Consider the following 72,089-nt stretch of genomic DNA (forward strand, 5'->3'; position numbering starts at 1 on the left):
AGTGGACTGACCACCAGGGGACAACTCTTGCATTGAGTGTCTTCCCCCTAGTGGTCATTGCGCATCATAGCAACTGGTTGTTCTGCCATTTGGTCAATTTGCATATTAGCTTTTAATATATAGGATTATTTCCATATGAACAACTTGACGTGACCCTGTGTTCTTCTTTAGCACCACTGCTTGTTCCCTTTACATCCTCAGCTCAGCGACACCATAGCTCATGGCTGGGGCTCGCCCTTTGTCAGCCCCAGTCTGGACCCTGTTCCCAGGCAGGTGGCCAGTGAAGGATATGCCAGTGTGAATGGCTCTGTGCAATGTTAAAGGACTTCCTGAATTTTGTGTGCTTTCATTTCAAGATTGCAGAAAAGAAAACCTGAAATTATTTTGGATGTTGTATTTTCATTTTTCTTTTACCTCTATGACCAGGGAAAAAAAAGCCAATAGTTTTATCATTGCATTGTAATATTATTAGAAACTCCAAATGCATGATCCTGTTGTGAATAAGCTAGAAAGCAAATCCCTTGTTCTATGATAAAAATAGAATTAAGGGTACCTTTTATCTTTCAGTAAGTACCTCTTAATATTATTTCCATACTTTGAGATATTAGTAAGATTATAAGTATATTATGTATTCATACACAAAATCTATCTTATTTAGATAAAGATGGAAATATATTAAAAAGCTTACAATAAGTTATAAAGTTCCCTTAGCTTTCATCTTTAACTGTTCATACAATATTTCTAGCCAAGAATCAGCAGCCTGCAGACCCCAGTGAGAATGCCTGCAGACCTCTAAGGAGGCCTCATCAGTTGGTGGGGGTGATTCCATTTCCATAGTTGCCCTCCATCCTCTGAGGTCACAGTCGCTCTCTCTCTCAGCTACCCCTACACATTGCAGTCATCACTGCTTTGCCCATGGGGGAGGAGCTAAGGCTGCTCTCCTTGGTACAAATTTACATAACAACCCAAGTTCTACCCGGAATCACCTGACCTTAGATAACTAGAATAGTCTCCATTGGTTAAGCAAACAGTTCTAGGTCCCTTTCCAATAGGATGGGTTCTCACTCAAGGAAAGCATCCATATCTCTCTTCTCAACCCAAACACAACGAGACCTCTCTCTCAGTTCTTTCGTCATGCTTCCTGGGCATGTCAGTGGAGAACCATGTGAAAGCTTCATTTTTATGTCCAGATTGGGTTTATTCCCAGTACGAACAGGCTCTACAGACACAGGTGTAAGGCCCATGAAGCCATTCTGATGAACCTCACCCAGGTATTGCTTTGATTTGTAGAGAGAATGGAAGAGATGGGGAGAGACAGAGAGTGAGAAACCGGTTGTGAGAGAGACACCTCAATTAGTTGCCTTCTTCATGTGCCCCAAGCAGGGCTAGTGGTTGAGCCTGCAGCTGAGATATGTGCCCTGGATGGAATCCAAACCCAGTCCCGGTCAGTCCACAAGTCGATGCTCTCGCCACTGACCCAAACTGGCTAGGGCTAGCAAAAGTACAATTTAATCAGAGTTACCAGAACTTTTCCTGTTATACTGCTGGCTTACTTTATATTTCTAAGAAATAAGAGGAAAAGGTTGGAAATGCCAAATTTTGAAATGGTCTGCACATTTCTGGATGACCTGAAATTCATTATAAGCAGATGTATTAGCTATCCATCATTCTCCTAAGATCTGCACACATTTAGATCATGGCACCTCTAATTTTACTACTGTGAATTCAAAAATATCCTTCTGAATGCTTCTCATGTCTGCAGGATGCATTTTTAGCAGGAAAAGAGGGTGATTTTAAATTAAACGACATTCATGGCCAGCATAATGATCTCTTCCAATATAATAGAGTCTCTTTGGAATGTCTGTGCAAATAGACTGAAATTATTTTACTGTGGCTATAACTCAGGTTCATATGGTCCTCCTTAAAGAAAAACTTTTCATCATCTATACAAAACATATAGATTATATTTTTGGCATGAGAATTACAGTTTTTAAATCAGAACCTTTGTGTATCAATTAATTGAAAGATATTGTGTGTTTTTTCTACTTTTGAATATTATTGGCCATGATTGAATTAGTTAATAATATATGAAGTGGAAATTTTACATAATTAAGATTCTACTTTTTTAATGTTCAGATTTTTCCCCAGGTTTATATAATTTACCAGTTTTAAAAAGTCATGTTTGTTTGTTTTTAAATCATTTTCTAGCATCTAATAGGCAAGTGAGATATATATATATATATATATATATATATATATATATATATATATATATTGATTTTTTAGAAGGGCACAATTTTTCATTTTTAAACTTTAAGAAATAAAGAGATAAAACACAATTTAAAATATCTGAAATATAAAATTTTCTATTCAAGGAACCCTGACAAATTTAAGCCTGGAGTAATCGATATTTTTAAAAACGATATAGAACTAGCTTAAAAATCTTAAACAAGCCGAAACCAGTTTGGCTCAGTGGATAGAGCATCAGCCTGCGGACTGAAAGGTCCCGGGTTCGATTCTGGTCAAGGGCATGTACCTTGGTTGCAGGCACATCCCCAGTAGGGGGTGTGCAAGAAGCAGCTGATCGATGATTCTTTTTCATCGATGTTTCTAACTCTCTATCCCTCTCTCTTCCTCTCTGTAAAAAGTCAATTAAAAAAATAAAAAATAAAAAAATCTTAAACAAATACTTATGATTGTTGTGTTTTTAATACATATCTTAAAAGAACTATTTAGATGAATCAATTTATATGCAAACAAAATCGTATTTTTTCAGAGTACAAATATCATTTTACTATGAATCGACCACAGTGAGATTATGAGAGCCTCTATGAGTGGGCAGATAACAAATCCTCAATATAGAAGAATCATCTTGAGAAAATAAATACACATAATTTGGCATGCCATGACATATAGGCCAGCAGAGACTAGGCATCAGTTTACAGATATTTTTACGATCATTATGCACTGAGCTCATTTATTGCTGTTGTCATAAATACAAGAATAGATAATGGCGATAACATTTTTAAAGATCACACTTAAAAAAAAAAGGCCAATTTTTTTTAATTCCATTAGTCATCTATGTGATGCAGAAGGCTAAAGAAGTATATAACTTCATGAAAGGCATTCGTGTTTTCACAACAAATAATACCCATCCTGACCTACTAAATTACCCTGATAAAAAACCCAAATAAGCTATAAATGGCTCACATGCAGACACACACACACACACACCAAATATGTCAGGCTTTTAACTTATTTTACCCAGGTAAAGTCCATTTGTAATTTGATTTTTAAAAAAATAGGTGAATCTGATTTATTCTAATTACGTAAAAATTTTTTTAAATGGTTGCCAACACTTAACTACAGATGCATGTGTGTGCTAATACACATGTATATAAAGTGATTATTTCATTGAAAAAATGTTTTGAAAATAGGCAAAGTTGAAATCTTTAAGTCAAAGTTTTCAGGGTAAGATATACACTGTTTCATTGTTTGCTTATATACCCATTTATTTTTTATTTCACAAATACTGATATAGCACTATACTAAAAATGTTTCCGTATTTTACCAGTGTTAGTTCACGTGATCTTCATAACAACCCTGTGGGACACCATAATTATTCCCATTACACAGATGAAGAAATTGAGGTGCAGAGGACTTTAGTAACTTGTCAAGGTCTCACGGCTACTGTGCGAGCCAGTATTTAACCTAGCATTCTGTTTCCAGGGCCCCTATTTCATAAGAACAACCCTATGCCAGTTTCATAGGACAAATATTATGACTTTTTTATGTTGAACATGACTATAATATATATTTGAATTTTATTTAATATCACAATTCTTCTGGATACTGAGCAACTGTCCTTAAAAATATGTTGTGTTTTTGTTGTTGTGATTATTTGACTATTGCCAATTGACTGCAAACACCAGAGGTGAGGGCTACATGTATCTGTACTTATGATTGTACTTGTGGCCCAGTGCATGAAATTTGTGCACGGGATACTGTTGTCCCTCAGCCCTTGCATGTACCCTCTCCAATCTGGGACCCCTCGGTGATGTCTGACTGTCCTGGCAGTTGGACATCCTTCTCACAATCCAGGACTGCTGGTCCCCAACTGCTCACCTGCCTGCCTGCTTGATCACCCTTAACTACTCTGCCTGCTCACCTGATCACCCCGAAATGCTCTCTCTGCTGGCTTAATTGCCCCCAACTGCCCCCTCCCGCTGGCCTGATCACTCCCAACTGCTCTCCCCTCCTTGCCTGATTGCCCCTAACCTCCTCTTCCTATGCCCCGCCACCATGGCTTTATCCAGAAGAATGTCCTGAAGGTCTCCTAGTATAATTAGCACATTGCTCTTTTATTAGTATAGATGCTTAGTATAGTGTGAAGTAGGGATGCTGTGGTTCAGTGGTTGAGCACCCACCTATGAACCAAGAGATCACAGTCCATTAAATTCCCAGTAAGGGCATATGCCTGGGTTGTGCCCTCAATCCCCAATAGGGGGCGTGTAGGAGACTGCTAATCAATGATTCTCTCTCATCATTGATGTTTCTATTTGTCTCTTCCCCTCCCTTCCTCTCTGAAGATAAACAATATAACATTCGATAATTAAGGTAATATTATCAGTACTGTACACCATATATAATACCTTTGAGATCATGTATCAATTTTTAGGGCACTATTTTTTTCATATTTTTATTGATTTCAGAGAGGAAGGGAGAGTGAGAGAAATAGGAACATAAAATGATGAGAGAGAATCATTGATCGGCTGCCTCCCCCTACTGGGGATCGAGCCTGGAACCCGGGCATGTGTCCTGACTGGAAATCGATCTGTGACCTCCTGATTTATAGGTCAATGCTCAACAACTGAGCTACTGTGGGTGGGCAAGGGCACTACAATTTTTTAAATGTTCTAACAAAAACATTACTTCAAAGGCCAAAATAATGTGTAGAGGTTGTGATGAGTTTGGAAAGAGTGACTTAGTCATCATTAGTAGGAGCTATATGCTCCCATATGCAACATTCTTCTAGAAGACAAGGGGGTGGAAGTAGGTGCATTTGCCTATGGAGGTGGAGGGGGCAGTATCTAAGGAAGGAACATTCTGAGCAAAACCTGTTCAGTGTAGATATAATTAACCTCCTGGTGCCAGCTGCGTGATTACTGTGATGGGATTATCAGGGTGTCTCTATATCTGAATATGTAGCCAAGTATTCTGTGCTGGATAAATGAAAAGCATTGAGTAAGAGATGACATTTACTTTAACTGTTCATTATGGAATATTTTTCTGAAGTCTGTTAAGTACAAACTGTTAAATGGTTGATATTTAATGAGAGGTTTTGAACCTAATTATACCAAATGTCACCGCATTATTTATTAAAAAGATTTCTAAAATTGCTCAGCACAAAACGAATGAATGCATGGATTTTTATAATATTTAAATTATTCCATTAATTTAAAATAGTCTTTCTAAGGTAAGTTGGATTGACAATAAACTTAGTTTATCTTTATAATCAATTTCTCTTATTAAGGATAATGGAACCCATGGGATATACTTTTATGTACTATTTTGTAGGCTATCTTGTTGGAAGAGATGGTTATGACAGGTAGTGTCTGTCTGTTACAGTAGAAGGGAGACATCATATGCATTTTCCCTCTCATACACAGAAAAACAATGACCTATGTAGACTAAGATTTAAAACTAACTATGAAGACCTGAATACCTTGTTTAAATCTGATGGTGGTAGTAATTGGTGGGACAACCTCCAATAATAAAAACAAAATTACTTATTTTCCAATCTTTATTTTTATTTGATTATAAAATTAATAAAAATTTTATATATTTTGATCGATTATATGGGCCTATTGTGCATGATTACAAAGTTTTATGTTCACTTTTATATTCAACACTGTCAATTCTGATATGTCTTGACTTATTGATGTCTGATAAACTGTTTTCTGTGAACTGTGGAGAATAGAAAAGAAATAAAACCATGATTCCTTGTGCAAATCACTTTTATTGGGGGAAAGTCTTATTTTTGCATTTGTATATCTATTTATGCCAAAAATAGATTATGGTAAAAATGTTCTGTAGACTACTTAGAACACATTCTGAAAAAATAAAATTATATATTAGACTTTTAAAATTGGATAATATGATGGGACCTATTAAAATATATATCTTATAATGCCTATGCCTTAATTTCCCTAAACAAAACAAGGCATAATTAAATATTTTATTAAAAGTTAACAAAAAAGTAGAAGGGGATGTGCTATTGCACAAAACATTGATTATTACCCTGAATGAACTCTCATGTTCCAAGGGTGTTAATGAACTTCTCATGGTACCTACTATGTACCTTAATAGGACTCAGTGGGTTCATTACTTGATGATGATCGTGATCATGCTCAGGCTTCCTGAGGTTATTACTCTAAAATTCCTTAACGGCCTGAGGAAACACGAGTCAGACTAACACTGTTAACATGCTGACACTTGGCCAAGTGCCTCACTCTCACCCAGGGAGAGGCGGGCAGATGCTGAGCATCTGGGCAGCTGCCCCGTTAAGCTCCCTCAGGTGGCCGCCTCCCTGCTTGGCGTTTCTCGGGGATATTTAAAGGCTTAGCACCTGCTCTAGAGCCATTTGTACAGCCAGAGACAAGCACGCGACTGATTGGCATCATCCGCGTCCTAATGCAACACAAATAAATATTTTGAAACAGAAGCAGAAGCAGAGGGCTGAACTTGCTGGTGGAAATAGACGAATTGAACAGGACAGCTCCGTCACTGCATATCAAGCCACTGCCCAACTCCCAGGCCAGTTTCACATGGATCAGAACCGTGTTATGTCCCCACAGTACTTCAAGGCACTGACTTCCCCTAGGGGTCTGGATAGGCAGCCGGAGGTTACAGCCATACCACACAGGCCCTGCCTCTCCCGGCTGGGGCCCACATTTCCTGCTTTCCGCTTTTGTGACCCGGGGGCCAGGCTTTCTCCAGTTTGATGCCATCAAGTCTACCTCTGACTTCCTAGACCTCCATGACAAGATTATCACCCGGTTTTATGGTGGAAAGAGACTGAAAGATTTCATAGATGGCATTTGACCATTCAGTAAGTGGGCACTCTGGAAGTTTCCTTTCAATCCAAATACTTACCCACTGTGTTTGACTGCCAATCAGGATAATACATAGGAAAGGACTCTTTTGTCCCACACAGGACAACCTCTCAATATCTCTTATTTCTCCCCCCTTTCTTTCCTGCCAGGAGGAAAGCCCCTTGAGTGGACATATCTCCCTTGTTTTTTTTGTCTTTTCATTTCTTTGCACAAGAACTGGCAAAGAGGAGTCAGTCGATGCAATTAATTTGGATTCAAATTAATTTGTTCGATGGCTTGTCAGGGAAGAGCCCTGGGATGCTAACTAAATGGGAGAGAGATGCTTTTTCTTCTCTTGATTATGCAGAGATTTCCTGACCTCTTACAATGCACTTTAAAACTAGCCACTTATAGTGAAAGGGGTTGGGTCATGCGTTTTTCATTCCAAATAATTTTAATATATTTCAAAGCATAATGAATTCACTTGGTAGTTTCATAGTTAGTGTATAAAATTTTAACTGGGGGCAACATGAAATGTCTAGAGTTTGCTACTGAGGATTCAAAGAGCATTGCAAGTAGGAAAACACTTTTAGCTGAAAATTAGCACACATACACACACACACACACACACACACACACACACACACATCCCACACACATCACAATGCTTGAATGACTCAGGATCTAGGCTTAACCTATACAGGCTCAATTCTGTCCAAAATTAATGTTTCAGGAATTGCCAACCAATTCAGCAGCTACATTACAAACAACAAATGTCTGGGAACTATGTTTAATTCTATTAACTTTTGATGATATAAACCCTGCCCAGTTTGTGCAGCATTAGGATAAAACAATATCTCCAATTAGATTTTTTTTGTTATTGTTACTTTTGTCCACGATGGTTTCTCAGACTGAGGGAGAATGTGGACCTTAAAAATGAAAACTTTGGGCTTCAAAGCTATGTCTTGGCCTCTAGATATTTTTCTCATCTAGAAACATGAGGAAACTAATACATTCATGATATGATCGCAATGCGGGTTAATGAAACACCTTCTCAAAAATCACTGCTCAAGAAATGTTTAAAATTTGTTTTTTTATGCGATAATAAATTATTCTTAGTTGTTGCTGTTGTTTGGGGAAATTTAAATACTTTTATTTAACCCTTTCCTTATGAACACAATCTACTTTATCTTTGCTTTTAAAGGGCACGGTGAAACAAAAATGATGTTTCCTGAAGAATCCCTAATCCTGTTTTCCTAGAGCACCAGCTATCACCATTTTCCTTGTTTCTTTTGACTTGACACTTAACTGGAATGTTAGCTGGAACAGGAAAGTGGGGGAGGAGGCATGGGGTTCATATAAGAGAAAGGACCAAGGAAGCTTACTATACTTCATTGTTACATCTGCACTTAACTCTGCTTGACTTTTTCATGGTGTGGAAGATAAGTGTTTATTATGAGATATTATGATGTTTTGGTGTGAGGTAGTACACCCTAAAATATATAAAAATATAGTATTAGAGATTTTAATAATTTGGATATAGTTATATATTCAACAAGCATGGATACTGTTTCATGAATACTACTTTTAAATATATGAGGCTTGTATTCAACTCCTCCGCTTAGGTCATTAGTTATAGCATATTCAGTTGCAAAAATGAAATATTCCTAATTCTCAGAAGTGTCCTGAATATTTAATATCAGGGAATTTACTATAAATGATATGTATTATGATTTTTATTAACATGTGTTTTAGCTCAGGCTGCCATAACAAAATACCATAGATTAGATGGCTTAAACCACGGACATTTGTTTCCCCCTATTCTGGAAGGTGGACATCTGAGAGCAGGTGTTAGCTCAGAAGGGTTCTGGTAAGAGCTTTCCTCATATTCTGCAAGTGGTCAGAGGAGAGGGAGAGGGGGATGGAGAGGGAGAGAGAGAGAGGAACAGGAGGAGGGGAGAGAGAGCTTTCTGTATCTCTTTTTATGGGCACAGACTCCATCACTGGGGCCCCACAGTTGAAGGCTCTGTTTCCAAATAGCATCATGTTGGGAGTAGTAGGGCTTTGATATGTGAATTTAGGGAAAACACAAACACTCAATCATAGCACTAGCATTGCACCCTTTGAGCAAATGGATAATGAAAAATGAGCCATCCACCTAATCTGTTCTACCCACGTGCTAATAAGAGGCACTCATATAACCCTACACTGTATAGTGAGGAGTTCACATGTGTTATTCTGCAATGAAAGAGAGGCCAGGGCACTGCAGGTGCACACATTGTGGTATTTCCTCAGAGGAAATAATGCCATTTGGTGGGCTTCATTATAAAAATATATATTTTAGTAGAAATCGATTTCATTAACATACTAGACATATTTTCCATCTATTATAACAATAATTACCTACAAAACCATATTTTCCCTAGTGGAGAAGACAAGCATACTTTTATTGATATTGATAACATTTTATTAGGTTAAAAAAAATTTTTATCAGCAAGTCCTATGAGCACATACCTAATGACAGGATTAAACCATAATTGTGAAAGGGACAATACCAGGTCTGTCTTGACCAGAACAAAATTATAACTCTATTGAATAACTAGTATTTTATTAGTAGTGATTCAGATTTGTGCTCTGATCATTAGAAAGGCATTCACTTTAAAGAGTTACATAACACATGTGTGAGCTTTAGACCAGCACTGTCCAATAGAAAAGCAATGGAATACATATGTAATTTAAAATATTACAAACACCATATATTTTAAAAGGTGATAAAGAGATGGAATTTTAATAAAATATTTTATTTAACCAAAGATGGCTTTATTTTATAGTTTCAGTACATTTCAACCAGAATAGCCATGTTTCAAATGCTCAATTAGACTAGTGGCTGCCGTTTTAGATAACACTGCTCTCTATGCTTTCCATTTAATATATATATATGTATATATTCACATAGTTTACAGGCTGGAGTGAAAATATGCAATAACTTAAAGGAAATACAGGATTTTTTTTCAGATTTAATGATACACAAAAATGTCACAAAATTGAAACATGAGAAGATTGTGGAAAACACAAGTTCTGAAGAAAATGTAGAATTTAAAAGTATCCCTACACCATGCTAGGAAGCTAAGGTCAGACAGATATTACTGTGTGGGATGGCCCACCAGGCTACCCCACAAGACCCTAAGAACTGTACGGAATGCTGTATGGCCATTATAAGCAGGGAGATAATTGGGGGTCCCCTTGGCAGGCTCCAGGAGTGGAGCCTTTGAGGGGAATATCCTTGCATCACACTCCCCCCCACTGTCACGGATGTCTGTATAGACTGAACATACCCAAATGCTATTGGGCAGAACACAGCATTGGGAATTATGGTTACTCTGGGTAAAATCTAGCAGATCTGTCAGGAGATGGGATTAAGAGTAAGTAAATGGAGTGTGGACATCCCATCTGTTTCAGCCATGAAAGAAGCTCACATTATACTGAACTGCATAATTCTTTGTCTACTGTTGACGGCTGTCTAGTTAAAATGATTGGGATATTAAATGATGAAATGTAAAGGAATGGGGTGCATTAGTGGTTTCCACTCTGAGCTTATGCCTTCAGAAGCTCCGTGGTTCTAAATGTACTGGGTGGGGGTTTTTATTATGATTATTCGCCATATTTGACATGTTTCCTTCTTTCACACTTGGTAATTCTTTGCAATAAATAGAGATAGCTTTGGAAAACCGGCTTTTAGATTAGCCTCCAGTGCAGAGGCCCTATGCTGTGAAATCCTACAGAGCAGCTATTAGTGATTGCCTCAGACTTTTTTGGTATGGCTTGTCTCAGGCTCCAAAGCAAACACTGAATAAAGGTGCTCAGTGGTTGTCTGTAAGAGTTTATCTGTCTTGCTGCCTTCCAAAAGTCTCTTTCATGGAATATTATTTCAGTAATCAGAAGACACTGTAGTAAGAGGCCATACATAAGCAAGGGTAGTCTTGGTTTTGGACCCCACAGAAAAGTCCTCTGCCCCAAGTGATGACCCTGAACAGGAGAATTTAGAAAAGGAGAAAAACACAGTGACGGCGAATGTTGTAAAAATACCTAATTATTATATCACAACGCTTGTCAGATAACATTTCTATTATCTTTTTATAAAACAAGACTCAATTGTCCTTCCATTATAATAATGTTTTCTTATCTTACTTACATCTTCAAAGTGAACCCAACATTTCAAAAGTTCTAACCTGGGTGATAAGCCAAGTGTTAGGACTTGTCACTATCAATTATGATAGAATATTGCTTAAGTCGGTGCCAATTTTTATGATAAGAAAAGATAAAAATTTAGATGAAAGTTATAGAATTAATGGGCTCATGAGAATTATTTACAAAGGAAATAAATCCACTATGAGATGTTGAATACATTTTTTAAAGAACACCTGAGATATGGACGTTTTGGAGACAAGTATAAAAAAAAAATCAAGACTCAGAATGAAGTCCACCATAAGTTATGAACCTATAGGGATGGAAGTATAAGTAATAGATTACTCCATATGTAGCCACAATTTATTTTTTACACTAGATATATTTTAGTTCATGAAAAATGATTTTGACTATAATAAGTTACTTCAACTCTGTAGCAAAGATGTATGTCCCTTCAGTAATTTATTTTTTTATTTCTATGTGAATATAAATTGTATTTTTAGAATTTGCAGCATGTTTTCTCTTAAAATTATATAACTGGAGATACAACCATATAACATGTCACTTAGAAGAAAATATCATAAGTGAAGTATAGTTTTTTGTGGTGTTCAGTTGCAAAGCTGAGTCAAATAACAGCTTTCTGTACTACCATAAAACACTGCATCAAATTTCATTTTAGAAAAGATATTTGACCTTTTTAAGGAAAACTAACAAACACTTTACTTTTTAATATTATTTATATTACTAGAAGCCCAGGGCATGAAATTCGTCCATGGGTAGGGTTCCTAGGCTTCGTTGGTAAGTAGGCCAATTAGAATACTATATAGGATATTTTTTCATTCTCTTTAGTAGCCATTATACTATTTCTATTTCCTATCCTATATAATAAAAGCCTAATATGCTAAGTGTCCAGACATCCAGTCAGCCATTCAACCATTCAAAGTGTAACATGCTAATGAGATGCTAAGGCTGCTCAACTGCTCACTCTGATGTGGGCTGACCACCAAGAGACAGACAGTTGACTGGTCAACCAGTCACTATGACATGAACTGACCACCAGGGGGCAGATGCTCCTACTGGTAGGTTAGCCTGCTATTGGGGTCCGGCTAATTGGGACTGCAGGACATGGCAGGACATGGTCTGGAACTCTCATGTGGTCCCTCTCTGGCTGGCCAACTCCCATGTCCCTCCCCAGCCCCAATCATGCACTGGTGGGATCCCTTGACCTGTCCTGCACCCTCTCATAATTGGGGACCCCTCGGGGGAATGTTGGAGAGCCAGTTTCAGACTGATGGTGGAATGACCTGTCACAGTGATGCACACTGACCACGAGGGGGCAGACACTCAATACAGGAGCTGCCCCCTGGTGGTCAGTGCACTACCACATGGGGAGCACCGCTCAGCCAGAACCTAGGCTCACAACTGGCGAGTGCAGCAGTGACGGTAGGAGCCTTTCCCACCTCCGTAGCATTATTAAGGATGTTTATCAGCCAGACATCCCCTGAGGTCTCCCAGACTACACAGGCTGGGCTGAGGGACCCCACCTGAGTACAGGAATTTTATGCACTAGGCCTCTAATTATAAATAAAAATTTAGCAACTTCTACTTGTAGATATTATTTTCAAAATATAGATCTTCATTAATATCTTAGAAAGCAAGCCTTTGCACATGAAAACTGAAGAAACATATCAGCATCTATATATAAAAGCCCAGCAACCATTACAGTGGAACGACTGAAACAACCAGAATGACCGGTTGCTATAACTTGCACATACCACCAGGGGGCGGATGCTCAATCCAGGAGCTGCCCCCAGGTGGTGAGTGCACTCCCACATTGGAAGTGCAGCTCAGCCAGAAGCTGGGCTCATGGCTGGTGAGCATAACAGCAGTGGCGAGAGCCTCTCCTCCCTCCACTGCAGTGCTAAGGAGCGGTAAGCCAAGCAGTAAGGAGTGAGTAGGTGGGCGGTAAGGAGTGATGAGCCAAAAGGTAAGGAGTGAGCAGGTGGGCAGTAAGGAGCAAACAGGTGGGCGATTAGGAGTGAGCAGGCCAGTGGTAGGAGCGAGGGGTCCCAAATTGCGAAAGGGATGTCTGACTGCTGGGCCTAAACTAATCAGGCCTAAACAAGCAGTTGGACATCCCACGAGGGGTGCCAGATTGTAAGAGGGCACAAGCCATGCTGAGGGACGCCCCTGCTCCCGTGCATGAGTTTCGTGTATTGGGCCTCTAGTATAACTATAAACACACTATATTTTTATAATTATAGCTAGTTTTCATTTAAGCCTAGCAATTAGCTCAAATGAAATTTAAGCATACTTGACTTTTGTGGATTATATTCCGTAATAATTCTACATGCATGCTTTGAAAAGTCAAGTGTGTGCTGATTATATTTTGGAAATTCAGTTAAATGTTTATGATTGAGAGTTTAACAAACTAAGAAAATGATGAACTATCTGAAAATTTAACCTATGACTTACCAACATTTTGATTATTGGATTCATCTAAGCACTCATGATTTAGAAATACATTGAGATTATAGGATGTCATAAACCAAAGTAAGTTAGTATCAAAGATTTTTAGTATAAAAGTGAAACTAAGATTTATCTCAAAAAGGCATGAGGAAAATGACATGGAATGTAAAGAAGTATTCTTATAAAAGTATAAAATTAGATAAAGAATAATTTAAAAAGAACCTTTTACTATGATGAATTGAAAAAGTAATATTAGTTAGTGAAGAAACTATATTTCTCTACATCGTCTTTTGTTTTCTTATATTTCAGGAGCCAGTTTTGTGATTCAAATATGGACACTCAATTACTATGATTTTCACATTGCATTTATTACCTATTTAGCATCTAACATGGTACCCAACACATTCTAGAATCTCACTAAACTTGTGTTTTTATTTAGTTTTGTATTTTTTGAAAATTCATCCAAATAGGTTGTTATAATATCTACATGTTTAAAATATAGGAATATGCACATCTAGTTGACTAGTTGATCTAAATATTATTCAGTCTATTAACTACACTTGATGCACACTTAAATGTATTAACTTCTTAGAATAATTTCCTGAATGCAGACCCCTTACCCATCAACAACTCCTGCTTCCCAAAGCTCAGAATGTTTGATGTAAGTCAGGGTCCTCTTTCTGAGATGAAGATATAATGCTGATAACAGCTGGTCATATGGCTGTCTGGATACTACATTAACTTGAACTAGTACCGAGATCACCTAACTCAATGGTTGGCAAAACACGGCTCGCGAGCCACATGTAGCTCTTTGGCCCCTTGAGTGTGGCTCTTCCTCAAATAGCACATGCGGTCAAGCACATACAGTGCGATTGAAACTTCGTGGCCCATGAAACTTCAGTTTCGGCCTGGGCAAGTCTATTTTGAAGAAGTGGCGTTAGAAGAAGTTTAAGTTTAAAAAATTTGGCTCTCAAAAGAAATTTCAATCGTTGTACTGTTGATATTTGGCTCTGTTGACTAATGAGTTTGTCGACCACTGACCTAACTTTTAGCTCTTGCTCCTTTTGCTGCATTATTATCCTATGATGTTGTACAATATATTTTAGAAGGATAGCATTCACTTAGCCTAATTACTAGGATTGAGATTTTTACTTTGAAGTGTATAAACCAAAGATAAAATTTATCTGTAGACAAAGTTGAAAAGTCATCATAGGATATAAATAAAATGACATATGCTCAGTTGTCCATTAATTTATTAGACAAACATTTATTAAGCATCTAATATGTGTTAGGTTTTGTTCTAGGGACTATAAATATAGCTTGTCAATAAATCCCTGCCTTTGTTGAGTAAAACAGGGTAAAACAGACAATAAACACATAGCTTATTAGCTGGCAATAAGTGCTATAGAAAAAATTACAGCTTAAAAGTGCCACAGGCCATACCACATGGCATTCATATGATTTTAACTAAGAAAGCCAGTAGGAGCTCACTGAAAAGTTGATATTTAAGTAAAGGCTGAGTAAGGTTAAAAAGTGATTATCTGGGGAAGAATATTCTAGGAAGATTATCAAGACCACATGCCTGCAAGCAGAATGATTTCATAAAAAACAAGAAGAACAAACTGGCTGTCGTAGACTAAAGAGGGACAAAGGTGTCGAGAGATGGGGTTGGGAGGTCAGATGGAGCCAGGCCCAGCAGGGCTTCTGTACCTGCCCTGTCTTTAGCTGTGACGTTACTTCAAGGGGGCCAGGAAGGCATTGAGAATGTTGAGCAGAGTCCAATGCTGTGATGGACATTTTAATCAGAGGACCCTATGTGTGCTGTAGAGAATAGATTTAAGGATGTGGGGGTCTAAAGAGGAGAAGCAGTAAGAGGTCATGCTATAATCCTTCCTCCCCATGGCACAGTGAAGGATGGCAGTCCCGCAGGGAATCCAAGAAACTGGTACAAAGTGTTGGCTCCGTGTTTGTAACTATCCCAATCATACACTGCTTTCTGTAACAAAATAGCACTTGCATATGGACAATTACATTTATTAAATGTCAAATGGCTTACTGCTTACATTGGCTTCCCAAGTTATTAAGATTTTCCATGTTACAGTTGCATGTTACAGCTTAAAAGATTAGCATAGCCCTTTGCCAGGCTGTGTGTGGGGTATGTCTCCTGGATTGGGGGCAGGGGGGAGGTTGGTAAAAATGATCACTTAAAGAACCAGTCCTATCAGATGCTGATTTCATTGGTCATACAGCCAGCGTCATGGTCAGGCCAGTAGAAGACTCAGTCCTTTGGGTCCCAGCATCTCACCATTTGCTATACAGAAAAGGATGATGGATTTAAACATATTTATAGGAGTGTTGTGACAGCTAATTGAATTTTTAAAAAAATAGGAATGCAGTATGACTGACACCAAAACTTTACTTACACTAACAAATTATAGTTATTAGATAAGCAATTTATTTTCTCAAAAGGGACAATTTCATGATGAAAATTCTTTAGTATTGCCTCATGTGCCCTATATAATATAACCATGCCTAATAACATTATAGGCAATTTGTCGATAAGAATTTAGTTATTCCTTTTTTTTAATTCCTGAAATATTACCCAGCAGATTTCATTCATCTATTCATTTACTTCTCGTATCCATTAATAATCGCTTAAACTGTACTATTATATAAGTATCTTATATTCTTGCCTTAACCAAACCTCTATCCTGATCATCTAATCAGCATTTAATTGAAAGGAAAGAAACAGAAGTTCAAAAGGTAATATGTATCTACCTGTTTGTAAAAAGCTGATTCTAGTTAATTATTAGAATACAGTGATACGGAAGACTTCAGAGAATATGGACATGTATATTGACGTCAATTGCAGAATCATTTCAGATAAAATTAATAAGGAAGCAAGTATTCTGTCTCCGCTCGTTTTCATCCAAGATTGCTTCAAAAGGAAAGGATAGGTGCTGACACGCTGTCAGGTCCCTGAGTCCATCGAAAGCAGGTCAGGGGAGAGCAAACAGCAATTCATTTTTAGATCAAGATCCTGACACTAGGGAATGTTCCAGGAAGCATTTCATTTTCAAATGAATTCCTTCCACTGGGAGTCTAAGGTCAGCATTAGTTAAAGAGGGCTCAGGTGCATCCACGTTAAATAACAACCAAAAGTCAACCACCGCAGTGTCTCTCTCATCCATCTTTTGTTGCCGAGGGCACCCTGCTGAAGAAGAAACCAGGGATTGGTGGAAGGTGCTAACATCCACACTGTGACCAGCCAGCATCCTGGGCTGAGAGCAGAGTATAGAAAGCTCTTTTGTTCTCCTCAGAGAAGAAAATAACTTTGTGTAAGCACAGCTGCCTGTTGAAGTATTGATCAATCTGTATAACGTAACATAGGCAATTGTAGTAATGCTGAGAATCCAGACATTTCACAGTACGCGTAAGAAACTTTATATATATTTAAAATAGCTATTGTCATGATATAATAATCAACTTATGCATGCCTCGCCTTTTAGGTGATTTTCTTCTTTTTAAAAACATTTCTTTTATTGACTTCAGACAGGAAGGGAGAGGGAGAGAGAGAGACAGAAGCATTAATGATGAGAAAGAATCATGGATCAGCTGCCCCCTGCACACCCCACACTGGGGATGGAGACTGCAACCTGGGCATGTTCCCTGACAGGGAATCGAACCATAATCTCTTGGTTCATAGGTGGCTCAACCACTGGGCCACACTGGTTGAGGTTGGGCTAGGTGAGTTTTTATAAAAAGTGAAAAGTCTTTCGGTTAAAAGCTTTTGCATACTATTTAAAACATCAATACCACAGGCCTGGGTTGGTACTCTCAGAAAACTAAATATCGATTTCCCTCCTCCCTCCCTTCCCAATGGCAGGCAACTGCCTTTATTGCTCTGAACATCTTATTGTTCTACAATTGACAGGTTCTGATAGCATTGGATTTTTATTGTTTCATTGTTCTTTCTTCTCAAAAAGGCATTTGTGTTATTTTGTTGGTAATAGACCAGACAGAAGAGTAAGGCTGAAATTAATGTACCACTCCCTATATCATCACTCCCTTGTCACATCAGTATGATTTATCTCCTTTTGGTCTTACTGTCATTGACTTTGCAAGAATTTATTGAAAACGAGGCTGTTTTTCTATTGCATTCCTTTTTTAGCAAATCAGACTACAAAATTATGCACATTTATGCAATGATTAATGAAACCAGGAGCTGCTGAAAATATCTCAGGTGAATGAGTTTTCACATCTCATTATTTACTTGGTTAGTGACAATTGTTTTGAGTGGTTTTGTGTAGGCAAGTGGTGTGACTATAATTAAAGTTAAGTCTCTTTGACAAATTAGCCAGTGCGGTCCAATATGCACATGGGCAGTGGCTTGATCTGTTGTGTGTGGGTATGTGGGTTTTTTTTTTGTTTGTTTGTTTGTTTTTTATCATCCTTGCGTGCAACTTTGACAGAATAATTTAGAATAAATATTAAAATAATATTGATCTACTGCACCAGACTTTTATTCATTTGTATGTCAAACGGATGAGTTCAGAAATCCATTCAATTGCAAAATGACTCTAAAATTATAGAATCACAAGGAAAAAAATCAATATATTGCTATGTAAATATTTTAAAGTATCCAGTTTTAACAAATTTAAAACAGAAACATAAGCACAAATCATTTTTTTCAATCCTTCCAGTGTGGGAATAGGATAGGCATAGGATAAACATTTCTATTCAACCACTGCTAATCAGTTTCTTTTCCAGCTTAGAATTAAGATTTTTTTTTTCTGCTACCCACTGCATCTCAACTATTTTCCACAATGAAGTTTTTTCCCCCAAAAAAAGTTGCAATATAACTGACATATAGTGTTGTCTAAGCTTCAGGCGTACAACTTAACGATTTGATATTTGTACGTATTGTTAAATGATCACCACAATGTAGTTCACATCTAATTTTTATCACCACAAAGTTACATTTTATTGTGATGAGAGCTTTTTAATATTTATGTACAAAGATCTTTGCAACTTTCAAACATGAATTTTTTTTAAAAAAATTATATATAATATATATATATATATATATATATATATATATATATATATATATATATAATTTCAGAAAAAGGAAGGGAGAGGGAGAGACAGAAACATCAATGATGAAAGAGAATCATTGATTGGCTGCCTTCTGCACACTCCACTGGAGATTTATCCCACAACCCAGGCATGTGCCTTGACTGGGAATAGAACTGTGATCTCCTGGTTCATGGAGATTCAACCACTTAGCCACACTGGCCAGGCACAGTACAGTATTATTTCCTATAGTCAGTATGCTCTACATTATATCCCCAAGACTTATTTTTTTTACTGAGTATTAGTATATTTTGACCTATGTCACCCATTTGAACCATTCCCAGTCTCTCACCTGTGGCAACCACTAACCTGTTCTCTGTGTATAAGAATTTTGTTTTTGTTTGTCTTTAAATGCCACATATAAGTGAGATCATGCAGTATTTATCTTTGTCTGTTCACAATGAAGATTTGACATCAAAACATATTTGAATCTTCTTGACAGTAACAATTTTAGTCCCCGCAGTAAATGAGATACCAATAGTCATGTATATATATATATATTTTTTTATAAGAAAACTAATAGGCTAGTAAATTACTGTGAAAAGAAATCCTCTTTTTAAGAGTACTCCTGATGAGAACAGTAACCTTAGTATATAGTTAGGAGAGCATTCTGATGAAATCCTTAATCACTGAGTATAACATTTCATTTGAAAAACAGTCCTCCAGATGTCATTGAAAATGAATAACACTTGCAATTGTAATTTAATCACCCTATTTTCAATGTTGTTCTATCTCCATAAATTTTACTTTGGGAATCATCTTATAACTCATAAATAGAGATATACCTTGACCTTCCATTGTCAGCATAGCTCATGAATAAAGGTTATAAAATAATGTAATTTTCATTCCAATTTTCTAGAACCAATATTCTTCTGTCAATATTAGTCCTTCATAATTTCTGTAATCCATTTTAGTTTGGTATATACAATACCATTTACAAGTTTGCAATTGATTTTTTCCTAATTATTATTAAACTCAGCATGACAGAGAGAGAGAAGGGATTAAAAATAAAAACATTTTCTACACTATTTAGATTCATTGTTTCCAGTGATATCTCTAATAATTTGTAATGTAAGGCGTTCTTGACCCCTCCAAATAGTGTTTCTGAAACCATTACTTGTCCTGTCAATATAATTGCTATTATATTCACAGTACATCAGGAACTATGTGAATAGATATAATGACCTTATTATTATGGGTTGAATTGCGTCCTCCCAAAAAAGATATGTTGGAGTCTAGTATAAACTGCCTTGACTTACTGAATGTGACTTACTTGAAAATAGGATTTTTGCAAGAGTAATTAGGTAAGGTGAGGTCATATTGGAGTAGAATGGGCACTAATTCAGTATGATTGGTGTCAGAATAAGATTGTCATGTGAAGACCCTGGGGGAGTGCCATGTGCCTATGAAAACAAATTGAAATTGTGCAGGCACAAACCAAGGAACACCAGGGATTGCTGGCAAACCAGCAGGCGGTAGAAAGGGGTAACAAAGAATCCCTTTACCAGTTTCACAGGGCCCATGGCCTGGGTAAAACCTTAATTTCAGACATCTCATCTTCAGAGCTGTGAGACTATGCATTTCTGTTGTTATAATCTATCCAGTTTGTGGTACACTTTCACAACAGCCCTCAGAAACTTATATACTCTTGTAGAGAACCTCTGAGATATTCGACCTACACCTCAACCAGACTTGACTCTTTTTACGTGTATTCTTGAAAGGCTATGACTTTTTAGATTCCTAGCTATTCACACTAGGAACTGGAGAAGGCTTGTATTCAATCTTGGTGCAATGGCAGAGCTCATCAAAAATCAAAGGACATGTTGAAACAAACATGAAATTGTATCATAAGTTTCCACCTCTTTTGTTTGTTTGTTTTTGGCTCTATTTTCAGCTTATAAATATGACATAAAATTATTTAATTCTTGACTCTTTTAGCTCTGTGTCCTCACTTCTTATTATCTTCCAGGGCTCTCTCTCGGTGAATTTACCAAGTTTCCTTTCACTTCTAGCCTTTAAGCATTCTATTCTCTCTGAAATAGTCTTCCCTCCATCTTCTCATGGCTGATACTTACTAAAGAAAAAAACAACAACTCTTCAATGATGTCTGTTAACCCTAGTGAAGCACACTATAGCCAGAGCTGTCGTGGGCAGATAGAGAGACCACTCCAATGAAATTTATGGTGGCATTGGGCTCAAAATGGTGAATCAAAGAACATGCTACACAGAGAGACTATTCCTACACTAGGAATTAGGAAAACGTCATGTTCTAATAATTGCCTAAAGTTATTTATAAATGTCTTTAAATTATGCAATTCCATCAACATTTGAAAATCCCAACATATACTGAGCATTTAACAGAAGCTCTTCCCCAAATTAGGAAAGACAAAAGTCAAACCTAACATTTTCCAAATGTATCCAGAATGTCTCCCTTCATTTAAAACATCTCTTTTACCTAGGTATTTTATTGAAAACATCCGGAACATATATTCTAAGCAGTTAATTTCAGAAGAAAGCATCACAAACTTACAACATTAAAGTAAGCCAGCAGAACAAGTTAATATATAACGGCTAACATTGCCTCTCTGACATATCCCTCCCTTTCACCTACATAATTTTTTTTTTATATAGATTTCAGAGAGGAAGGGAGAGAGAGATAGAAACATCAATGCTGAGAATCATTGATGAATTGCCTCCTGCACGCCCCCTACAGGGGATCAAGCCCTAAACCCAGACTTCCTGGCTCATAGGTGGCGATGCTCAACCACTGAGCCACATTAGCCAGGTTCCTCTCTCCTTTATGAACAGAATGGATACAAAAAGCTTGGGACCTAAAACCTAATAGGGGCAGCCTCCACACACAGCCTGGAGGCCAGGGGGTCCTTCTTGTCCGCTTTGCATCTCCTGCTCTTTAGAGCATCATAACAGTAACTCATCTCTTCTACAGCGCTTAGCATAAATCTAGTAAGACAGAGTGCATCATCCCCTTCTTACTGGAAATGAAGCCATACTTCCTCTCCAACCTGCTGGAGTGTGCTGGTTTATGATTAGCGTGTTCTCTAAAAAAGAAAGTAAATCACCTCTATGGGACGCGCCTTCATGTTTTTTTCAGATGGCAAAGTTCTGAGAAGGCTGTGTGCGGGAATGCACTGTGGTTACATGGCTGAGTGGGAGAAAGCTTCCTTTTGAGTGACAGCAGAGCACCATTACAGGCATTCCTGTGTGGTTCTCTGTAGTGTGTTCTGCCCTCGGGAGATTTGTGTAGTCCGTGTGGTGGGTAAATGAACTAAAGTCTCACAGGAAGAGGTCGGAGGTCAGATGAGCTGTGCACTGTCTATTTTATGTATTAAGATGAGTAGATCATTGTTTCGGGATGTTAAACTACCTCCTCATCCTCGGTCACCTTTCAGGGATGCTAGCTCTTCAGATTGACACGCATATCCTCATTCAGGGTTAACTGAAGCATATCACTCTGAAAATTTCAGCCACGTTTAAGTATTTGGGAATTTATGCTGATGACTCTTAGAGAAAGGAGGCTTGGAAATAAAAAATAAATTAATAAAAAATATTATGTTTTAAAAGAGCTTCTTATGGCCATAAAACAGTTTAGAAAAATAACATTTAGAGAAGATATAAATGAGCACATGGGTGATATAAATGAGTAAATAGGTAGTGTTTCTTATAAAAGTTCTTTTTCATCTAAACTTAGTGACCAATGGTTAGGGAATATTTAAGAATTTGCTTAACATAAATGACTCAGAAATATTTTTCAACATTGTTGATGATAAAAATGTTTCACTCACTGATAGGTAAAATTGTGTATGCATAAATATCCTTGAAACTAACAAAATATTACCTCTACTCAATATATATATAAAATACAAAAGAAATATTCCAGCTCAATATTGGACAAACAACCTAATTTTTAAATGGTCCAATATTTTAGTACACAGCTAACATTCCTTACAGAAATTACAAGTTGTTAATAAATGCATGAAATGATTCTCAATATCACTCATCATGAGGAGAATTCCAAGTAAAAGAACAATGACCCATGAGCACAAACCCACCAGGAAGCCTATAACCAAAAAGTCTGATGGCATTAGTTTGTTAAAGTGGCCCTGACCATAGCCCCAGCTCAGGGCGGTTTAAGGAGAGGAACTGGCCTACCAGTTCTGGAGGGAAGTTTGAAATGTGGTGTGTGGCTCTGGGAAGGTTCTGCTATAAGCCTCTCCACTTGGTGTTCAGAGCTCCACCTGCAGATGCACATGAGTTTTCCCTCTGGGTCTCTGCCTCTGTCCAAATTACCCTTTTATAAGGACACTAGAGGCCCAGTGCACTCGGGGAAGAGGGTGTGCCCTCAGCCCGGACTGTACCCTCTCATAGTCCAGGAGTCCTGTGGGGATGTCCAACATCCTTAGCTCTGCTGCGAGGCAATAGAGGCTCCCACCACCTCTACTACAATTGCCAGCCCTGAATCCAGCTTCTGGCTGAGCATTGCTCCTCGTGGGAGCACACTGACCACCAGGGGGCAGCTCCTGCACTGAGCATCTGCCCCTAGTGGTCAGTATGCGTCATAGCGACCCATCATTCCACCTTTGGTCAATTTGCACATTAGCCTTTTATTATATAGGATCAGTTATATTAGATTAGGGCTCACTCTAGAATTTAATTTTAACAATTCTCTGTGAAGAACCTATATCCAAACAATGTCACATTCTGAGATAATAGGAGTTAGGGCTCCAATGTACCTTTTTTGGGGGGGGACATAATCCAACCCATAAAAGCAAAAATGTTAAACAGCAGTATTGATGTGGACAGTCTGGAACACTTAATGTATTTTTGGTTAGCATGTAAATAATACAGCTACTTGGAAAAAGAGTTTCTCAATTTATTAAAAAGTTAAATATAATCTAACCTTTTTATCCAGTGATTTCATTTATAGGAATCAATGCAAGATAATTGGAAACTTATATCCACACAAAGAAATTTCACATGATTACTCATATAGAATTATTCAAATTATACACAATTTTATTTATTTATTTTATTTTTTCTTTATTGATGAAGGTATTACATATGTGTCCTTATTCCATTACCCCCCCCCCACCTCCCAGTCATGCCCATACCCCCCTAATCTCTGTGTCCATTGGTTAGGCTTATATGCATGCATACAAGTTCTTTGGTTGATCTCTCCCCCTTATTCCTACCCCCTGCTACCTTCCCTTTGAGGTTTGACAGTTTGATAGATGCTTCTCTGTCTTTGGATATGTTTTTGTTCAACAGTTTATTTTGTTCATTATATTCCACAAATGAGTGAGGTCATGTAATATTTATCTTTCTCTGACTGGATTATTTCACTTAGCATAATGCTCTCCAGCTCCATCCATGCTGTTGCAGCAGCTTAGTATTCCATTGTGTAGATGTATCAGGGTGTTTTTTGTTTTTTTGTTTTGTTTTGTTTTTAATCCACTCATCTGCTGATGGGCACTTAGGCTGTTTCCAAATCCTAGCTATAGTGAATTGTGCTGCTATGAACAAAAATAAAATAAATAAATAAAATTGTGTATAATTTGAATAATTCTATATGAGTAATCATGTGAAATTTCTTTGTGTGGATATAAGTTTCCAATTATCTTGCATGTACTTTCCAATTGTACTTTCTGATTGGTGTCTCTGATTTCTTGGGCTATATTCCTAGAAGTGGGTTCACAGGTTCAAATGGGAGTTCCATTTTTAATTTTTTGAGGAAACTCCATACTGTTCTCCACAGTGGCTATAACAGTCTATATACAATTAAAAAATATATTTTTAGAAATAATTTTTAGAGTGAGGAAGAAAAAAAGGAGAGAGAGAGAGAGAGAGAGAGAGAGAGAGAGAGAGAGAGAGAGAAACATTGATGTGAAAATAAAATATTTATTGACTGCAACGTGCACGCACACTGGCTACTAAGGAGGTATGGAGCTCAAAACACAGGCATGTGCTGTGACCAGGAATTGAACCGGCAACCTTTTAGTGTGTGTGGGATGATACCCAACCAACTGAGCCACAACTACGGAGACTACACAAATTTTTATAGCAACCCAACCTGGATGCTATTCAAATATCCAACCAAGTCGTGGTAAATCTGTACAGTGAAATGCTATTCAAAATAAAAATGAACACAAAACAACATGGAGGAAATTCCAAAACTTTGATACATGAAATAAGTCAGACACAAGCTTGTAATTCCACTTAAATTGGAATTATGAAAAGAAACGAATTTTCTAGAAACAGCAGGTCTGTAGTTGGCTGAGTTGGGGTAGGGGTGGGAATTGACTTCAGTCAGCACAAGAGAACCTTGTGGAGGGATGAGAATGTTTATAACTGGATTGTGATGATGGTGATGGTTTCAGAAGTCTATAAATTCAATAAAAATCAATGAACCTAGACACTTAAAATGAGTGAATGTTATGTTATTTAAATCATATCTTCATAAAATAGATAGAAGTAAGCCTATTTTAGTACTTGAGGCAAACAATGAAAGTTGCTTGGACCAGGATGTTGACAAGAGAGATGGATAGAAGTAGGTAAATTTGAAATATATTTTGAGGATAAGATAAATGGAGTTTTCTGAAAGCTATACATTGGATGGTGACGAAGCATGGGACATGTAAGTGTCTGATTTGAGAAAAATAGGTGAGCCCTTTTAAGAGTTGGAAAATAATGAATTATTTATGGTTCTGAGTAAGGAAATAGGATACAGAGAATAGTGGTTTAAGAAAATAAATTACTACAATGATTTAGGGATTGGACCTTAAAACGATATATATGCATTTATTAAGGTCAAATAATTCAGGAGGATTATTCAAACAGGGTTAATCATTGCAAGTACAATTCATTTAATAACATCATTTTCTTCAAGCTTGGAAGGACACAAGCAGCATTCTCCTTGGGTTTGATAGAATATTAAAGCATATTTCTGCTGTAAGGAAAATTCATTTTACTTGTGGAAAACGTACACATATCTTTGGGGGGTTGGTACACAGAGCAATGGACAGATTGTGTATCATGAAAATGAACGCATGAAGCCTATATAATCTTATTAACCAATGTCACCCCAATATATTTAAGTATTTGAAATAAAAGATAAAGTTGTACAACTTTATCTACCCTGTCATATAGCTACCAATGCTTGCCATTCCACAATAGGCCAATGGTCACCATAAAATACAATTAATCTACTCAGGACAAGTCTGACAATTAGAAAGAGTTGTCCATCCATAAATTACATTCCCCTTGGGATTAAACATATATCTAAGGCCTTTTATCCACGACAGCCACATAAATAAGGCAACATTCCTTTGCCTCTAAATTCTTTGTTTCTTTGGATTAAGTAGTCTCATTTCCCTTAAGTATGTGTTAAATATTTCAATTCCATCTCTAGTATGGCCCTATCTGACTCAAGCTAAACAGCAGATCACACATGTGTCCAAGTTCCTTAAATATTTCACTCCTTGCCCCACTCTGAAGCCAGAATACGTGTCTCTCATCTCCTTATGTCACTTAGATTCTACCAGTGTCCTCACAAACTTAAGGAGCATGTTGTATGGAGTAGTGGTTTTACAACTTTGCTCAACAACCTTTCTCAATAGATGGGATTCAAATATATTAGATGCTTAAAAGCAGTGGCGTTTTAAAGGAGATGCATACTAGCAGTCAGTCCACAAGATACTGAGATTCTAATAATGTTCTTTTGAAAAACATTTTGACTAGGCAATCACAAGTTAATTTTAACTTCCAGCACTCTATTTTCCAAGCTGTACTGCCCTTTTATAATTATCTGCCATTCTGAACCAGACAGATACCAAATCTTTTTTTCCGGTCGGGGACATGTACCTTGGTTGCAGGCACATCCCCAGTAGAAGGTGTGCAAGAGGCAGCTGATTGATGTTTCTCTCTCATCGATGTTTCTAACTCTCTATCCCTCTCCCTTCCTCTCTGTAAAAAAAAAGATCAATAAAATATATTTTAAAAATAGTAGTAGTAGTAATAATAATAATAATAATAATAATAATAAAGGTAATGTTGGATAAAACCCAAAACATAAAAAAAAATATATCTATAAGTCCATACTGATATAAATAAATTATTGAATAAACAAATGTGGAGTAGACAAACCTCTTATACAGATTATTCCACATAATTGATGCAAACACTCCCATCTCAAAAGATGTATCCACTCTTATTTATGTGGGGCTGTGTTTAGTGACTTCCTACAAGTCATTTAAGTATGAAAAAGGAGGAAAAGAGTAACTTTACCTACAAATTTCATCTCATCAAGGTGATCAAGTTTAATACCAGCAATAAGTCATGCTGATAGTATATACCCTTGATATGATAGGATGCAAATGGCACTTTATCTTCAAACCCATTACTCCAATCTAATCTTGAGAAAATGATCAGAAAATCCAAACTGAAGGATAATCTACCAAATAGCTATTTTTTACTCCTCAAAACTGTCAGGATGATCAAAACAGGGAAAGTATGAGAGAACACACAATAGAGTAGAGACCTACATAGAAATTACAACTAAAAATAATGTTGCATCCTTGATGAAATCCTGGGATAGAGAAAGGCTTTAGGTAAAATCTAATGACTTTAATTAATAATAAAAATGTCAGCATTAGCTTATTTACCTCTGACAAATGTACCATGCTAATACAAAATGTTAATAATATGGGAAACTGAATGAGGGGTGTATAGCATACCCATGGACTATTATTGTAACTTTTCTGCAAATCTAAAACTATTCTAAAATTTTTTTAAAAGGTTAGTTTATAAAATCTCTGTGAAAAATGAAAAAAGAGTTAAAAGGTTATGAAAGTCAATGTTTTTCTTATATTGCTCCCAAATGCAATTAATTGTACCTATCAAGCACAACTAAAGGTTTGAAATCATTGATAAAGAAAAGTTAAGCATGTCAAATCATACACTAAATGAGAAAAAGCAAAAATATTTATGCCTTTCAATAAGGGAAAATGGAATCTATATGTATATAAAAGCCTAAGCAACCAGTCAACCATTCAACCATTTGACCAGTATCTATGACACACACAGACCACCAGGAAGAAGTGGCTCAACACTCAGGCATGGAATCATGGAACCGACTGATGAATCTCAGAGTGAAAGGTGGAGGGCAAGAAGAGACTAACAAAAAATATTATATGCATTCTAGAGGCCCAGTGCATGGATTCTTGCACCTGTGGGGTCCCTCTGCCTGGCCTGCAGAGACTGGGTCAAAGCTGGCAGTCTGACATCCCCTAAGAGGCCCAGATTGTGAGTGGGAGCAGGCCAGGCCAAGGGACACAACTGGTGCACAAATCTGTGCACTGGGCCTCTAATATTAAACAAGAAAGTCAATTAAATAAAGTATCTTAAAGTAAAAATAAAGATTAATCTTTCCTGAGAATATTGGATTAGTTTATGTGTCAAATCAACTAAAAGAAAAAATAAATTAAAATAAAACAGTTAACAGATCAAATGATAATATTTAAACATACTTCATTTTTGTAATTTTCAACCCTGACCCTTAAAATAAATATGTCACCAAATACATTCAAACTCCAGTATATAACTAATGAACATGCACTAACTGTCTAAAGCAGTTTTTTTAAATTAAATATTAAAAATTACTTTAAAAGTTTATAGTTTTAAATTTTGCTAACCTCTATATTTCTGGAGCTTATTTCTCTTTGGGGTAAGATGTAAAAGATATTAAACTTGTAGTTTTGTTTAAGTGATGAACATATTTATTATTGAAAAATCTCAAAGAGACAACAAAATCTGTTTCAGGATGTTTTGTGTTTACTGTAGGGGTGTTTTAGATTAAGATGGGTGAGCAAATCAATTCAAAATGTCTCAGTGGTGTAACATTTACTGGAAAGCCTTATTCTTTCTGTATATAATAACAGCTCCCCTACAATTTACAGTATGTTTAAAGGAATAGTAAAGGAGACATCACCAGCAGAGTGAGAGTAATTGGTATTGAGTGCAAAATGATTATTGAAGTCTTCAAGGGCACAGGTCCGGAAGCCTTCACTATTATAACATTTTGCCTTTGTAATAAGCCACAAATGCACCAGACAGAATAAGCAAAAAAAATCAATCTAATAATTCAAAATGAGTCAAATATTTTAACCACAGTTCTTATGGTTACATTAATTGATTTTTTTAAAAATGGCAAAAATGCAAACATTAACCCCAAAGGATCTGAGGTCATTTTTAAGTCAACTTGATAAATGGTTTCAGGTCCATCAGCAATTAAATTTGCAAATTGGGTGTGTTGTGCTACAAAATTAAAAATGCTAATGCTGTCATATGTCATCTATAGTTTTCACTCTTTGTTGAATGCCTGTTTTTATTCTTCCCTTTCTTGAATAGTTCAGTGACTCCCATAATTCATAGATTGATATTTCAACTGGGGTTCAAAAAACTCTGTTGATTCATGGAAAGATTTTTAGATTTCAGGGCTTATCATAATTATTTATATTTTGTCTTTACATTTGAAAAAAAAAAATAGTACACCTCAATCCTGACAAGACACACAGCTTCTAAGTACTGCCATATAATTTGCATGTCTAAATTCAAATTTGTATTTAAAATCACATTGGCATCAAGTAGCTTTCCTTTTAATTGGCAAGGATGTTAAAAACACACAGGAATATTTAAATACCTGAATGCCATATGTATATAGCCAAAAATAATAACTTATTCCATAAAACTGAAACATTGGTTTGACTGATATATGAATAGGAAAAAGTGATAGTAAAACTGAGGCATAATAAAATTATGCAGAAATGTAGTCATTTCAAATAGCCAAATATCTACATACTCTGTTGGATGCTTACAATTTTAAAATATATGTCACAGAGACACAATTCTTGTACTTATCAGTTTGAAAGAGTTCATTAGTTTAGCAACAAAAATTCAATGAAAAATTTTCTACAAATGGCTCATTTAATATATGCATTTTGAGATTACCCATTAAAACAATGGTTTTTGTTAATAACAATTGTGTCAGTGATTATCATAATGTGTCTAATAATAAGCTAAATTGATAGCAATATGAACATATATTTTTACTTTAAAAATTCAACATTTGTGGCTTAGTGTCAATAAATCAACCTCAACTATCTATATTGTTAAATTCAATTTAATATGAAGTTTTATTTGCCTTTAATTTATGGTATGTTTAGGTTAGAGTTAGATGAGAACTAAATGCATAAAACTTAAAGTATGAATTTGCATGCATTTATTTATTTATGTAAAATGATAATACATTATTATGACTATTTTAAGAAATCTATAAGAAGTGTTATTTCACTCACTCAGGGACTTAAAAAAAACAACAACAGCCTTTTTTGAAATGTATACTTACTATCAGTTGCATACTTCTTTCATGATTGCAATAATCTCAAAAAGAAAACCAGTGAATCCTATTTCCATTACCCACCCAATAGCTTCTTTGGTTTGTTTGTTTTTGGCATCAAGTACCTCATTTTTCATCTACAGTTACCTGTTTTAAAAGGTTCTTTTTTAAATCAAAATTACATTATGAAAGCAACTGTCATACTTTTAGTTTCTATCTTACTGGGGCCTAATAGATCATTTTGAAAGATGACCTCTTGTTTAGTCAAACATATAAAATGTATTATTTACATTGAAATCTAAGCTTCTGCTTCTGACCATAATGGAATAACTAGATTCTACTTATCTTTTTGTTTCTTATTTTCTGTAAGCAACTAGAAAATGTGACAAATTATATGACAAGTGTTTTGAGACATCTGATAGCAGGCAGTACGGATCTGTGATAAATGAGAAAAGAAACAAGTAAGAGCCAGCAGATGAGGCTGATTTTATACCTACATAATCTCAGCACTAAGATTGGCTCAGTGGCTAGAGCATCGCCTGTGGACTAAAGGGTCCTAGGTTTGATTCCGGTCAACCTCAGCACTAGGGGGCAGGTGGTCTCTCTAGTTGAGGAATCAGAGATTAGTTGAGGGACCTTGGTATGCCTGGAAATTAAGGAGTGAGAGCCTGGAAAGAGACTGGGTTCCCTGAAGAGAGCTCAAGAGCTATCCTTGGGATTGGTTCTGCTGAGCAGTTGGCTGAATATTAAACCAGCCATTGGGCAGAATGACATATCTGGGAAAAGAATGACCAGGTACCTATATGCCTAGGAAATAAGCTCTAGAAATCTCACCAGAAAGCTAACACTAGATGTTCAACTTCAGGCCACCAGAGAGGAGACTCTAGGGCATTGAGTAAGGATACAAAAATGTTATACCTTCATCTAAGGTAGGGGTGTCGAACTCAATCAGAGAAGGGGCCAAAATCTAAAATCCAGCCTAAATCGCGGGCCGAATGGTTTACTGAACAGTCATAAACTGACAATGTCATAAACTGACAGCGGAGTGCAGTGATGACAGCGCGGTGCGGGCCACATTGCAAGGCCTGACAGGCTGGATTTGGCCCGCGGGCCTTGTGTTTGACACATGTGATCTAAGGGATAAATTGGCCTCAGAGTGAAAGCATTATTAAATTCACCTTATAGAAGCTGAAAAACAAAATTTGAAAGACTCAGACTAATCCATAACTAATGTATGCCCCATGCCAGAACAAAGTCCACTACTCTTTTTTAAAAAAATAAAATTTTATTAATTTCAGAGAGGAAGGGAGAGGGAGAGAGAGATAGAAACATCAATGATGAGGGAGAATCATTGGATGGCTGCCTCTTGCTCACTACCTACTGGAGACCAAGCCCCACAGCCTGGGCATGTGCCCTTGACTGGAATCAAACCTGGGACCCTTCAGTCTGCAGGCTGATGCTCTATCCACTGAGCTAAACCAGCTAGGGCACATCTTTAAAAGACAATGATGACATCCACCACACAAACATAAAATATACAGCATCCTGAATGGAATAATAGTAAAACCTTGCATATTTCAGTAATCGCCAACATGTGAAAAATATCTAGGAGAAAAGTCAGTCAATTAAAAATACTCAGAAGTGATAGAGGTAATAGAATTAGCAGACAAAGCTTCTAAATATAGATTCAATGTAAATCTGCTTAAGGATTTACAGTAAAGCATGTATACAATGAGAATGAACATGTGCATTGATCATGTTTTCATTTTCAGTACATTGTGGCCTTTGATAGTGTAAAGAAACCTTTCTGGCTGCAGAGAGACTGCCCTTCAAGGAGCTAACCAATTCCAAGACATAGAGAATGCCCAGGCCTGACATAAAGAATGCCCAAGGCAGAGTAAGTGTAGACACAGACAACTGGTCTACCAGTGTAGGTCCGCTGTGGTGTAGGATGCACTATTTCTCTGCCTTACTCATTCCAGGGCCAGGCCCAGGCAAAAGGAATTAAAGCTATCTGAACTAATAGCTCATCTTAAGCTGCTCCTCCTGTCCCTGTCCCTTTCCCTTGAAAAGCCCAAGAGGCTGTTACCTAAAATGATCAGTTACTCCTGCCTCTGCTTCCTGACCCAAACCTGGAGTTTCCCTATGGCCCTGTGTGGGCAGCCCGTTGTTTCCAGGAGAACTGGGAGTAACTTTAAACTTTTCATTCAATGGCACCGACCCTCTGTGTCATCACTAAGGCCCCTTTATAAATGATGACCCAGACCCAGAACAAAATGAAGTGTGTAAACAATCAAGGTGAATGTAGTGGGCTGGGTGGCAACCCCCAAAACATATGCTGAAAACAATAGTGTGAACACTTTACAGTTCCAGGCATGGAAAGTTTTTGAATAAATGAAGAAAGCAGAAAAACTTTTGGGGACAAGTTTTTGTGATTCTAATTATTTATGTGTATATAATGTAAGGGCTTAAATTGCAAACAAATGCTGTAACTGCAAGGAGAAACACTGCTTTAATTCTTTCTCCTTGTCTACATGCTACAGAGGGAAAGGCGATATTTTCCCCTTTACTATAATTAGGGGAATTCTCAAGTAAGGTTACCGATGATAATGGTTATCAAATTGAACAAATACACAGTCCCATCTTCAGAAGCATTTTTGTTGTTGTTGTTGTTTTTAACTATATGGATTTAGAATCCAGTGTTGATTGCGTCGAGTATATTCTACCTATTGCACAAAATGAACTTTAGCTGGAGAAAAATGAACTAAAATAGTTAGTTGAAATTTATTTGCCGATGTTTTATTTTAAAAAGTCTATTAACATAATCTAACATGTTTTATTTAAAATACATTTCCATGTGATGTAACAGGAATACCTACCTAATTAAAACACGTGGAAACTTCCTCACTTCTCTCTGTCAGAAAAATAAACCAATTAAACGGCAAACCAGTGAGATATCACAACAACATGAAGTGTATTAACTAAATCCATGAGCAAGCAGAACTGCCAATGTCTTATGTTTTCTTTTGTCCCATAAGCATATTGCAAGTATTAATTACTTCAAGTCTGCACATTTATACTAAAGTTTCCTGTCGTATTTTTAAAGTGGCAAAGCCATCAGGACTTCCAGCAGTGGGTGGAGGCAGGCCTTTCTCTCCCTTTTCCTTGTGATCCCTGGATCAAGAAGGTTTGGTGCTGCTTTGGTGATGGGACCTGGACAGGAGCTCAATGTGAGGAAAACACTCTGACCTCTAACTAATGGAGCAGGATGGGGTCCGGGCCGGGTTGTCCTCTTCCTGCCAGTGCCTTCTGATGGTGAGGCCTTCTGGCTCTTACCCACAGGCGTTCCCCTGCACAGCGTTTCCTCACGTGAGAATGCTGCGTTGAGATTATGAACAGATCAGGTTGAACTTGTGAGAAACAGACCTCCATTTCCTTTTGTTCTCAGTCATTTGAACTTGGACAAACTAAGCAAAAAGTCTTCCAGGTTGTTAACCATCTGCCCTTGACTATTACCTTGAGAGCTGGGGTATGTGGTCCCCAAGTAATAACTGATTCTCCTTTGTGTTTTTTTTGTTTGTTTGATTGGTTGGTTGGTTTTTTTTTAATTTTATTTATTATTATTATTATTATTATTATTATTAATTATTATTATTATTATTTTGCCTTACAGTCCCTGAAAACATGAACTGTGAGTGGGAACTCAAAAGCAGGACCAGTTATTTCTGGATTCATAGTACTAAAAGTTAATCTGGTCCCATTCCCAATATCAGGAAGTCGGAATAACTAGAGGAACATGCGAACAGACTTTGGTGGCAAATCCCCACAAGAAAGAAAAATAGGTTTTGTTCTCATTGTAGAACATAGGTAGTGTTTAAACATCCAATAGCATGACTCCAGCTAGTGAAAATTTAAAATTAAATTCATTATGAGGACCAGGGGAAGCTTGTTTGGAACTGGAATTTACAATTCACAGAACCTACATACTAGTAAGTTGATCTAAATTCAGTACAAAATAAACAGAGAATTAGTATATGCTGTTTGGGCTTTGGGGTAGGTTCTACTAGGCAGGAGGCAACTCATTGCCATTCTGTTTACCTTGTCATTTTCTTGACCACTTCACTTCAACAAACTCTTGATTTGTTTTCAGACTGATCTTTATTTATGTCTCAGTAGCACTCTCCACTTCCAAGTACACACAAATAATACACTCAAGTAATAATAAAAGAACTTTCTGTGCAAATGTAGCTTATATTAATCACCATCATCAATCGATCTAGTTACTCCCAAAATATTTTAAATGCTCAGGGAATAAAATATGCACTATTTAGGCATACCCAGGTTTAAGGCCAAATCCCTAATCCCTATTTTTAATAAGCCAGTCTCTTCTAACGACTTTCTATCCAGAAAGTTTGGGACAGTCAATATTTGAGGACATGTGTGACTTTCCATAATACCTCGGAAGGAATACCTCCCTGCACTTTTAGGTTGGACTGGAAATATATCTATTTGGATTTGAATCTTGATTATAAATACAGAGAGCAAAATCATAGTTTTTCTGTGGAGAACTAATGAAAGCAGCTCATTGGTAAACAAACAAAATAGGAGTTGGCCTCTACAATGGTTGTATCATTGCCTTGTGTTGAGATGAAATATCTTTTCTAGATCTACAATTGACAAAGTATACCCTTAGGATTTTCTGAGTCTAGTAATCTAACTTATACAGAAGCAGAGGAAAAATACAGTAACAAGGTAAATGGCTTTATAATTTTATAGTTAAGCAGAAAAATATTGCTTGGGTTTTCTGAAGGAAATTTCTGAATCTCAGAGTAATGTGGGATCAGTCTCAATATTTATTGATCTTGTCATCAAATAAAAATCATAGGGGGGGCATTTAAAAAGACAAAGATACCGAGAGTCAGCAACAGTAATTGTTTATGTACTAGTTAGAGAAGAAAAGCCTTCAATTCGTGAAGTGCAATCTAGTTTTAGCATGTCAGCTCATCCTAGAGTAGGGGTGTCGAACTCAATCAGAGAAGGGGCCAAAATCTAAAATCCAGCCTAAATCGCGGGCCGAATGGTTTACTGAACAGTCATAAACTGACAATGTCATAAACTGACAGCGGAGTGCAGTGATGACAGCGCGGTGCGGGCCACATTGCAAGGCCTGGCGGGCTGGATTTGGCCCGCGGGCCTTGTGTTTGACACATGTGTCCTAGAGGGAAAGAGTAGGATAATGGAATTGAAATCTTAAATCAGTACTTTCCAACATTTAATGTGAATGTGAATCTCCTGGCATTTGGCTAAAATGTTTATTTTGATTCAGAGCCTGATATTCTTATCTCTAATAAGCTCTCAGAAGATGGGGATGCTGCTGGTTCCCAAATAACATATACTTTATAAAATAGTAACTAGACAATATATTGAAAATGCACATGGAAAAATGTATTTACTTTTACTTATCTCATATTTATATTCTTCCAATAAAACATAAACTGCTCTTTCTTTAATTGAAATAAGCCATTGAAAATATGAAGGAATAGCCACCCATCCCTTCTCAAACCCCACAAGATTGATACAGCCATTTTAAGAGTTACTGAAAAGAAAAAAGAAAAAAAGAGACATCTGGAGCTCCATTACTAAATATGATGAGAATAAGGAGGAAACTGAAGGTCTTTGGGTGAATTTTTGAGCAATGCACCCACACAAATGTGGGAGAATGCAAAGGGAAAATCAGCAGGTGGTAACAAAGCCTGCTCACCCACTGATTCACACACCCAATTATTGAACAAACACAGATTCCCAGAGCACTGGCTGTTTAGTAAGACTAGGAGGTAAAATAGGGGACTCAGTCAATATTTATTGAGTTTTTATTGAGTTACAACTTGACAGAATAGCACTCTTGGTTCTCCTGATGCTCCAAATAGCATAATATGCAGCCTTCATCCATTTATTCCTTCTTACAATCCTTTCTTCAGCAGATATTTAAAGAACCCCTACTATGTGTGAATCACGATTTGGGGTAAGGAGATGTTATTGTCGTGCTTAAGTTAGATATGCCATCTGTGTGCCCATAAGAAGTTTACATTTTTATTGGAAAAGAAAAGCAGCAAGAAAATAAATTAATACAATATAGCTGTTGATTCATGGTTAGAAAAGAAGCAAAGTGAGAAAAAGTAATTGAAGTAGTTGGAGTCCTCCTGAGCATGTAGCATTTAAGCTAAGACTTGAGCCTTAGCTGGTTTGGCTCAGCAGATAGAGCATTGGCCTGTGGACTGAGGAGTTCTGGGTTTGATTCTGGTCATGGGCACGCACCTCAGTTTGCAGGCTTGATCCCAGGCCTTTTTGGGGCACATGCGGGAGGCAACCAATAGATGTGTCTTTCTTACATAGATGTTTCTTTCTGTGTGTCTCTCCCCCTCCCTTCCATTCTCTCTAAAAATCAATGGAAAAAGAACCTTGAGTGAGGATTAAAATAAATAAATAAATAAATAAATAAATAAATAAATAAATAAATAAAAATGAACAAACTTAAGACTTGAAGCATTCTCCTACCATTCTATAAAAGTCTTAATTAGATAATTAGATTAAGGTGCTTTCTCATATGCATTTGAGACCACACGTGTATTAGAAATACAAGTCATATGCTTTTTTATTTATAGGTTACTCCATAACAGTGTCTAGATAAGATCAGAAACACACAATTTTTACAGTAAAACTTCATGTGAGAGTTAGGCTAAAGAAAAGTAGAAATGCCTCTTCATCTATAGATAGTCAACATGGCCTTGAAATGTCAACATCAGCTACAAGTAGCCGAAGTCTGTATTGCATGCCTTGTCACTGTTATTATTCCTTAACTGATGGTCTCCCAGGATGCCCCTCGCACATTTATGATAGCAAGCATTGTAATCATATGAAAAGTCAACTAAGCTGCTCTATTTCTTGAATCCGGTCCTGAATCTCATATTGTTGAACTCAGTTCAGTAAATATTGGATTCCTAGAGATATATTTGGCTCCTAGTAGACTTGTACCTAAGTATCACTAAGAGACTGCCATATCCCTTCACCAATCCCATACACACATACCACAAATCTCTGTGTATGACTGAGGAATAGGAGAAAGGAAGAAACCTCTTAGGTTGTGAATTTTCATCATAATAGACAAGGTGTCAGTTCTTCCCCTACTGAATTCCAAGGGAATAGGACTCCAACTATCTGTAACGATCTGAGGTGTTTCACATTTCATTTTCTAGTTGGACAGTTTCTAGAAAGCAAAATCATTGATCTGTCTGCTTTCCTGAAGAAAAGAAAATTGAGAAAGCTGGTGAGAAAAGAGATGGGATGATAGATAAAGAGTCTCAACTCCCACAGTTCAGAGTAATAAGGATGAGTAAGGTTCCCAAGGATTAAATGGAACAAATGTTAGATAACTACATTTGTATATTCTTGCCATTCCAAAATAGGCCTTCAGTAGCCAGAGGCCCCAGAAGATATATAACTAAAGGAGTACTACTGAATAAAGGACTGAATGAAGGATGTGGGGCTGATACTGTACTTTAAAAAAAAAAGTCATAATACAATGACAGTATTTTGAAGAATCTGTATGAGACACTCATGAGAGGGATGACTTTTTGTTTATCCATGGACATGGATGAACAAGTGATGTCTGATCAGCAGCAACTATTGATAGAGAAACATTCTTTTTTTTGTTTTAATCCTCACCCTAGGATATTTTTCCATTGATTTTTAGAGAGTGGAAGAGAGAGGGGAAGCCAGAGAGAAATAGCAATATGAGAGAAAAGCATCAATTGATTGCCTCAGCCATGAGCCCTTCATTTGTAGTTAGATTTCTTAGTAAAAATGTCTTCATATACCTACAAAGGCAAATATTAGCTTAACCAAAGTCCAACATTTCATTTTTGAATCCCAAGCGTTAATACATTACATAGCACAATAAATTTTTCACTAATTTGTGCCGAATGAAACAGAAGGAGTCAGGATATTATAACTAATAAAAATAAAATTATGTGATGATATCATTAATTCATAGAGAAAAATAATAAAATGAGTCAACTGGAAGAGCCTCCCCTCAACCTAAGGTACAAGAAATAGAGTATCAAAAATGAACTGAGCAAATGAACTGATCAAAATTTATTTACCTAAGAAAAATATCCATGAATTCATATCAATACACATGCAAGGTAAATTACAAAAACAAATCCAGTCAGATAAACTCAGTGAACGCCACCTTAAGTACAATAACGACGTAAACTAATATCCCTAATTAAGTGCAAATGTTGAAGCATGATTCTTGCCTTTCCAGTATTAACCACACCATACAGTTTAAAAATCACCTAGTGGATGAGTAAAGACCTCCCTTTATAAACACATTCTAACTTATAAATACAAAAGGCATAATGAAGTTAGAAAATCAACATTTTACAACCCTTGATAAAATAGTAGCTTTGGTAATGCCTACCAATGTATGAAGTTAGGAGATGAAAGCTGAATGGAAAACTTTGAAATGGATAAAAATGGGTGTCACCATTTCAACTCACTGATCAACTTTAACCAAAAGTAAGACAAGACGTTGTAGGTACCTGATAAGTATACCTGATGAAGTGTACGGTATGAATTGCTCTTGCCTAGTGGGTCCCAAATCTGGTCCTTTGGAACAAATGCCCAGGGTTTGAGATGGATACTGAAGTATGTACCAGTAAAATGACATCACATTTGACACTGGATTTGCTTCAAAACAATTCAGCAGTAGGGGAGGAAAGAAAATCAGAGATCGAGGAGGAGAGAAGGGAGAGAAGTTAGATGCAGCAACAGTCCATGAATTTAGGTGATGGGCTTTTGGAGTTATGGCACTAATCTCCCTAATTTATAGTATGTTTTAAATACTTCATAATTTAAAAATAAATATATTTAGTAAGAGTTGTGAGATTCAAGGAAGTGATTGTGTGTTACAGAGTATGGGTGGCATATGAGATTTTCTTTTAAGTACATATAATGAGTGTGAAATTTCAGAAGAGTATTAAGAAATGTCAAGTGAAAAGATTGAAAACAAGTTCAGCTGAAATTTGTCAGTGAATTTCAGTTTTGGCAAAGAAAGAAAGAAAGGCCCAGCCAGCATGGCTCAGTGGATGAGCATCAACCTATGAAACAGGAGGTCATTGTTTGATTCCCAGTCAAGGCACATGCCCAAGTTGCAGGCTTGATCCCCACTGGGGAGCATGCAAGAGGCAGCCTATCAATGATTTGCTCTCATCATATGTTTTTATCTCTCTCTACCTCTCCCTTCTTCTCTGAGATCAATAAAAATATATTAAAAAAAAAAAAAAAGAAAGAAAGAAGAGAAAAGAATAATTAAAGTCTCCTGGGAGGGCGGGGGGGCAGGTGCTGTGTTAGTTCCTGAATTTATAAAAATTTAAAAGTTCCCCTTGAATGTTAAGTATAGAGATTTGGAAGCCTTCATCAGAGAAATCATAGTTAGGCACTTTCTGGTCGTTGATTTTCTTTGCTGCCTTCATATTTCAATAAGCATCTGAATAAATGATTTTTCCAGAATTTATTCAAAATATTGAAACTATTTTCCACATTTGCCTTTAATACCACTTTACATAATAATTCACTTTATAAAGAATTTCTTGATAATATATTTTCCTTCTGACCCCAATATTTCAATGATAGTGAGTTTATTTCTTGCATCACTTAAATATGCAAATATAAAATGAGCTCATAGTTTTCTGAAACAGACTTCAAAACTTATCAAACAAAATAAAAAGAAATTATATAAAAGCCTAAAGTAAAATGAATGACCAAAGTTGTTCGTGTACTTTATGGAATACATTTCATTATATTTACAGAAATCTGTCTGTCACTTAGGTATCTAATCAAACTGACATTTATTTTCTTCAGGATCTGCATAGAGAGCAAAATAGACCCAGCCATTGCATCAGCATTATAATAGAGGCTGAAATTAGACTTCTGAGTGACAGTTCATAAAGGATAAGCCCAGATTGCAGTGCAGGGAGGTAACTAGCAAATTGTATTGCGGTCAAGTTGTAAGTGCTAAAATGATCTCAGAGGAAATATAATGGAGAAAAAGAAAGCAAGCATGATTTCCATAGCTATTTAGTTTCTTCCATGCATTTAAAATGGAACTATTCAAAATATAGGCAAACCAATGTGCATTAATTGCCGACAATAAAGACTCAAGTGACAGTCATTTTAAAGTACTAATCTATACTTGTGTTTAAAATAGTCTGTAACTTTTAAAAGCTTTTAAATGGATTGCATTTTGTACCATGTAATATAATACAATTAAAAGAAATTAAATAAAAAAACACACAAAAGAAAAATAGAATCCATTATTGTCATGGTTGCTAATTCATATAGAGGTGTAAAAATTATATGACAATATGTAAGAGAGAATAGAAACTTTTACCCACTGAGTGGTTGTATTTTAAAAGTCGTGTGTTTTAAGCCACTGAAATGTTAGCAATATTTATACCAACTACACAGTGAGTTTTCCTGCCACAAAGTGCAATGCATTTGAATATATATATTATATATGTTCTCTAGGTTTATATGTTTTTTATTCACCCTGGAAAGTTTTTTACCCAATTCTGTAGAAGAAAAACTGAAATCAAGAATATTGCTACAAGATAATTAAAACATTTAATGAGTTGTTAAAGAACATTGTATATTCTATATAAGCTATAACATATCATACTAGAGGCCTGGTGCATGAATTTGTGCATGAGTGAGGTCCAGTCAGCCTGCCCCAATTGAGCTAGGCTGGGGGAGCAGGCAGGATGGGAAAGGGGCTGTGGGCAGTTGGCCGGCCAGCTACCCCCTCCCCCATGTCAAACTCCCAGTTGAAGGAACAATTTACATATTTGCCTTTTATTATGTACTAGAGGCCTATTGCACAAAGATTCCTGCAAGAATAGGCCTAATTCCCCTGGCTTCACTCCTGGCCACCTGGGAGGCTTTGCAAGTCTTCACTCCCAACTGGAGCACCCCTCCAGTAGTTCCCTCTGCCCCGCACCTTTCCCCCTCACAGCAGGTGCCCCACCCCACCCTGCTGCTCCGCACCTTCATATGCAAAGTAACATGTCATCTTTAGTGGATTAATTTGCATACTCACTCCTGATTGGTTGGTGGGTGTTATGATGGCATGGTCAATTTGCATATTCCCTTTTATTAGTGTAGAGTAGGGGTGTCGAACTCAATTAGAGAAGGGGCCAAAATCTAAAATCCAGCCTAAATCACGGGCCGAATGGTTTACTGAACAGTCATAAACTGACAATGTTAACCAGAAATGTGAATTTAAAATGAGTGGAACAATCTTTTCCTTAACAGTGCTGTTAACCAACTCACATGCTATCAAGCAAAACAGTAATATTGGTATCAAGCAAAACAGTAATATTGGAATGTACCAAAAATGCTCATTGTTTTGTTTTCTGGCTAGATGTCTGACACCGTTTTCCCCGGATCAATGAGTCAATGTTCGGTTTTATTTCTTGGGCTGTAGCAACCCGCAAAACAGCATGGAGGTTGTCATAGGTAATGCGTGATCTGTGCTTGTTTTTGTTCAGATTCATTATTGAAAACATCTGTTCACAAAGATAGGTGCTCCCAAACGTGGATAGAATACGGGCAGCATGAAGTCGGAGCTCTGGCATTGAGTCAGGGGGCAGTAGAGGGTAGAAGTCCTCAATTTCAACATCCTGAAACCTTGATTTCAGGCCACTGTCAGACTGAAGCTCGATTATCTCCATCTGAAGGTGATGGGGCACATTGTTGACATCAACTGTAAAAGGATTGGCAAAGATGTCAAAGCCTGAGTGCTGTGTTCTAAAGTCAGAGAAGCGCCACTCAAATTCACTTAGTAAACGGCTAACTTTGGTAGCCAGCCAACTGCAAGGAAAAGTACCAGAAATAGTGGTTGAGATACTCAAACAAACGGGAAAGTGGGCAAGATTGTCCTGTTCCAGTTGGGACTTCCATAGTTGAAATTTACGCTGGAATGCTGTGATCATGTCAGACATCTTCGTGATGACTTGTTTGCGTCCCTGCAGCTTCAGATTCAGTTGGGCGAGATGCTCGCATATGTCACACATCATAGCAAAATCACATAGCCAGGCGGGATCCGACAGTTCAGGCAAGGGCTTTCCTTTACTTTCCATGAAAAGAGCAATTTGTTCTCTGAGCTCAAAAAATCTTTTGAGGACTGCGCTCTTGCTCAGCCATCTTACTTCTGTGTGGTATGGCACGTCTCCATGCTCTGCACCCACCTCCTGTAAAAACTGCTGGAACTGGCGATGATTCAGGCCACGTGCCCGTATAAAGTTAATAGTTTTAATGACTGTGGTCATTATGTCATTCATGTCCAGAACTTTTCCACACATAGCCTCTTGGTGGATAATGCAATGATAAGTAATCAAGGGTGTGTGGCAGTGACTTTTTTGCATTCTTTCCTTCATTAGTCCAACCAAGCCTTTCTTTTCTCCACACATTGAAGGTGTGCCATCGGTAGTTAGCCCCACCAACTTTTCCCAGGGTAATTTAAAATTATTTATAGATTTCTCCACAGCCTCAAATATATCTCTACTAGTCGTCGTCCCATGCATGGCAGCTACATCCAAAAGTTCCTCAGTGACAGAGAGGTCGGTCTTTGTAGCACGTATAAAGATGGACAGCTGCGCTGTATCAGTGTTGTCTGTGCTTTCATCGATAGCAAGTGAAAAAGCGAGATAACTGCATGCCTGTTCGGCCAGCTATGATGATAGATTTCCTAAGAGTTCTTGAACTCTATCTGCAATGGTGTTTCTTGACAAACTGACATTTTGAAAACTCTGTATCTGGTCTGGGCATACTTGCTCACACACTTTTAGCATGCATTGCTTCAAAAAGGCACCCTCTGAAAAACACCTTGAAGTACGGGCAATTTCTTCAGCCACTATAAAGCTTGCTTTCACTGCAGCATCATTTTTCGCTGTAGCCTTTGTAAACATTTGCTGCTGTGATTGTAGTTTGCCTTTTAGTTCTTTAACAATTTTATGCTTTTCTTCCAAAGTATATTTGCCATACTTAACATTATGTTTGGTGTCAAAATGACGACGTATATTGTACTCTTTCACCACCGACACTGTCTCATAACACAATATACACACTGGTTGCCCTCTCTAAGCACAAACATGTATTCATTTTCCCATTTGTCATTAAATTGTCTGCCTTCACCGTCAACTTTTCTTTTCCTGGACATTTTGGGATCAATATTGGCAGTAAAAGATGTAGTTTATTGGAAATCTGCGTTAGAAGGAAAAAGTTGAAAACTGCACAGGGATAGCTTGATTTGGCAGATGGAGTGGAGAAAAAAAAAGTCAGTCAATAAATGCCTGGCTGGGTACAGATAGCAGATTCTGTTGCGATTTTTATGCCTGCACTTTATGCCAGGAACTGGCAGCTTCTGCTGTGTATTTTTTATGCCCGCACACTCACTCTCTCCTCTGCTCTGCCACCCGCACAACCACATCGGATGCCGGACTATAGGTCACGCCTCCTGAATCTCGCGTGACTTGTTATCTATGCGCATGCGTAATAGATAGCAAGTACAGCGGCCGGCAGGGTGGCCGGCGAGATCACAAGCCTCCTATGTCACCGCGCATCATTGTGATGGAACGCAGTGGAGTGCAGTGATGACAGCGTGGTGTGGGCCACATTGCAAGGCCTGGCGGGCCGGATTTGGCCCGCGGGCCTTGTGTTTGACATGTGTGGTGTAGAGGATATCATATATCATATATATAGATACCATGATCCATCTATAACATCATACATTTTTACTAAATTCAAGAAATAAGTCATAGAGCTTAACATCAGAGCCATTTTTGTGTATACAGATCTCTGTCTGTATGTGTATGTTAAAAAGTCTGTTGGGGCCATTATGATAGTATAGACAGTTACTTTTTTTTCAGAACATGCATATGCAAACTTTACATCCCCAATTTATTTGGTCAACAATACAGTTCCTGGTGGACACCTGGTGGCTACACGAGGCAAAAGCAGCTGCAGCATCACTGAATAGCACTTGGTTGTCTGGTTATTAATATTTTTACCACCATTTCAGAAAAACCATTACTGTATTCTAGATATTTGGTCTTAAGAAACTGTATAAATTGAAGTCTACTAATTTTTTTAAAAAATATTATTGCTTGATTTTAGATAGAAAGAGGAAGGGAGAGAAAAAGTAAGAGGGAAAGAGAGGGGAGAGAGAGAGAAAGAAAGAGAGAGAGAAAGAGAAAGAGAGAGAGAGCGAGCGCTTTGTCGTTCCACTTATCTGTGCACTCATTGGTTGATTCTTGCATGTGTCCTGACCAGGGAATGGACCTTGGCACATGTGGACAACACTCTAACCAACTGAGATGCACAGCCAGGACCTTCCCTGCTTCTTGTCTGAAATTGATAGCCAATAAGACATATGCACATGTGAGGGGAAATTCACTGAGGCTCTCTTCTCACTGAGCAATCTGTGTCCTGTTTTCTAATGACCAGGAGAGCCCGTAACTTACATTATTTTAAAACAAATTTTGTAGTGCATAGAAAAAATACAATTCTGAAAGCAAAAATGCACAAAAAATATATGGTCTATAAAAAAAATCTGAGCCCAATCAGCATAGCTCAGAGGTTAAGCATCAACCTATGAAACAGGCAGACAGGGTTCAATTCCCAGTCAGGGTGCAGGACTGGATTATACATTCCACCCCCAGTGTGAGGTGTGGAAGAGGCAGCCAATTGGTGTTTCTCTCTCATCATTGATGGTTTTTTCTTTGTCTCTCCCTCCCTTCCTCTCTGAAATCAATAAAAAACACATTCAATAATAAAAAGAGAGATAAGTTCTTATTAGAGTAGTCCTTTGACTTACCCTCATTTTTCAAGCAGTGCATTTTGCATTTAAGACGTAAATCTCTAACACCTGATTAGGTAGTCATTAGAATTATCAGGCTTAAGTTTGCTTCTGAAAAAATGAGATTCCTATTTCTATATGGTTGCCCACCATGCCACTGTGACAGTTCATGGAATTCTTGTCACTAATAATATAGAAACCTATGCTTTCTCTGGCATACATTTGAATGACAAGAGTATATTTATGGTTTGGGTCCTAGTTGAAAAAATTCAGAAAAACTAATTTCCTTCAAAACTTTATGGAACTTGGGAAATGCCCAATGATTTGCAAGAAGTAGTTCAAAGGTTTATTACTTCTGCAAATCACACAGGTCTTCCAGATTCCACCTTCTCACCACTGTGCCCCCGTAAGTACCATAAAGCACCTCTGAAGACCATTCTCCTTGAGTTCTAAACTGAGCTAGGAAACTGCAGTGCAGAACCCACACTGAAGCTTTTAGATACAGTTACCTGACCGGAGCATCCCAGTGAAGCCAAGGACACACACACACACAAGATGGATCAGTGTGTCGAAATGGGAGGACTCTATAAAGAGGGTTTCTGGGAGGAAGCTGTGCTTCCCATGATCTAACCGGCAGAGGGTACAAAGGCGTCTGCCTCTTGAGTTAAGTCCAGTGGAGGCGAGACCAGCTGCCACAGGGCCACCTGCAGGGCCTAGGGAGTACTCTTTGCATTTGGAAGACCATCAGGACCTGTGTGTCCCACTTACACCTGAGAACGTGAAAGCAGCTAAGGACTAACAGAGGATTAAAAAGAGAAAGAGAAGGGTTCTATTTTTATTTTTTAAATATATTTTATTTAAATATAATTTAAATATATTATTTTTTTTTTTTTTTTACAGAGAGGAAGAGAGAGGGATAGAGAGCTATTATAGAAACATCCATGAGAGAGAAACATCTATCAGCTGCCTCCCACACACCTCCTACTGGGGATGTGCCCACAACAAAGATACATGCCCTTGGCCAGAATCAAACCTGGAACCCTTCAGTCCACAGGCCAATACTCTATCCACTGAGCCAAACTGGTTTTGGCTGGGGTTCTATTTTTAAAAAGTTAGCCAAAACCGTTTTGGCTCAATGGATAGAGTGTCGGTCTGTGGACTGAAGGATCCCAGGTTCGATTCCTGTCAAGGGCATGTACATTGGTTGCGGGCACATCCCCGGTAGGAGGTGTGCAGGAGGCAGCTAGTCGATGATTCTCTCTCATCAATGTTTCTAACTCTCTATCCCTCTTCCTTCCTCTCTGTGAAAAATCAATAAAATATATATTTTTTTAAAAAGTTAACTAGACCCCCACCATTAGGGGAAGCAAGGACTATGAGCTATGTGCCTTCTGGAAATTATCCTAAATACTGCTCAAGAACACAGACTGGGAGAAACAGGAGAGCTGAATATTGAGGGGCAGGTAGAAGCCAACATATATATAAATTTTTTTGTTACATTCTATATAACATGGTTTTCTGACACACCAGTTAAATGATTTATAGCAATTCCAATCATAGCATGGTTCTCTTTGTTTCCTGCTTAAAAAAAAAAAAAATCCACCTGACATAGCATAATTTTTTTCCCTATGGCCAACTTTTTTTTAATATTTAGTATTTCAAATGGCGGCATAATAATATAGGTGATTGCTGTCCTGTGTTTGGAAAGTTCGGTTGATTTCTACTGTTTTGATTTTGGTGCTTTTAATTTATGTTTCCTTTTTAGCTGCTATATGTAATCCTAAAATTAACATATTTGTTCATATAGTTATTCCCTATCTTTGAGCCTTTTGTTCCCAAAATTTATAATATGTCTTAAATAAGTGCCAGTTTATATGACTTAATACTTTAAAACATATACCTTGCTTGTGGTGCAAAGAATATTTCCCCCTTAAATAAATGTAATGTGAGTGCTTCCTGGTGGCACCAGATCTTGTAGCAATTCCTTTTTGATGCTAAATACAACTACTTCTTTTTCCATTAACGGTTTATATGCAGACATAATTGTTGCTCTCACATTTCAGCATCACATGCTGCCAGACAAATCAAAATGCTTCACTTTAGAGTCACATTTTAAATGCAGAATATCTTGGGCATATTTCAGATGCCATAGGGAATTGAAAAATGTAGAAAGTTTATTAATTCAAACAATCTATATGTGGTTTTTAAACAGAGCAAATGGTGTCATACTTTTCTTTTCGACCATATGTTTCATTTCATTTGTATCTTCAATATTGTCTATAATTTATGGAAAATTTATATACACACAGAAATCTACTTATATTTGATATGTATGTATTATATTATGTGGGGAGCATGCAGTTATTATTAAAATTCCTTTTCATCTAATTCTTGTCATACTTTACCAGTTGGATTTTTATTCCCAAAAGGGACTGTGTTTGGGAAGAATTAAAAAAAGATATGGCAGTGTATATTGGAATTCTTAATATGAACACCACTTTTTATGCAAATACATTCTTATTAAGCAGCAATTAACCAGTCAAAGCCCAAGAATGATGAACTATTCCCTCAGTATTTTTGTTTTTGTAATGCTCTGTAACAGATGGAATTTTATGTCATGTTATATTAGTATACTGTTAAATTTTAATTTCAATTAATAATCACTGCACTTTTCTTTTATACACACAAGGGATATTTTAAGCATTTACTTCCTTTCTAATGAGTTTTTATTGCTAAGTTCATTCTGAACCAGGAAGTCATTAATTCTCCAGCAATCACTGCTAAATTTACTAATGCTCTAATAAAGTTAATTAGACCTTTAAAAATTATTATAAAATTTTTATTTTGATCAACATAATACTGAATTGAAGAAATAGTTATAAATCTGTATCTAGAGATAGGTGGTAGATAGATAAATAGACAGACACCCAATATTCCTCTAAATAAAATCTGTATTATACAATATTGTCTGACATGACTAGCATATTCCATAGAATTCATGGGAAATCTATTTGCTACCACTCCCATTGGTTGTGTGTACTGAGAAACCTCTCAACATTCCCTGAATATATATTTTCATACTTTTAAGACTTTGTTCTCCAGTGGGAAAGTATTACTTTTTTTTTTCCTTTAGCAAACTCCTAACAACTCCTCAAAACCCAGTTATAATATTCTTTAGATATCACAGTTTCACATATAAACAAAACTATTGTATTAGATATTTGATTATGTAAATTTCTTATGATTCTAAAATTTATCAGTAGGAAGTAATATATAGATAGAATAAATACAAATCAAGTTAGTTTAAAATTTAAACTTACCTAACAGTTTAAACAAAATAAAGTAGCATTCCTGTCAAATAAAATAATCACTTCAACTTTGCTCATAAAATTTTCATATGTAGTGTCTTAGGTCATTTTTTCCCCAAAATACATGTCCACTTTTGAAAACCAATAAAACTATTGATAAACATTGCTGTTGTTGTTTTCAAAATTTAGTTTCTTAGCCCCACAGCTTGAAATGTGATCCCAATATCCCAAGAATCTGCACTTGACATTACCTCTCCTAACAATTAGGATCCCAGTCATATTTAGAAACAAGTTTTCCCAGACATTTTTATTTTATTTATTTTTTAATATATTTTATTGATTTTTTTATAGAGAGGAAGAGAGAGGAATAGAGAGTTAGAAACATCAATGAGAGAGAAACATTAACCAGCTCTCTCCTGCACACCCCCCACTGGGTGTGTGTCCGCAACTAAGGTACATGCCCTTGTCCGGAATCGAACCTGGGACCTTTCAGTCTGCAGACCAATGCTCTATCCACCGAGCCAAGCCAGTTTTGGCTCCCAGACATTTTTAATGACTACATATTGAATATATATGTTCATTAAGGTAATCAGCTTATAAACGAATTAGAGGCCCAGTGCACAAATTAGTGCACTAGTGGGGTCCGTTAGTCTGGCCTGTGGGATCAGGCCAAAACTGGCTTGTTGATATCCCCTGAGGGGGATTTCCAGAGAGTGCAGGCCAGGCTGAAAGACCCACTGGTGGAAGGTTGGGGCTGGGGAGAGACTCAGAAAATAGGACAGCTGAGGAGGAACCATGTAAAGGCTCCAAGGCATGACTGGCACGTCTCTCTCAGTCCTTATTGGACCCCAGCAGCAAGCTCACCTGCTGGTTGATGCATCTTCCCCCTGGTGGTCAATGCACATCAGTGGCCTTAGCATATCATTAGCATATTATGCTTTGATTGGTTGAACAGATGACTGGATGGCCGGACACTTAGCATATTTGGCTTTTATTATATAGCATTTGCAAAGAGGCATTTTTATACAGTTTGGATTACTTAAAGATATTTCATTATCTTAATTTTTCTAAACCTTGCTCCAAATTATTATATATTTCACTATCTTTTTTATTATTTAGCTATTCATTAAACATTTACAGTTCTAGGGCCTTAAGATATGCAAAATGAGAAAAACACAATTGCCTCTAAGTTGCATATACTCAAATAAGTGTTAGAAAGCAAAAACAATCAGAATAATACTTCAAAATTTCATGATGAGTCAAATCATTTGTCAGTGTTATTCAACAGACCTTTCTTGGTTATTGCTCAGTTCTCTCTCCATACTTAGCATCATTTGTAGATAGCAGATTTGGGACAGTCACAAGGCTCCTGCCCCAGCAGTTTACAGCAACTGGTAATCTTAACAATATGGGATAAGAGTTTTATAAGGAAACAAAAAAATACCTGTATAAGTAAAACTTAGAAGAGAGCTGTGGTTCTGTATCTTACCTGCATACAGAAGAACTCATTAAATTTGGTAACCTTGATGCCCAGGCTGCATCCTAAACCAATTAGATCAGAATCTTTTAGGCATCAGTATTTTTTAAAATTCTGGATACTTCCAATGCACAGAAAAGCATGAAATGTGCTGGCTAGGGGTAGCATTCTGGATGCCAATGTTTTTGTCTCATTTTGTTAATAGATGAGAAGTAGTCGACCAAATAAAGGGAAAAGATGAAGGCACGAAAGGGGAGAAGACCAGGACATTTTCCAAGAAGAAGGAAAAAATATCACATTACATATGGATTTGAAAATGGAAAGATGCCAGTAAAGTTGAATGCAATAGAGATGAGTCTGTAGTGGAATGTAGGGGGAAAATATAGTATATAGAAGAGTGAACTTAGGTGTTTAAATTTGTCTCAAAGATGGTGATTCTTGAATATTTTGGTGCTTAAGAATCACTTTTAAGAAGCCTTTTTATTGCAGATTTCTGGACTCCTATTCCCAGAGGTTTTCATTCTTTAGGCATGGAATCTGAACCAGGAGTATTAACTTAAAAATAAATATTCCTACATTATCTTGATGTATGTAGTGTGGCAATAAATTTAGGGGGAGAAAGGAGAAGGACATATATTTAGGTTTGCTATTTAGGAAGACTTATGGGGAAAGAATGGACTTAAGAATCTTAACACCAGACTCACTAGACAAGAGGTGACCGAATATTAGATTTGACTGGTGGCAATGGAGATAGAGCATAGTTCCCTTTCGTTATTATATTTAAAAAAAAAAACTCTTTAAATTGTATTTTATTTTAAGAATTGAGATTTTTAAAGAAAGCAATTTAAGTACTAAAATTTTTATTTTGTGTCAGCTAGTATTTGTGTTTAGTTTTTTCCTTACTGTGAAGAATATATGCAATTCTTTAGTTTTCTTTTAAGGGTTAACTCTTAATTATCCAGGGGTTAATTTCATTGCTAATTAATTACCAGGTCCTATGTTGTTTGTACATCTATAGTCCTTAGAACAGGGGTCTTCAAACTACGGCCCGGGGGCCACATGCGGCCCGCAGAGGAGTCTGATCCAGCCCGCCAGGTTTTTTGGGCAGTGAGCACAGCCAAGGTGTTACAGTAGGAATTAGTAGTTCATATAGTCCGGCCCTCCAGCTCTCTGAGGGACCGTGATCTGGCCCCCACTTTAAAAAGTTTGAGGACCCCTGCCTTAGAATGTCTGAAGTTGTTTGGATAGCAGAAGAAAATGATATGAATTACACGTTAATAAATTTGACTTTGTGCTCCCTATAATTTTATCCATTAAAGAGGTATAATGCTAAATTTTACTTACAAATTTTTCTTATTTTTTTAGAACTACAATTTTCATTTATCACACTGGACAGTTCATTCCAGAAAGTAATATTTGCCCTGGTTGGTGTGGCTCAGTTGGTTGAGCATCATCTCATGTACTGAGAGGTGGCTGGTCCCATTCCTGGTCAGGTCACAAGCCAGGATTGTGGGCTCCATCCCCAGTAGAGGGCATGAGGTAGCTGGTCAATGTTTCTTTCCTTCCCCCTCTCCCTTCTTCTCTCTCTAAAACAAATAAAAACATTTTTTTAAATCTTTAGTTAGGCTTTAATTTTATTGTTTATCCCAGTTCCTACCTTAGTTCCTCATCAACCATTTAATGTTCTAAAACTTAGCACTTACATTGCACAGTAAAATGTAATGTCAACAATATTTTTGTAGACCTTAGATGATGATAAGTATGTGATTAATACTTCCTTGGTAAGATGTGTGATCCTACATATGGTAAGGTTTTACTAGGGAGGAAGAGTAAATCTTAATAAAATGAAACTTTCAGCTATTTATTTTATAACTGAAGTTCTCTTCTGTAGCCACAGATAATTACCTACCTCTCCGTGCCTCATTTAACTTCCTTTACATTTCCTTTTACTTTTAGCATCCTGTTCTAGGAGCAATTTATTTTGACTTTGGTTCTCCAATGTGGTCCACAAATTCTTATACTGCATTGACATGGCTATCTTGGTGATTTCCTCATAGCTAATCCTCTTAGAAGAGTTCACACCTTATTCAAATAATCGACCAGGCTACTCTTTCATATTGCATTTTTATGGATATAGTTTATTTCCTTGCCCTTATTATTATATCTTAGAAGCTGCCAGGTTCCAATTTTGCTATAGACTTTCTGTCAATGTGGTCTTTGCTCCAGTTGTCTGAGCTTGCTGATACATACATTTTTAAAGTCCATTTTCTTGGTCCTTTCATTCCCTTCCAATCTATGGTTATTATCTCCTAAATTGCCTTGCACTATTACATTTTCAGCATATGAAATATAGGTAATGAAAAACATTGCTAGCGTTTGGTCATCTGTTTTGAACTTTGGTGTCTTTAGAAAAGTTTTAAAAGCTAAAAGTATTCTTCCTTTCTATAATTTAACAATTTATTTTAAAACGAAGTGATTTGGCGGTTCAAAATGCAGCCAAACAGTTTAATGACAGTCCGTTTACTTGGCAATATTTCTCTCTGAGAACCTGAAATTGCTGAACTATCACCTTGTTGGGGGCTTCTTAGGAAGACTGCCCAACCTGGATTGGATATGTCAGTGTGTGTTAAAAAACGTTGTTCATTTCTATCACTTTGCCTTGGGTCACTGTTTGCCCTCAGTTTTATTCTTTTTCTTGAATTAAATCATGTGCTTATCAATCAGATCATTTTTTATTTAAATCCAACTCTTATTTTATAGTTTGTAGGATAATATTGTTCCATAGAATTGATATTGATATGGCTATTGGTAGTGACAAATGAAGAGGTAACATGAAGTATTCATTTATGATATTTTGGCACATGAACCACCTTTTTATTAAAGCTTGGATTACAGACCACCAAAAGCTTCTGGAAATCACCGACAGGAATGCAACAATAACAGCAAAACGATTTGTTTAATAGAAAGCTCATACATTTCTCATCTAAAGGAGTCTGTCCACCCACATACTGTACATTTACACTATGAGTGGCCTTGTTTTAACCTCACTTTCAACGACCACATGCATTGGTCCAAGCATTATGATGTTAATTATAGAAACACTGAGATGTGGGTTTAATTATTGTTTTGAATTTTAAATATTTCTTCCCATGAAAAACATTAAGGGTCTCTTACCCTTTGAGACAGCATAGAGGGACCCGGAGAACATTATCCTAAGTGAAATAAGCCAGTGAGAGAAAGACAAGTATCAGAAAATCTCAGTCATGTTTGGAATCTAATGACCCAAATAAACAGATGAGCAAAATAGATCCAGAGACATAGAAGCATGGGACAGACTGTCAAATCTCAAGGGGAAGGCAGGGGAGGATGGGTGGGTGGGAAGAGATCAACCAAAGACCTTGTATGCAGCTATATACAACCATGAACACAGACAATAGGGTGGTGAAGGCCTGGGGTGGAAGGTGGTGTTAGGGAAGGCTAGAAGGACTCAATGGGAGGAAAAAGGGGACATATGTAATACTTTCAACAATAAAGATTAAAAAGAGTAATAACAAAAGGAGAAAACTATATTAACTTGAATAACTTTCATATAATCACTTAGGTATTTTTTGGTTTGAAGAAATCCTTGGAAACATCACCCACAGTGATAGCGTTAAACTTAGCACTAGCTGTGCTTCTGGGAAAAGACAGTGATTAAGCAGTCTCCCCTCCCATTCTGTCCTCCAGGGAAAGGCTTTTCAACTGAACCTTCTTCCTCGGTGACCCTGTTACCAGGCATGGCTGCCCACCCCACCCCCCACAGGTTTCCTTACCACAAGGCCAGGCACAGACCTGCAAACTCCTGGCCCGTGTCTCCTCAATGATGAGCCTGTACCCTCTAACCACCCTGGACCAAACACCTGTTAACTTGATCACATCTCAGTTAGGCTTCTCTCCTTCCTCTGACCCCTGACTTGGCCTCCCCCATGTTATACTCTATGCCAGTATCAGAGTATAACACAGCCCCGCCCTGAGAATCCTTCCCACGAATCACTGAGGACAAACAAAGCTATTTCCTGGGCACCTGTCCCATTACACCACCCACTCATCAAACCCAGCTTTCTGACCTGTGTTCTCTCTCTTCTCTAAGAAAACAATGCATCTTGGGCTTGACCTTCCAAACACTTGCAAGTCTCTAGGTTGGAGGCTGATGGTGCTATTGCAGTCACTTATAACAATGATCCTTAGCTAGGCCTGGATTTGCTTTTATTTAACAAAGGTAATAACAATAGGCTTAAGAAATCCTCACTTGAATGGACTCTGAATAAGTCTGAATCTGACATTTGAACCTAAATCTTGCTGACTATTTAAACTGATTTTATAATTTATGATCTAGGAAGAGATAGTATGTGTGTGCGTGTGTGAAAATCAAGGACAGTTTTGTAATTGAATGCTGGAAAATACAATATATTTCACATTATAATGGAGAATAATAAGGTAATTATGTAATTACCTAAGTTCTTGTTTATAACATGATTTCCTTAGCTTATTTAAATAATAAGTTATGTAAGTTGGATAGAATTTGTGCCTCAGGTACAATGTAAGGAACTGTAAATATACAATTAAGGGGAAAAAAAGAAAAGAACAGAAAAATTACAAACACAGCCTTTCAAAAAATCATGGTATATATTTTGAAGACGAATTAGGTAAACAAGTTCTTACATTATCATTAAATTGGAGTATGCTATGATCTAACTTTTTACAGGGAGGAAATATTGTCACATTCTACAAGGGCCCATTAGGAAAGATGGCAGTGGGGTATCCAGGAAGAAAAGCAAAGGAAATTGTAATGGGGGAAGAAGAGATTGGGGAAAGGCATTCGAGACTCATGGAAAACCCACCTAAAAGTATTGGTTTGAGGGAACATGAAGAATCAGAGCTCTTATGATTATCAATATGTTTTCTCCTTTGCTGAGGGCTAGAATTGCAGAGTAGTTGCAGAAAATGCTAGCCTAAACCAATGTGAAAGGCAATTTTAGTATCTTCTATATATAAAAAAGCCTAAGTGACCGTCCAACCGTTCAACCATCCAACTGATAGCTATGACATGCACTGACCACTGGGGACAGGTGCCAGTTGCGGTGATTTGGCAGCGGTGGTTCTTGGTTGACACACCCAGAACCAGAGAGGAGGGAGCCTGATTCAGATGGATGTCGCTCTCTTGCAATCCAGGACCCCCTGGGGGATGCTGAAGAGCCCCTTTTGGCTCTATCCCCACAAGACAGGCCAAGGGACCCTACCTTGACCTCTAGTATAGACATAAATATTTGTTTATAGATCATTATTTGTTTAAGTAAAATTTGCAATGAGTGAACTACCCAAATCTTAAAGTGTCATATTTTATGAATTTAGACAAATGCATTTCCCTTAACAACATGCACCTTGAGTGATACAGAGCGCTTTCTCAAAAAAGACCCAGCAAGCATCTTCATGCCCATCCTAATCTCTCGCCAGTGATTTGAACTCTTCAGCAAATTTGCAGCATCAACTTGTTTAACTTCCACTAGAACTTTACTCTTCCATGTCTTCTTCAGCTTGAACTCTCCCACAAGGGCCTCCTCAGAGGTGAGGGAGGCACCCTTGATAGCCACAGGGTACTTGTGGGGCCAAGCCTTGTCATGTTTGGGAGCCCTGGGAGGATGTACTTGAGCTGGACATCCATGTGGGGCAGGATGAGCTTCTCCCGAATGAACTGCTGGGTAACAGGGGCCACCTCACCACCATCCACCCCTGGCGTGGCTGCCTTGGTCCTCTTATTACAAGCTGGTCCTGCAAGTGGTATAGTTTCCTTTGTTAGATCATTCTAAATTTTGCTTTTCAATTATCATCTAAATTCAATATGATTTCGTATTCCTTTCAGTTGTATAGCATAGTGGTTAGACTATCATATATTTTGCAAAGTGATCTCCCCCCAGTGTTACCAGTACCTCCCTGGCAGCACACATAGTTATTACAATATTATTGACTGTGGTCCCTATGCTGTAACTTACATTCTCATGACTACCAATTTGTACTTCTCAATCCCTTCACCCTTTTCACCCAGGCTCACAACTCCCCTCCCTTTCTCTCCCCTCCCCTCTGGCAACCAGCAACTATGAGTCTGTGTCTATTTTGTTTGTTAATTTTGTATTTTAAATTTCACTTATATGTGAAATCATATGCTATTTATCTCCTTCTGGGGACTTATCTTAATTAGCATAATAACCTCTAGGTCCATCCATGGTGAGAAATGTAAGATTTTACTGTTTTTTTGTGGTGTCCTTTGTTGTGTTTTCAGTGTAAGTCTGTTAGTCATTTCAGCGGGTTTCCAAGCTCAATATATTCACTGTGTCACCTAAGACAGAGTCTCGGAGTCACAGACACATGTTCACAGAAACAAATTCGATCAGGATGACTTTCCGTATTGCTGCTTAAATCGTGGTCATACATTGGAAACGGTCGTGGTGCAGGGTCAACCTAATTGTTTCTCGTTTCCAGTCGCTTGTCTGAGGCATCTGTCACAGTGCGATCTAAAGGATGACTACAGCTTGTGCCGGAGAAAGTCTGTGGTGGTGGTTTTTACTTGCAAAGCATGTTTCTCTGCAACCTTTGCTGTGTGAGGTGAAGCACAGAACATATGCTCAAAGGAATCTGCTGAATTTGCTATCACAATAAAATGAGATATTGCCTAACAATTAAGGTAAATTAAGCAGCTGTTTCTCACTATGTTGTGTTAATGCTTCTTCAAAATAGTAAATCGTTGATGGGAGATCAGAATGAGAAGGAAACAATATCATTTCACATTTCTATAGCAGTTCATTTTATGCTTATCGTCGGAAGCAAGTGTTGTTGCAGCTGGTGGCAACTAAAATAAAATATGACAACCCAAGGAAGCTTACACTGAATAAATAGTAAAAAGTAATAGAATTAGTACAAGTCAGACTCACTGAATTCTCATGTAGAACTACTGAGAGAGTGCATTGATGTCCACATCGGGCATGTCACCTTCCCACCTGAAGCTGAACAATGTGAAAGAATGAACGAGAAAATGCACTGCACTTTTGAGTAACCTAGAGAGTAATGAGTATTCCAGACAATTACAAAGCAGGCCTACTGAGCTCAAATGTGGGTATTTAAGATTCAATGTTGAATCCTTTCATGGAAAAGAAACAAAATGCATGGGTTTGACACCCTTAATTAATTATTATTTAATTCAGCTAGCTATCCCTTTTCATATTATTTGAATGCCTTAAAAGGCTTTCTGAAATATGTGTAAAAGTCTAGAAGTTAAAAAAAGAAAGCTTTGTGAAAACCAATGAGCTTTCCCATCATTGGCCTACCTCAAATGAGTCCTTTGTCTTAGAACCAGTTTGTGCGATTTTTTTTCTTTTATTCTGTGTTTCTTGTAGAGATATTCTTAAATTATCATGAGAGATAACTGTTTTCATTTACATGTCTTAGTACAATGAATAAAATTCCATGTCCAAACAAATATAAATATCTCATTGAAATATTTTCCAGTTTTATTAAGAAATAGTTTACACACATCAGTAAGTATACATTTAAGACGTACAGAATGTGGTTTGATTTAGATACATACTAGAAGGCCTGGTGCATTTAATTCCTGCACAGGGGTGTGTGTCCCTCAGTCGAGCCTGCACCCTCTCCAATCTGTGACACCTTGAGGGATGTCTGACTGCCTGTTTAGGCTTGATCCCAGTAGGAATGGGGCTAAATGGGCAATTAGACATCCCTCTCACAATCCAGGACTGCTGGCTCCCAACTGTTCATGAGTCTGCCTTCCTGATTGCCCCTAACTGCTTCTGCCTGCCAGTCTGATCACCCCCTAACCACCCCCCTGTCAGCCTGGTTGCCCCTAACTGCCCTCCCCTGTAGGCCTGGTTTCTCCCAACTGCCCTTCCCTGCAGGCCTGGTCACCCCCAACTTTCCTCCTCTGTCACCCTGGTCACCCCTAACTGCCCTCCCCTGTAAGCTTTTTTGCCCACAATTGCCCTCCCTTGCAGGCCTGGTCCCTCCCAACTGCCCTTTTTGGCTGGCCATCTTGTGGTGGGGCAGGATCTTTGACCAGATGGGTGCAGCCATCTTGTGTGTTGGAGTGATGGTCAACTTGCATATTTCTCTTTTATTAGATAGGATAGAGGCCTGGTGCATGGGTAGGGGCCAGCTGGTTTGCCCTGAAGGGTGTCCCAGATCAGGGTGGGGGTTCCTTAGGGTGTGGGGTGGCCTGGGCAAGGGGCCTGTGGTGATTTGTATTCTGATCACACCTACTGGTGACCCAAGCAGAGGCCCTGGTATCTGGGATTTATTTATCTTCTATAATTGAAACTTTGTAGCTTTGAGCAGAGCCAAACCTCCTGCTTGCTCTGTGGCTGCAGCCATTTTTGTTGGGATTTATTTATCTTCTATAATTGAAACTTTGTAGCCTTGACTAGAGGTTGGGGCCAGCCAGAGAGTGTGGAAAGCTTGGCTTCCTCAATTGCTAGGGAAACCTAAGCCTCCTGCTTGCTCTATGGCCGCAGCCATCTTGGTTGGGTTAATTTGCATACTAGCTCTTGATTGATTGGTGGGCATGGCTTGTAGGTATAGTCGATGGTTAATTTGCATATTAACCTTTTATTAGATAGGATTGTGAAATGATTACCACAGTAGGTTAATTAATGTCCATCATCTCTTATAAATACAACAAAAAGAAAAGGAAAATGTTTCTCTTCATAACAACTACTCTTTTAACAACTTCTCTAGTCATCATACAGCAGTGCTAACTGCAGTCATGGTGTATATCTCTACTGCTTACTTATTTTATAATTGGAAGCTTGCACTGTTTTAAAATAAAATGTATTGGGGTGGCATTGGTTAATAAAAGTATATAGATTTCAAGTCTATGATATATCACCTGAATATTAAATTGTGTGCCCACCACCCAAAGCCAAATATTCTTCAGAAAGTATATATTTGGCCCCTTTACCCTTTACTACCCCCATCCACATCCTGTCTGGTACTGTCTATATCTGTGACTTTTTGTTTTTCTTGTTTGTTCATTTCTTGTTTTCAGTTTTATATCCACATGTAAGTGCAATCACATGATTCTTGACTTTTTCCTGGCTTATTTTGCTTAGCATGATATTCTCAAGATTTTTTTTACCATCTTCCTCCATTTCCCCTTACCCCTGCTCTCCGAAATATTTTGTTTGAATATAATAGAGTTTACTTTATAAAACAAATACCTTATATGTCTTTAAACAGCATGGACAATCAATCAATGCTAAGTAAAAAATAGGGGCAAGCTCATTCTTAAAAATGCATTCCGGTCTATTTTGGAAACACATTTTTAGAAATTGCCAAGAATTCAAAAGCTTTAGTTCATTTTAGCTCTCTCTGTGTAACTAAAGTTTTTAAAGTCTTGGGGTGATCTTATTCTATTGTGCTGCTCACCAACATTCTTTTAAGGAATTTCAGTCATAATAAGGTTTCCATGCGGTGGCTAATGCATTCCTTTTGCAAAGGAATATAATGAAGCTTGAAGAAGATGGGAAATTATTTTTCTCTCATTCTCAAGGTTACCCAGGGAAAGAACTCAATATAAATTCTCAAAACGTTGACTCTCAGTTCCATGCTAGACTGCATTCTTAATATTCTCTGTGTCTGTGGTGGTTATTTTATTGTATTTACTTGACATTGGTCAAGTACCTTCCAGCTTTCAGTCTTTTCCTGTTCTTTGCATGACCCTCCTGGTCTCACAGCCATGGATAAGGAAATTGAATCGCAGGTTGTCAGGTTGATTGAATTTGCTGGACTGAATCTCAACTCACTCATTTTCTTAAATTTATGCACAACGATAATAAAAATTTCTTAATCCCCTGATTTACCCAATTTTAAACTATTACAACCATACTAATTAATTAACATAAAAGTTATAATATTACAGATCTTTCAGAATAGATTTTATAGAAGCAACAGTGGTTGTTTAATGTCTAGATAGCTTTTAGAGTTTAAAGGCACTTTCGATGTATTTTTCCTTTTTTATCACCTTACCCTAGTAGAGTGGAATGCCTTTTGTAAATAAAATGCACCTGTAGACACATAAGGAGAATCAGAAATTGGAGGAGTGGTTTAATTATGTTTCTCAAAGGTGAAATATGTTGTCTCTTGTCTATCAGGAAAGCACAATAAGTCTTGGTTTTCTCAGGATGTTTAGTACATATTAGAGCAGGAAATACTGCAAACACAGACCCACTTTATCTTGACACATAAACACAAACTTCAGAGGCCAGTGGTTTAATTAGAACTGTTAGATAGCTTCTCGGCTGGGCTGGGAAGGATGGGGCATGAGGAGGGAAAGTAAAAGTCAGGAGATTAATTAATAAATACTAGTTGACAAAAGAAAAGGGATAGCTGGAAGACTCGAAGGAAATTGTATCAGCAATCTTTTAAAATAGCTTTATTACTATTTTTCTTAAAGAATTCTTATACGTACTGATGACAATCGAATCAACCACAGTTTATTCAGATATCTTCACATATGAATATTACATCATTAAAACAAATAAAACATTTAATACCAATAAGTGATTGTATTTATTTACTATTCATACCTACAAATCATCAGCTTTAGATTACAAAGGGTAGGTACTATGAATTAAATTTGACATGACATGCAGAAGAACATATTTAAAAAATGGTTGCATTCATTTTTAAGCTCAAAAGAAGTTTTCTTTGTAAGATGTGAGGCATATCCTGCAACCATTGTTTCACACATGTTTTATTCAGTTATTCCCATGTAATCTATGACCCCAAATTTATTTATTTTTAGCTTATGGATGTTTTTGTATAATTCTGCTGATTTGGGATAGATTCCACTGATTTTGCATATGTCTTCATTTTGCATTAGAGCCAGAGAAAGAGCTTAAATAAATAAAACATCTATCAATGGGATTGAGCCATGTCAGTTTAAGGGGAGGTCAGCAAGGATAAACTGAAAAAAATAATAATTAGACTCCAGAGAGTCCTTGTGGATATTTCTAAACGATGACTTGCTTTGGTTCTGCTGTATTTATGGGCTATTCCTGGGAGGAATAATGGTAACAAGAATAAACCTTGTGCGGTTGTTTTTGTGTATTGAAAGGCAGATTAGGTCTCACTGAAGGGCATTAGCTTTTGTCCACAGAAGCCTCCTGCTCAGACCCTCATTGCAAAGGATAATAGAAATTCCAATAAAAATGATGGCAGCAGCACTTTGTCTGCTTCTGTTCCACATCTACCTGGGCATGTGGAATTCAACACTCAGCGTCCTCCAAACAAATCTCTTCACAGAATTACGCCAGAACAGTGCTGCCTCACTGCAGAGTTTTGTGGGAGTAACAGCACAGCTTATATTAAGCCCATTCTAGAAAATGGAGTTTAAAATGTACTTTGCTCTTCGGTTTCTCATTTTTCTTTCTAGCCAAGGCCATACCGGTGGGTGGGTTTCCTTTCTGAATTGTTCTCACAGAGCTCACAGCTCACTCTCCTTTTCCTATTCTTCCTTGATTCTTTCAGATCTGGACCAAAAAAAAATCTTCACAGTTTTAATATATAGGTTTCTGTTTGGCTGTACTCCAGCTTCCACCTGCAAACCTTGATCATGTTTTCCTTTCTTGGGATGGTCAGGTCTTGTCTTTAATGAAGTCCAGACTTGAATTCCTTTAGAACAAGGATCTGCAAGCTAAGTCCCTGATGGCCAAACCTAGCCTTCTTGTTCTTGTAAGTAAACTTTTATTGGAATTTGGTCATGGTCATTTATTTAAATACTAGAGGCATTTGCAGGAAGATTCCTGCAATAGGGCTTCCTGCTGTGTTCACCACCATGCTTGCTTCCCTCCCATCTCTGCTGCCCCACCCTGCTTACTTCTCCACAGCTTTACTCCTTTCAGAAGCTCTTGGCTTCTTCCTAAGCTGTCTTCAGTCTTTGCTCTGGCCTAGATATGCAAATTAACTGTCATCTTGGTTGGGTTAACTTGCATACTCACCTTGATTGACTGATGGGTGTGGCTTATGGGCTTAGGTAAGGTACTGTCAATTTGCATGTTTCTTTTTATTAGATAGGATTTCTATGACGGCCTTCATGCTACATGCCAGAGTTGAGTGGTCACAACCCAGGTCATACGGACAGAAAAGCTGCAAATATCTTGCCCTTTACAGAAAAGGTGTACCAATTACTGCCCTAGAAAATGATTGAGATTGAAGATAACACTTATTTGCTGTTTTTAGGCAGAACTTATATGCTATGTGTTTCTATCATCATTAAATATGCACACACATGCACATGAACACGCAACACTCCCCCCTCTCTGTTTGGGGCTAAGAAGAACTGATTAAGGACATTAAGGCCAACTGTCTTCCTCTCTGACACAAGGGTGTCAAATAGACCCACAGCCTGAACTTTGAACATCACGTTGTCTTAAATAATAGTAAAAATGTATTTTTAAAAAGAAAAACAAGGTCATATAATAGACTTTTAAATTCTAACACTAGAAAGTAAAAGTCTAAGTATGTGTTAAATAGTCTACTTCCTAAAGACTTAAATGGCTCATATTTCAATTCTTAAGAGCCTGTGGGGAACAAAGGGCAGAACTATATCAGGATTAAAGTGTTGCCCTAAAGTAGGCCATTGGACACCAGAAAGGAATCTTCATTTTTATTTGAAATTAGTACGTAGCATTTACAATTTCCATGTGAGTGAGCATTCATTTATCAGAAAAAGACGTGTTGCTTATTTAATTCAACACTTGCTTCTATAATTTTAGGCAGCTGGGAAGAACTTCCTTTTCTGTCTGTGAAAAAGACAATTTAGAAAGACTAGAAAATACAGACTATGCTGAGCATCATTAATAGCAACTCTTCAAATTTCATAATGAAGCGGTAATTGCCCCGATTATAGATCCCTTTATTCCAACTTGCACTGATACTGGAAAACTTGAGAAAACTGAAGTAATTGAAACGCAGTGGGTGAGAGTAATTAATAAGTTCACAACCTGACAGCTTCACGTAGGGACATGGAATCCCGAACATAAATCCTCTATCAATGAGGCAAAGTGCCTATTTCCCAAAGTTTTGTGCTATAGTTGAACACGTGGAGAGCTGCAGTTCACCTGTAGAGAATCTCTCCTACATAGTACATTCAAATCCAGAGTGTCCCCAAAAATGTACACACACTTTCCCAGTGGGTAGCTCAGTTGATATCTCAGTTAATGTTTCTTTTCAGATTTAACACCTTGGAATTAATAATTATTCAAAGTGCACACACCTTTTTGGGACTTATACATACCAGATAGGTGAAGAGGAGAGCATAGTCATGAAGGTAAACCTGTGATGGGAGGCTTTTGTTTTAATGATGACCAGTTAATGTCTGCCATGGCATACATCATCGCTAATCAATATTGTTGTTTCTTTAAAATATATTTTTATTGATGTCAGACAGGAAGGGAGAGGGAGGGAGAGATAGAAACATCAATGATGAGAAAAAATCATTGATTGGCTGCCTCCTGCATGTCCCACACTGGGGATTGAGACCTCAACCCGGGCCTATTCCCTAACAAGAATCAAACTGTGACCTCCTGGTTCATAGGTCAACGCTCAACCACTGAGCCATGCCAGTCAGGTGCTAATCATTGTTTTGATAAAACTATAGTTTTTATATTAACCTTTACATGAAAATATTGCCTCAAACAGGACATGTAAACAACACTCATTTATTATACAACTTATTATTCCTACAGCCCAGTTGTCCAACGCGGCTCAGCTGGGTCCTCTTGTTAGGAACTCGCAAGCCATGAGCCAGGGCTGCAGGCTCTGCCAGGTTCTGCTGGCGGGGATTCAAGGGGGAGGAGGTGAGTATGCTTTGGAGCAGACACAGGTTGTTGGCAGAATTCAGGTCTTTGGGTTGAGCTTTAGGATTTCTCTGCTATGAACCAGAAACTCCCTCAGTTCTAGGGGCTGCTCATAGTTTCTTGTGCCAGGGGATTTCCCAATAAGGTTGTTTCATTCTGCAAAGCCAGCGAAGGAGAGACCTCAAACTTGGAGGCACTACAATCCTAAGTATGTCATCACACGCATCCTACCGTTTTTGTCATCTTCTCCTCTTTGGAAGCAAGCCATGGGCCATGTCCACACCAAGTGGAGGAAAGCACATGAGAGTATGAATATGGCGAGTGAGGGACCTGGGGTGGGTAGCCTGTGATATGTTAACCACTGTTATCTTCTTCTCGGTCATTATGCCTATCTTCTGACCATGTGATTTTAATAGATTCTGACAACTGAAATGCTCTCTCTACCCCTCCCCCAGAATCAGAGAAGTAGGAATGTGATTAAAGTTAAATAATCAGGGCACATAACAGTGACAGGTTTAAGGATGATCTCACTCACAACTCAAGTCAAGCTCATCAGAATTATTCCCTAAAAATGTTTTTCCCCCATAGTTTATAGCAAGATCTCTGGTTCCTCTGGTCTATAAAGTCCTTGTTTCTATAATGAAAGGGATCAAAGGAAAAAGTAATTGAACTGAGGCTTATTGAGTTCCACTTTTCTCAGATCAGTTTCTACTGACAGAAATTTCAAGGGAAATAAATACAATAATTTCTGGATCTGAATAATCATTACCATAGTGTCCGCTTCCCAAAATGAGTTGAGTAAAAGTCAAGTGATATTTTAAACATAGGCACCGCCTGAGAAAATTATTTTTCAATAGGTACCATGATGTACAATTTTGCTTACAAACATTTTCCAAAAATTCTAGTCTTCAGAAATATTAGTTGGCCCTGAATTTGCTTTTCCATGGCTTTTACACTTATTAGTGGTATTTCTCCTCATCTGAAACAGATACTTCTTTATTTGCCAAAGTTTAGAAAATGCACCTTTTATGAAATCTGAACAAGCCTGGGCTGAATATTTTAAACAGGGGAAGCATATCTTGGTCATTTCTAATCCATCCCATGATAATACAACTGGGAAATGCTGGGAATATGACTTCCGGATTATTGATTAATTATTACCAGTTTTAGCATAAATGTTGATTAGTATTTAAATGTCAAGTAAAAACTGCAACAGTGATATCCTAATAATTAGTACAACTTGGGTGGAGTGAGTTACAAATGAAGCACAATAGATATTTCCAGATATGCTGGAGCATTCACTACCTGAATGACCCCATTATCCTGATTATGGCTATTTGAACACATTTGGGCAGCCACTTGACTCATGCTGACCCCAAATCATTCATGCTCATGGATTAAGGGCATGAGGATAAGAATCATGGTGGCCAAGTTATTGCATGACTTGAATTCAACTGATTTCTTTCCAAGAAGGCTATGATTATGGTCACAGAGAGAGAACACTTCTTATTTTAATAACTGGTTAATTCTCTTTCTCTGACACATCTAGAAGGTAACTAGTATATAATGTATATATACTTCCTGTGAAATCTGAACAGGCATGGCTGGATAATTTTAAGTTATCTCTTTTTCAAAATGCCTGGAGATGTTCTTCCTGATTAAAGGTGTATCAGACTTGACAGTGACACTGAAATACCCAAAATGTCATCGCTGTTAATTGGTTATCAGATGGTAGGATAGACGGATATTCAACTGTCCATGTTGGTGCTTCTTTTCCTGTTTCAACAGGAGAAAGGCAGCTTTTCACAAGCCTCTTCTTTTGTTAGAGAAATTACTATTTGGATATAAATGCCTATATGATACGTTCTAACTTCTAGAGACAAGTTTTATTATCATTACCATTATTTTATAATAGAAAATCAGGACCTAGGTATTAAAAAATATTTATTGACACAATTTGTTAGTTCAAGAAATAAAGTTGAGGAAAACATTCATTGATGTTTGAAATTTGGGAGAATGTTGGATATCTACTAAGAAATGTCTATTATTATATTACAGTTCCATTATCTGCTAGTATCACTCAAGTATAAATTGATATGAATGACATTGGGAGGAAAAGGTGACCATGATTGATAAAGAGGCAAGGAAGAAACTCTTGGCAGGGCCAGAACAGACATAGTTTTCTTGTATAAGAAAGAGATTGAAAGTTAACCTAAGAACCAACTTGAAGTTATATGTGTATTTTTAAAATCTGTCTCTTGATAGATAGATATAGATATACATATATATGCACATTCATCTGTATTATACATGTGTCTCTATATAAATATTATTCACTTCATTGACTAGTACATTTATTTCAGCTTATAAACTGATTTTCTAAATATTTATTTGAGGAGGTATATTCAAAGGAACATGCACTTTCACTATTTAGACATTATTAAAGAGCATACCTAAACAAAAAGATTGCATGGATAACAGTGGTAAAAATTTAGTGCTTAGATTATACAAAATATATTTATATAATAGTGCCCAAAAACATAAAGATACTTCTGTCTTAGGGACAATTTGAAATTAATAATTATTATCAGTAGACAGTGATATTTAAAAGGATGTATACATGATTTAAAAAAAACAATCAACATTTAATTTTTATATAACTTGTAATTACCTTTGTATTATTATATAATATAAAGAATTTTTATGGATATAGTAATCATCACAAACATTTCAGAAATCATCTTCCAGAGATAAATAAGGGATAGAGGAAAGAGCAATTTGTTTAGTAAGTGGTGGAGAAAAATGGTAAGCTGTGATCACTGTTGAAATTCTGCCTGATTAAAAAAAAAATTATAGGGAATTTATCATGAATGTTTGTAGAAGTAAATTAGGTAAGGAGTGTTCAATATTTGTATCATTTGTGTTGAGTCTGACATCCCTCAACAAAGAGAATATAGAAAAGGCACACTTGAGTTTATTTATGTTGGCATAGGAATGCCACCTCTCACTAGCATTCACATTCAATTGGAAAAGATTAATCGTATGGTCCCCAAAGCCCTCGCTGATTGACTGAGAGAGGTAGTGCATCAGCATGTTTTGTAAGAATTGGAGAATATTTGTCAATAATAGCAATCTCTACCCTTGAGTCTAATGCTCCTGGGCTGACCCATGACATCACAACTAATGAGAGACAGATAAAGTAGGACACCAATTAATTGGCGAGAAGAGATATTGCAACAGGAACTGGATATAGTGTCCCCATAATCACAATTACTGTGTAATGAGACTCTGTTACCTTTGCCTGGTGAATCTTAATGCTTCTGTCTTGCACCAAAGATAGAAGTGCCTCCAGTGCCTAAGTGTTTATGCTCTTGGGCAAGGACTTCTGTGACGGGTGAAGGTCCTGCTTTAGTGATAGGTTTTTTTCGTGATAGATTTGGACATTCAGGTGTCAAAGACGTCTGGCTAGCCTGGTAACTATCCCATATCTTTAGATAACTTTTGTTTTTCTCCTTTGCTCCACTGTATATTGATTATAAATCAAACTTTCATATTTTTATCATTGTCAGTTTCAGAGGTAGATAATTTGCTTTGCTTTGAGACTATTAAAAGGAATTAATTAACATAGTTATTGTTTGAAAATTCTACAGTAGTTTTTTCTTTACATAATTTTTTCAGTAATATTATGTCATTTACTTATTCTGTTATATTATTTATAACAACTATAAATAATACTAAGAGGAAAATGATAAAAATAAAACTAGTAGTCTCCCTTTCTAAAATGGAACTGCAGTAACTCTAGTTTTTAATAAATGATTGACAATAGCATCTTCTTCAATTTCCTTTTAGATTTTATCATCAAGCACATCTTCATCTCCAATCTTATTCATTTAAAACTTCAATACATCAGCTTTCACTTGAGATATAAAATTCAGGGCCAGTAAAATATACTAAAAATACATCTCTTTCAAAGAAAAGGCAAATATTACCTTTTCTATTTCAATTTAGAAGAACTCAAAAGAAAATGATATAGATTTTAAAGGATTGATGATATAAAAGAACACATCAAATATTTTCTAGACTATTGATTTTAATAATTCATTTTTCTCTAAGTTATCATTCAACTAATGTGACACCACTTTCAGAATAAAACACTTCTTTATGTCTATTCATATTTATTGCTTCATAAGCCTATTTAATTAATTCAATCACCTCTATAGGAAAGACCATAAAGAGATTTTTCTTTCTCTCTCCATATATATATATATATATATATATATATATATATATATATATATATATATATTTACATACACATACATATGTAATAGATGTATATTTGGTCTCTATACTAGTATGAATGTTATATGTATATATTATATATAGATGTATATTTGGTCTCTATACTAGTATGTATGTGTATATATAGATGTATGTTTGATATATACACACACACACGTAATAGATGTATATTTGGTCTCTATACTAGTATGTATGTTATGAGTATATATTATATATAGATGTGTATTTGGTCTCTATACTAGTATGTATGTGTATATATAGATGTATGTTTGATATATATATATATCTTGAGCAATGTTCAAAATTAGTTGATCTGGTTCCTATATAAAGTTTCTGTCTAACATAAGGCAATTTCCTGTTGAAGTAACCATTAAGATTATTCTGGATTCTGATCTTATCAATAGCTTGACACTTTTAAGGAGATATCAATTCATATTTAGTATCTGTAAGTATCAACAGACTTACAGTAATCTCAGATGATACTCTGCACACCCACAAAATGTATTACTCAACCTAAAACGACTGACATCAATAATAAAACTACATTTAAAAGACTAGACACTATTTCCCAGTATGCATATAACATTTGATTTTCTGTTAACCTATGTCAAGTCCCTTTTTTCATAAAGAAATACATTATTCAGCTCTGCGAGACACAGCTATTCACCAAATGTTCATAAATTAAATTTATCCTCTATTAATTGTATGAGAGTGGTTAACTCCAACCTCTAAATGGATGTGTTTGAGAGCTCCTACTGTATTTCAACTAATAAGGACTGAAACTCTCCCTGTCCAATAGTTGCTGCACAGCCATATCCTCACCTTCACCAACAAATCAGAATGGCTCCATTCTGACCAATCAGGAAAATTTCATTTGTCCCAAACTACAAGAATTTGGAGTGCTCATTTGCATAGAAAAGGACCAGTTAGGGAATGGGTGGGGAGGCACTTGTCAGCATCCGCTCATTCTCAGGAGAGTAAACTTTTCTTTTTTTCTTTTTATTTTTTTTAATTGATTATGGTCTTACATAATTGTCCTTATTTCCCCATTCCCATTCCAAACACCTCCCTAGATATGCCCCCCCGAACCCCCGTTGTCCATGGGCACTGGCTAGGCCCATATATCAATATATGCTCACACAAGTCCTTTGGTTGATCTCTTCCCCTTACCCCCATCCTCCCTTACTTTCTCATGTGATCCAAGAAATACCCCTGTAAGAACCTAAACTGCAACAAGCCATAATGGTTATGCTGAGAGGCAAATGAATCAGTTTGTAGTGAGTTTCTTTCTGGGCCAACTCAAAAGGAGAGTAAACTTTTCGTTTCCACTGGAGACTGTTCCCTGGCTGGAGCTGTAACCCTCATGCTGTCTTGGGGACATAAGCAGACATGTCTCTGGACGGCAGCCCAGCTGCAACAGCCTAGTGGAGGGAACTAGACTGTTGTGCCCAAGACTGGCTCCCGGTGGTGCTGTCCCACAGCCATGCTATGTTATCAGGGAGCTGCCACACTGGGTGCTATCTGCAGGCCCATGCTGCTCTCCAGCCACATGTACCACAGCTGAGCTGTTGGCACTGGATACAGGCTCCTCCCGTCCTCAATCTTGTCTGTGCTGAATTGGTGGCAATGTCCTATGATTGACATTGTTCTCTAGCTTGATCTGTGACATTTCAAAATCCTATAAAATGCATCTTTTTCAGGATTGGCACACATTTTTATGTTTTTATTTTAAAATAAGAGCATTTATTTCCAGTGTATTTTCTGTTTAGATATTTAAAAAAAATTAAAAAGAAGCAGTATTTATCCCTTTTCACAGATAGTTCTAAGTTATTAAAAAGTTGCAAATGCGTGACTCTTCCTGAAAAGCAGTTTGGCCAGTTCATAGTTAATACATTGGATACTGAGCTAAGTTCAAAATAAGTTTAGTTCATCTGATTCCAATTTCTCCTGACCATATTTCACACATTACACGACCCACATCTTGCTTGCAGAATACTTAACAACTGGTGCCCAGCATTCACTTCCTGCAGGATCGGACGGCTTTCCCCTCCACCTTCTCCTCGCTGAGACTCTCAGTCTTTAAAATTCAGGCTGTGTGGTTCCGTCAGAGTTGTGCTTCTTTCTCTCAGAAGAAATAAATGCTTTCTTTTTTCATAGTTTTCAAATGTTATCAACAGAATTCTATGAATTCAATTTCATTTTAATGGAGGCTCCATTTGGAATTGAGGAGTGCCACATTCTTCCACATCTTAGATGACATGACAACTGGGGGGGGGGGGGGGGGGGAGAAGCATGTAAGACATAGAACTTAATTATGCATTTGTCAGCTTTGAGAAGATAAGACTAGGAAAATAATCATAAGATGAATAATCTATGACTACATTACACAGCTGTGCATATTTGCAAGCAAGGAAGATAATGTTTGCTTGACTTTCATCTCAGCTCCTCATTTTAAGGAAGCAAACTAAAAATCCAAAATAAATGTGTTTTTGGAACATTGATGTTCTACATTGATTCTGTGTGAACAATTTTACTTCTAAGTTAGGGATTTTGCCATCTACCCAAAATAGAAAAGAGAAATTTGAAAAGAAATACAGGACTCATGATTAAAATCAACAATAGGGATTGTCCAGAATGTAGAGATATGAGGATTTTCACACATTGCCAGTAAGTGTGTAGCAGAGTGCAGCTTCTTTAGGAAACTGTTGGGCAGCTCCTAAAATGTTAAAACATAAATGACATCATGACTCAGCAATTCCACTTAGATGTATATACCCAGAAAAGTAAAAATATTTGTCTACACAAAAGTTTACACAGAAATATCCCTAGCAGCATTATTCATCATAACCAAAAGGTAGAAACAACTAGTAAATGGATTTGTTAAAAATGTGGTATGTCCATGCATGGGATACTTGCCATCCTGTGTCAGAGTTAATCCAGAATTAAACATGTGTGAAACCATGTGAGAAAACAGAAGTCATTCTTCACAAAATATAATAATGGTGTTTGTTTTTATTTTTGTTGGTTTTTAAATATATTTTTATTGATTTCAGAAAGGAAGCAAGAGGGGGGAGAGAGAGATAGAAACATTAATGATGAGAGAGAATCATGAATTGGCTGCCTCCTGCATGCCCCCCACTGGGGAATGAGCCTGCAACCCAGGCATGTACCCTTGACCGGAATCACACCTGGGACTCTTCAGTTTGCAAGCCAACGCTCTATCTACTAAGCCAAACCAGCTAGGGCATGGTGTGTGTATTTTGTTTGTTTATTTGTTTATTTGTTTGTTTAAACAAGCCACATAGAATAGGCAATAAGCAGAAAGCAGTCTCTATTTCTACCATTTTTTTCTTCTAACCCTTTTACTTTACTAGCTGTTTCTCATGATCCTACCTTCTTCTCATGTGAAATTTCATATGTACTAATGCAACTTTTAAAGTCTCTTTCATATTAAAACATATTGCAGACATTCCAATCTACACTAAAAGAGAAATACATAAATTGACCGTACCTCCACAATGCCCACCAGCCAATCAGGAGGGAATATGCAAATTAGCAGGTAAGATAGCAGTGGCCCTGTCTCCCAGCTGCTCCAGGCACAGAGAGGCCTGGCTGGGCAGGACACCTTCCATAAGGCAGGTGGGAGGCAGCGGGGGTGGCGCAGAGGGAGCTACAGGAGTGCATTCTGGCTGGAGCGAAGTGAAGACTGGCCAGAGCAAAGACTGAAGGCGGCTGCCAGAGAGAAAACCTGGGTCCCAGGGGTGAAAGGAAAACCGGTGCAGGCAGCCAGGTGAAGGAAGGCCTATTGCACAAATCTTCATGCAATGGGCTTCTATTATAGTTCTATAATAATTAAATAATAAATAATAATAAAAATGCATTAAACTTTA

This window comes from Pipistrellus hanaki, assembly GCF_964339955.1.
Source record: "Pipistrellus hanaki genome assembly, chromosome: 8".
NCBI classification, from domain to species: domain Eukaryota; kingdom Metazoa; phylum Chordata; class Mammalia; order Chiroptera; family Vespertilionidae; genus Pipistrellus; species Pipistrellus hanaki.